The sequence below is a fragment of the Lolium perenne genome, chromosome 6 (genome assembly GCF_019359855.2).
Source record: "Lolium perenne isolate Kyuss_39 chromosome 6, Kyuss_2.0, whole genome shotgun sequence".
NCBI lineage: Eukaryota > Viridiplantae > Streptophyta > Magnoliopsida > Poales > Poaceae > Lolium > Lolium perenne.
Genome location: NC_067249.2, coordinates 94,656,288 through 94,728,376, shown reverse-complemented (window position 1 = coordinate 94,728,376; position 72,089 = coordinate 94,656,288). Strand labels below are relative to the sequence as shown.

Genomic DNA, 72,089 nt, shown 5'->3' with positions numbered 1-72,089 from the left:
CATTAATAGGTGCAAAGTATATGATGCAAGAACTTAAACAAGAGCACAACAATTGCCAAGTATCAAGTTATTCAAGACATCATACCAATTACTACATGTATCATTTTCCAATTCCAACCATATAACAATTTAACGAAGAAGAAACTTCGCCATGAATACTATGAGTAGAAACTAAGGACATACTTGTCCATATGCTACAGCGGAGCGTGTCTCTCTCCCATACAATGAATGCTAGGATCCATTTTATTCAAACAAAACAAAAACAAAAACAAACCGACGCTCCAAGCAAAGCACATAAGCTATGATGGAATAAAAATATAGTTTCAGGGGAGGAACCTGATAATGTTGTCGATGAAGAAGGGGATGCCTTGGGCATCCCCAAGCTTAGACGCTTGAGTCTTCTTGATATATGCAGGGGTGAACCACCGGGGCATCCCCAAGCTTAGAGCTTTCACTCTTCTTGATCATAGTATATCATCCTCCTCTCTTGACCCTTGAAAACTTCCTTCACACCAAACTTCTCATAAACTTCATTAGAGGGGTTAGTACATAATCAAAAACTCACATGTTCAGAGGTGACACAATCATTCTTAACACTTCTGGACATTGCTCAAAGCTACTGGAAGGTAATGGAACAAAGAAATCCACCCAACACAGCGAAAGAAGCAATGCGAAATAAAAGGCAGAATCTGTCAAAACAGAACAGTCCGTAAAGACGAATTTTTAATAAATACTTCCGTTGCTCAGATCAGAAAACTCAAAACTAATGAAAGTTGTGTACATATCTGAGGAACACGCACGTAAATTGGCATATTTTTCTGAGTTACCTACAGAGAAAACAGCCCAGATTCGTGACAGATAGAAATCTGTTTCTGCGCAGAAATCCAAATCTAGTATCAACCTTCGATTAGAGGCTTCACTTGGCACAACAAAACACAAAACTAAGATAAGGAGAGGTTGCTACAGTAGTAAACAACTTCCAAGACACAAATATAAAACAAAGTACTGTAGCAAAATAACACATGGGTTATCTCCCAAGAAGTTCTTTCTTTATAGCCATTAAGATGGGCTCAACAGTTTTAATGATGCACTCGCAAGAAATAGTATTTGAAGAAAAAGAGAGCATCAAGAAGAAAATTCAAAACAAATTTAAGTCTAACATGCTTCCTATGAAAAGGAATCTTGTAAATAAACAAGTTCAAGAAGCATAATGCAATAAGCATAGAAAGATAAAACAAGTGCAGCTTCAAGATTTTCAGCAAAAAGAGAGGTGTTTTAGTAACATGAAAATTTCTACAACCATATTTTCCTCTCTCATAATAACTTTCAGTAGTATCATGAGCAAACTCAACAATATAACTATCACATAAAGCATTCTTATCATGAGTCTCATGCATAAAATTATTACTCTCCACATAAGCATAATCAATTTTATTAGTTGTAGTGGGAGCAAATTCAACAAAGTAGCTATCATTATTATTCTCATCATCAAATATAGGAGGCATATTGTAATCATAATCAAATTTATCCTCCATAACAGGCGGCAACAAAAGACTACTATCATTATAATCATCATAAATAGGAGGCAAAGTATCATCAAAGTAAATTTTATCCTCAATTCTTGGGGGACTAAAAAGATCATGCTCATCAAAACCAGCTTCCCCAAGCTTAGAACTTTCTATATCATTAGCAACAATGGTATTCAAAGTGTTCATACTAATATGTTCCATAGGTTTTTAAATTTTCGCATCAAACCATCCATGTCTTAAATCAGGAAATAGAATAAGAAGCTCATTGTTGTCCATTATGCCTAACTAGTGTAAACAAGAAACAAAAAGATGCAATTGCAGGATCTAAAGGAAATAGCTTCGAGTACTTACAACGGCGAAAATAGCTTAGTAGCCGAGATCCGGAGTGTGAGTACCTTTTACCTTTCCTCCCCGGCAACGGCGCCAGAAAATAGCTTACTGTCCACAACTGGCGCGTAGTTGACGTGGGAGGTTTAATGGCGGTTGACGGGCTTGGTGGAGTGTCTTGATTCGTCCCCGGCAACGGCGCCAGAAAATAGCTTGATGTCTACGCCCCCTCCTTTTCCTGTAGACAGTGTTGGGCCTCCAAGAGCAGAGGTTTGTAGAACAGCAGCAAGTTTCCCTTAAGTGGATCACCCAAGGTTTATCGAACTCAGGGAGGAAGAGGTCAAAGATATCCCTCTCATGCAACCCTGCAACCACAAAGCAAGAAGTCTCTTGTGTCCCCAACACACCTAATAGGTGCACTAGTTCGGCGAAGAGATAGTGAAATACAGGTGGTATGAATATATATGAGCAGTGGCAACGGCACCAGAAAAGTGCTTTGCCCAGGACAGTAAACAAGCAGTAGTAACGCAGCAGTAGTAACACAGTAAAACAGTAAACAAGCAGCGATAGTAGTATTTAGGAACAAGGCCTAGGGATCATACTTTCACTAGTGGACACTCTCAACTTTGATCACATAACAGAATAGATAAATGCATACTCTACACACTTGTTGGATGATGAACACCATTGCTTAGGATTACACGAACCCTCAATGCCGGAGTTAACAAGCTCCACAATTCAATGTTCATATTTAAATAACCTTAGAGTGCATGAAAGATCAATACGACTAAACCAAGTACTAACATAGCATGCACACTGTCACCTTCACGCTATGTAGGAGGAATAGATCACATCAATACCATCATAGCAATAGTTAACTTCATAATCTACAAGAGATCATAATCATAGCCTACGCCAAGTACTAACACGGATGCACACACTGTCACCATTACACCGTGCAGGAGGAATAAAACTACTTTAATAACATCACTAGAGTAGCACATAGATGAATTGTGATACAAAACATATTGCAATCATAAAGAGATATAAATAAGCACTTCACTATGCCATTCATAACAGTGAATAAGTATTCTGTGAAATATAGCCTAAGAGACCCACACGGTGCACACACTGTCACCTTTACACACGTGGGACAAGGAGTCTCCGGAGATCACATAAGTAAAATTCACTTGACTAGCATAACGACATCTAGATTACAAGCATCTTCATATGAATCTCAATCATGTAAGGCAGCTCATGAGATTATTGTATTGAAGTACATAGGAGAGAGATGAACCACATAGCTACCGGTACAGCCCCGAGCCTCGATGGAGAACTACTCCCTCCTCATGGGAGATAGCAGCGTTGATGAAGATGGCGGTGGTGTCGATGGAGGAGCCTTCCGGGGGCACTTCCCCGTCCCGGCGGCGTGCCGGAACAGAGACTCCTGTCCCCCAGATCTTGGCTTCGCGATGGCGGCGGCTCTGGATGGTTTCTCGTTCCGTGGCTTTTTTCTGTCTCGAGGTTTTAGGTCCAGGGGCTTTATATAGGCGAAGAGGCGGCATCAGAAGGTCGAAGGGGCGCCGACACTATAGGGGGCGCAGGCCCCCCCTTGGCCGCACCGGCCTAGGGTTTGGTGGGCCTGTGCCCCCTCTCTGGCGGTTCTCGTGTGTTCTGGATGCTTCCGGGCAAAATAGGAACCTGGGCGTTGATTTCGTCCAATTCCGAGAATATTTCGTTACTAGGATTTCTGAAACCAAAAACAGCAGAAAACAGCAACTGGCACTTCGGCATCTTGTTAATAGGTTAGTTCCAGAAAATGCACGAATATGACATAAAGTGTGCATAAAACATGTAGATATCATCAATAATGTGGCATGGAACATAAGAAATTATCGATACGTCGGAGACGTATCACCTCCCTTCTTCTGTTCAGAGCAGCCATCTGTTTTTCCAATTCCCTTCCAGCTCGAGCGAGCCTATATTGGTATGCTTGCAATTCTTCCATCGTAGCGGTTGTGGCCATTGGTTCTGAACCATCCATAGCTCTTGCGGCTCTATCCCATGCTGCTTGTGGAAGTTGAACCCTAACACGTGGTGTAGGCCCGACATATTTATTGCCTAAACCTCGCCTTAGGTCAGAGGGATCGACATATGGATTTTCCAATTCGTCGAAAGCCTCTGATGTCTCCTCCTGATCGCGACTTGTTTCTCCAATGGTATAAATCTGATGATATTTTGAATTCTAAACCTTGCTGGGTTTGGTGACACCATCATAGAGATTGGTGAAGACCTTGCCAACGGTAGTGGATCTATCGATGAAGTTGAAGCTGTCGAAGCTGTTCGAGTCATCGCTTATATCTGAGTCCGCAGATGACTCGAAGGACATGTCGCTGAAGATCTTGGCGAGCTTTTCGCTTGCCCTGGTGCTGATGAAGCGTGGCGATGAAGTCTCCTCGTCGCCTGACTCGGTTGACGATGTTGAGCTCGAAAAATTGGAATCGACCGCCGATAATCTCGACGAGATCGGAATTTCGAGACGATACGCTCCTTCTTTCTCGACGCGGAAGTGGAACTTTCCGAACGTCATCTCCATGGGCTCCTCCAGATACGCATATGCATCCAAACGGGAGGGCGGGTGAGGAACAAAATCGACAGGACCAGTTTCGATCTGTTTACCTCGATCCATCGCGTTGCTTGCTGTTGACAAAGTCGACGATCTTGAACGTGCCATCGAGATCAGATCCTTGATGCCTCTAATTCCCACAGACAGCGCCAATTGACAAGGGATTAACTTGTCAATGCCTATGGGTTGTAGACTAGGGTTTTAGTTAGAAGTAGAGGGCAAGTAGATCTCGAAGGTTTCAGCCGAAAAGTGCTCGACGATATGAAAACTAGGGTTTGTGAGACAATGAATCGATGCTTTATTTGTCCCTCGACTCCCCTTTATATAGGAGGTGGAGCCGAGGGATTCGTGATACACAAGTTACAGAGTCCGGGAGGGTTTCCAACTCATCCCGCAAGATTACAAGTATTGCTTCCTAATACAACTCTAGCTTTCCTTAATAATAATTTGGGCTTCCGATTCTTCTTATCCTTCGGGTCGTGGGCCTTCAGTAAACCCCGAGTACCATCTTCGGCAGGCCCATTGGGGATGCCTATGTCAGCATGGCAGTTGCTTTGGTTCCACCTGTCAACTTCACTGTCTCCATGTAGTCGACTAACCAGTCCTCAGGATCTTGCAAACCATCGAATTTTTTGTATTTTCGGGTAATTTAAACCCAGACAGAACCCGAGTTTTGTGAGCTCGTCGAGTGAAGCAGGGGAGCCCACACATATCTTCCTCATCTTTTTCTGGTGAGTGCTGATGTTCTCTCCTTTCTTGCTGTGCTCTATCAACTCGTGCTTGTGTCGTTGTGTCTCTCGCATCACCTGTCCCTGGGTATCTTGCGTTACCACAGCGGGTCGATGACTATTTCGCCTTGGGGCACCCTCAGGTGGTGCGCTTGTACTTGCGAACGCTATTCCCATGGCTCCAACTCCTGTCATAGCCATGTTGTATAACGCTTCTCTTGGATCTCCGGGAGGTGGCCTGGATGCCGATATATAGGCTTGAGTCGCCATGTATCTAGCTACCGGTGTTTTGGGGATGATATTTCCTCTTGTATCTATCGACATAAAGGACATGTCAAGGTTTTGGATCAGATGCTCCCGCTCGCCTTCGGGTATATGTGCCAATCGAGATCTTCCCCTATCACGAGCTGCTCTATGGTTATCTCCCGAAGTTCCTGATTATCGACTTTGCTCAGCTCTTTGCCTGCTCGACGCGGAGGCTGCAATTTTTCTTTACTCGAGTATCACCCTTTGTTTTTCCAACTCTCGGTTAGCACATGCGAGTCTATATTGATATGCTTGCAGCTCTTCCACCGTAGCCGTGGTAGTCATCGGCTCTGTGCCGTTCATGGCTCTTGACGCTCTGTCTCAAGCTGCTTGCGAAAGTTGTACCCTCTGGCGAGGTGTAGGCCCAACGTACTTGCTTCCCAATCCTCGCGTGAGGTTGAAAGGACACGGATGTCGCCTAGAGGGGGGTGAATAGGCAGTTTAAAACTTTTATGAGATGGGATTAACAAATGCGGAATAAAACTAACGTTTACTTTGTCAAGCCCAAAGCCTCTATACTAAGGTTCACCTATGTGCACCAACAACTTATGCTAAGCAATACAAACAACTATGTGATAGCAAGATATATAACTTCAAGCACAATGGCTATCACAAGGTAAAGTGCATAAGTAAATAGCTCGGGTATAGAGATAACCGAGGCACGCGGGAGACGAAGATTTATCCCGAATTTCACACTCTTGCGAGTGCTAATCTCCGTTGGAGAGGTGCGGTGGCTTAGTGCTCCCGAACGCAACAAGTGATTCATGACAAGCTTGTTCCGTTTTTGATGAACTAGAGCTTGTCATGAGAATATGCACAATCTCTAAAACAACATATGGATAAGATCCAAATAACAACCAAGAAAGATGATGCAAGGATGCAAAGGTTTGAGCTCTCCGAAGGATACGATCGAGTTACTCACTCGAGAGCCCTCTTGATAGTACGACAACTAAACTATAAACCGGTCTCCAACTACACCATGAGACCGGTGAGAAAGAAACCCTATCAAGAGCAAACCTTAACCTTGCGCATTCCACTTGAGCTTGATGATGACGGTCTTGACCGCAACAAGATGGAACACCTTTCTTGATTGTGCTTGCTTGATGAAGTCATGCGAAATGCTCCCCCATACTCCACTATGGGAGAGCTACTTCGGCGCATCTTCACATATCCATGATCACCATATGGATGGCAAGCTTCAAGCATATGATCTCTTCGAGTTGGCTCATCTTGAACTTGCACTTCATTTCTTCATTCTTCATCATGTTGATGTCTTCAAGTAACTTGAGGGCTCACTTCATCTTCATCTTCAAGACATACTTGATACTTGATATTCTTCATCAATTTCTTCTTATTGCAACCTTGAAGCCAACATATGGTTCAAGCATTGCCTATGGACAACTCCTACAAATATAACTCAATGCAAACATTAGTCCATAGGGATTGTCATTAATTACCAAAACCACACATGGGGGCTCCATGCCTCTGATGCTTCATCATCTGGACGACTTGAGTCGCCGATTGCACGGACTTGATGGTATGTTGGCATTGTGTGTTCATCTTCGGGGTCGGTGACACCGTCGTAATGATCGGTGAAGACCTCCCGAATTGTTGGGGGGATGACCCCCGGTATGCCAAACTAAGCCTTGTGCAGGCTATCGATGTACCGGTTTAAAGATTATTCCAGAAAACAAAGGTTGGATCGTGGTTAAGTGAATCATACTGGTATCCCAGGAGGGGTATACCCGAACTGGCTAAGAAGGTACCAGAGTACCGGTACAGCTTACGTTGTAGCACGTCGGCAAGCTGGTCAAAGATTCTCTCAAGAGCTAGAGGACAGAGATGAGCGAAGCAGTTCAGCTTTAAACGAAGGCCTGACGCCAAAAGCAGATGATGACGTAAAAGGTACCGGCGGAGGTCAGCACCCCTGATTAAAGTAGTTTGTCTAGTCAAATATGCCATTAGGGTTTCCTAGGGTTTCTTCCCCTGTAAGCCACCCTCTCCCCTATATAAGGCGAGGGAGCACCCCCTTGTGCGGGTACGTGATACGGGAGAGGCAATGTATTGTGTGTTAACCAAGTAATAGACATTGAGCAATTAAGAGCTAGTACTGTTCTTCTTCAACCTCTGGCCAAGGCCAAGTTCATCCGGAATCCATCCGGAACTCATCCCATCTTTACCAAAACCCTCCCCCGAATGCTCTAGCGCACATTCGGCCCCAACTTAACCCATCCCATGGCATCTGTCTGTTCACCACGACGACAGTTGGCGCCCACCGTGGGGCCAGCAGCTGCGCTTGTTGGAGTTCATATTCGGGCGGGCCTCCTCACCATCGCCGGCGAGCGTGTCGTCACCGCGCTCGTCGACCGCGTCTTCTCCATGGACTTCATCAACGACAACACGGGCTGCTTCGCGAACGGAGGTAAGTTCCCCAAGAACGGCCGCGTCATCGAGTTCGGGAGCTTCCGCGTCTACTGCGGCACCGTCCCCGAGCGCCAGTGCCTCTCGCCGGTGCTGGTGGCTCCGGACCCGCCAAGGTCTGCGCTTCGCAGCGGCCACGCCGGCAGCGTCGAAGTGCTGGTAGTTGGCGCGGCTGACGCCGGCAAGGGAGCTGCGGCGGAAGGCGCATGAGAGACGAAGTCCACGCGCACGGCCAAGCCACCGACCGAGCGCAACCAGGAGGTTGCGGGTGCATCTAAAGCACCACCGGAGACTCCACTTCAAGCGGCCATGAGTGTGCTGGCGACGCCCATTACACAGAACATCGATCCGGCAGCGGCTCAGGCGGAGCTGGGGGCACAACGCCAGAAGTTGCTCTCCGGAGGCGCGGACATCATCCGGGCGCAGCGCGAGCTGAACCTAACCCTACGTGAGTATAACGCTGCCCATGGCTTTGCTTCTGTCAGCGCTCAACCGGCTAGAGTACGGGAAAACCGGCTTAGAGCTCGCAACCTAGATCAGGATCTGCGTAAGGAGATTCTTGCCGGAAAAAGAACCTCTGCATCTTTGAGCATTGTAGAGAAACCTAAGTACAGTAGCCCAGATAAAACCATAAAAGCTGCTAGGGCTGCAGTAGAGCTGTGTGAATCACTTACCGGAGATGCTTTAGCAAAACAGCAGGATCGTGTTAGGGAGTTGCTTGACATGATTCAGGAACAAAATGTTGAGCAGCTTGCTAAGGTAAACAAAGCTGCGGCTTCAAAATGCCGGAAGTATGTCCCATGGGCAGGCATTGTCCCCCCATCTGGACAAGAGAAAAGAAAAAGAAGTGAATGTGCGGCAAATGACTGTGTACGATCCGGTACTTGCCGGAAAACAACAAGCCGGGCGTCACGAGGCCGGTAGAAAAAACCAAGGGGCAGTACGCGGTTATGCCGGAAAGGGCTACGCCGGAAATGATTATGCCGGTAGAGAAGAAAGCGGGCAAAACTATCGCGCAGCAAGAGCAACGTATGTGGAGGAGGAAATGCCTCTGCCAAGGTACCGGCTGGCAAGGGCCGTGGTACCGGAACATTACGATGAAGCTGATTCAGGAACTGAAAGAATTGCAGCCTACCGGATCCCTTTGGGGGAACAGTTAGGAGAAAGATGCCTACCAGACCGGGATGCGAGGCACAGGCTGGATAGGGTATACTTGTCTGAAATGATCGAGGTAGAAGGTCCTCCGGGCCCAAAATGCTTTGGCCCACGAATCATGAGAGAGGAATCACCGGTTCGCAACTTCCAGTTACCCCGTGACACAAAAACATATGATGGCACCACTAAGCTGGAAGACTGGCTTGCGGACTACGTGACCGCAGTTTATGTTGCTGGTGGCGGAGGAACCGTAATAGGCGGAGGAAACCGGCGCTGGGCCGTGAGAATCGTACCATCTTTCCTGGTAAGACCCGCACGCATTTGGCTTAACAACTTGCCGGCAGGAAGCATAAATGGCTGGTTGGATTTTGAGGAAGCTTTCGTGAGTAACTTCAGCAGTACATACCGGAGACCAAACAGGCCACAACAGCTCGCCCTGTGCGTGCAGCACTCCAATGAAACAGACCGGGATTACCTGACCCGGTGGAACTCCACAAGGAACTCCTGTGAAGGAGTGATCGAGGCATAGGCCATTGCTTGGTTTTGCAATGGGTGTAGAAGAGGTTCACCGCTGTGGCAAAAGCTACAGAGAAACATGCCAACAACTTTGGCAGAAATGATACGTGTGGCAGATAGCTACGCATTGGGAGACCCAATGCAACCGGCAGTACAAGCCGATCCAGCGCAAACAAGCCAACCGCGCCAAGATCAATACCGGGATAACCGGCACAACAAAAGAAGGGAAGATTTTCCGGATCGGAGGTACGGTCCGCAGCAAGTAGCCGCGGTGCAGGATAACTCCGGCGCCAGCGGAAGCCAGAGGCAAAAAACCGGATCGCAGCCATGGGTGGGTCCTAAAAAATAATGGGTTGAAAAGAAGCCGTGGGGAGAGAAAAATAATTGGCAAGAACATGCAAGATACACCATGGAATCGGCTATGGAACAACCATGCCGGTGGCTCACTCCAAATCCGGCGAAGCCGGCAAACCATTTGACAAAGGATTGTTCTTGGACCAAGTACCTGATGTTGAAAGGTGCAGTAAAAGATGCGCAAGCACAAGGATGTACTACGTTGCTACCACCATCGCAAGACCTCTTGCGGCAACAACTACCACCACCACCACCGCTTACCGGAGCAAATGCTCTACCGGTACAGCCTCAGCCAAATCGGCAGCAGCACCAGCAAGTTCATCAGGTGGGAGATGGCAATGGCCAACCGCCACTGCCGGCACCTTTGGGCCGGAATGTTTACCAGGATCCGGACATGTGCTGTGTTGTGTTCGTTACTGAGCCAACAGACAAGCAAAGTGTGCATCGCCGTTCCATGGAAGTGAACGCAGTGATGCCGGCAGTTCCAAAATACATGATTTGGTCAGATCAGGAAATCACCTGGTCATTCAAGGATCACCCTAAGATAATGCCGAATCCGGGTGGCTACGCTCTCGTTGTAGACCCAATCATGCATGGGCCAACGAATCGTGTCAAGTTTCGCAAAGTGCTGATAGACAACGGGAGCAGCATAAATATCATATACCGGCACACCATCCATACGCTTGGGATAACCGAGAACATGCTGCAACAAACTCACACAACTTTCCACGGAATCGTTCCGGGGTTGTCCTGTTCGCCTATGGGAAAAATCCGGGTGGATGTATCGTTTGGAGGACGTGATAATTGCCGGGTTCAAAACCTTCTGTTCGAGGTGGTGGACTTAGACAGTCCTTACCATGCACTGCTTGGGAGACCGGCATTGGCGGCATTTATGACCTCCACTCATATGGCGTATCTCAAGATGAAGATGCCGGCACCTCATGGACCCTTAACCGTGGTGGGAAACTATAAGATCTCACTGGAAACTGCTTCCGCCTAATCAAACCTGGCAGAGTCGCTGGTGATTGCAGAGGAAAAAAGAAGGATGCAAACTGCAGTTACGCTGGCTCAGTCCTCACAGTTGAGTTTAGCGGCAATGAGTGGAAACTTGGGCACACCGGCATTCAAGCCACCCAAGGAGACAAAGGACATCGTGCTGGACCCGGCATACCCTGAGCGTACCGTTCGTATCGGTGTTGGCCTGAGTGAGGCATAGGAAAGCGTGCTCACCAGTTTCCTCCGTGAGAATCAGAATATCTTTGCCTGGTCTACTGATGACTTGGTGGGTGTTCCGAGGGAGCTGGCTGAGCACTCTTTAAATGTCCGGAAGGATGCGAAGCCGGTAAGACAGCCCTTACGCAGGTTCGCTGAAGACAGGAGGAAAATCATTGGCGAAGAAGTAACAAAGTTACTGGTTGCCGGTTTCATCGTGGAAGCGTTGCATACCGAATGGCTAGCCAATCCGGTGCTGGTCGAGAAGAAAAAAGAGGAGGAACCCAAAGCTCCAAAGGTGTGGCGCATGTGCATCGACTACACCAACCTGAACAAGGCTTGCCCGAAAGATCCTTTCCCTTTACCCCGGATTGATCAAGTGATTGATTCTACTGCTGGTTGTGAGCTGCTGTCTTTTCTGGACGCTTCTTCCGATTTCCACCAAATTCCCTTGAAAAAGGAAGATCAAATAAAAACTGCGTTCATTACCCCGCACGGGGCTTATTGCTATGTCACTATGCCTTTCGGTTTGCGCAACGTTGGTGCAACGTACCAGCGCTGCATGCAAAAGTGTTTGTTTGATCAAATTGGAAAAAATGTGCAAGTCTATGTGGACGATGTAGTGATAAAAACTAAGGTAAAAGAAACCTTGATCGATGATCTGAGGCAAACGTTTGACAACTTAAGAAGGTTCCGGATGAAACTTAATCCGGCAAAATGTACTTTCGGCGTTCCTGCCGGAAAACTGCTTGGTTTCCTGGTGTTGAGCCGTGGTATAGAGGTTAACCCGGTAAAGATCAGGGCCATCGAAAGAATGACAATACCACGAGAGCTTAAAGATGTGCAAAAGTTTACCGGTAGCTTGGTATCGCTAAGCCGGTTCATAAGCAGGTTGGGGGAAAAGGCCCTGCCACTCTATGCTTTAATGAAAAAATCTGATACTTTCATCTGGACCCCTCAGGCAGACGCAGCGTTCAAAGAGCTAAAAAATATGTTAGCCACTGCGCCTATATTGGCGTCGCCTTTGGAAAGAGAGCCCATGCTGTTGTATATAGCAGCAACGAACCGGGTTGTGAGTGTTGTGGTTGTGGTTGAAAGAGAAGAGGAAGGAAAAGCCGTGCAGAGGCCGGTATACTACCTGAGCGAGGTGCTCTCCCTCTCAAAACAAAACTACCCTCACTTCCAGAAAATGACCTACGGCATGTTCATGGCCGCCACGAAGCTCAAGCACTACTTTGAAGAGCACCCCGTGAAAGTGGTGAGCGAGGCACCCATTTCGGATATCATGTGCAACAAGGATGCCAGTGGCAGGATCGCCAAATGGGCAATTCGGCTATCCCCATACGTTCCGGTATACGAGAGAAGATATGCCATCAAATCACAAGCTTTGGCTGATTTCTTGGTTGATTGGGCGGAGATGCAATACAAGCCGCCGAAACAAAAAAATAGAGTACTGGAAGATGCACTTTGACGGATCCAAGCTCAAAGAGGGTCTAGGTGCCGGCGTGGTCCTCACTTCACCTAAAGGAGATCATCTCCGGTATGTTTTACAAGTACACTTTAGGGCATCGACCAATGTCGCTGAGTATGAGGCTCTAATACATGGGCTCAAGGTCACGAAAGAAATCGGTGCACACAAGATCATTTGCTACGGCGACTCAGATCTTGTGGTGCAACAATGTTCTGGAGATTGGACGCAAAAGATGCCAACATGGCCTCATACCGGTTTCATGTGCAAAAGATTGCCGGCTTCTTTGAGGGGTGTGAGTTTCACCATGTGCCACGCGCGGAAAATGAAGCCGCGGATACGCTCTCTAAGTTGGGCTCCTCCAGGCAGGAAATCCCTCCCGGAGTGGCTTTGGCTCACCTAAGGGCGCCATCCATCAAGCCAAGTCCGGAGTCTGAGTCAATTTTTGTACCGGAGTCACACATTGTGCCAATGGAAATTGATGATAGAAACCCGGGGACTGTTCCGGTAAACCCGGGGACTGCAGGATCTAAGCCGGGACAATATGGAAATAGACGTACCGGTATTTCTGGTTCGGGAAGCACCAACTTGGGTTGAACCTATTAAAGAATTCCTGATCAACGGCACCCTGCCGATTGACGAAAATGAGTCAAAAAGAATCCAAAGGAGATCCAAGGCCTACACCATCATCAATGGAGAGGTGTACAAGAGAAGTGTTACCGGTGTTCTCCAAAGATGTGTGGAGCCGGAAGAACGAAAAGAAATGCTGGTGGAAATTCACCAAGGAGAGTGCGGGCACCATGCCTCATCAAGGGAACTGGTGGAAAAAGTGTTCCGACATGGGTTCTACTGGCCCACAGCGCTGGAAAACGCTGAGGATTTGGTACGAAAATGCAACGGGTGCTAGCGGTACGCCAAGCAAGACCATACCCCAGCATCCGGTTTGAAAAATATACCGTTAACCTGGCCGTTTGCTGTGTGGTGCCTTGACATGGTTGGCCCATTCAAAATGGCAAGAGGAAAAATGACCCACATCCTAGTGATGGTGGATAAGTTCACCAAGTGGCTTGAAGTGAAACCTATCGCAAAGTGTGATGGGCATACGGCGGTGAAATTCTTGAAAGATGTAATCTTGCGGTACGGCTACCCGCATAGCATTATCACTGACAATGGAACAAACTTTGCTCAAGGAGAGTTCAAAAGATTTTGTGAGGATAACAACATCCAGCTGGATCTGTGCTCAGTCGCACACCCGCAAGGCAATGGCCAAGTGGAAAGAACCAATGCTTTGGTGCTTTCCGGTAGTAAGCCGAGGCTCATTGAACCGCTTGAAAAGACACCGGGATGTTGGCTCGACGAGCTACCATTCGTGTTGTGGAGCATACGAACAACACCGAACCGGTCTACCAGATACACTCCTTTCTTCATGGTTTATGGGGCGGAAGCCGTGATACCAACCGATATCATTCATGATTCACCAAGGGTTCAACTCTATACCGAAGAAGAGGTAAAAGAGGCCCGAGAAAATGATGTGGACTTGCTAGAAGAAGCAAGAGAGCTGGCTTTGGCAAGAACAGCCATATACCAGCAGAACCTCAGACGCTATCATAGCCGAAAGGTTAATCCAAGAGTGTTCCGGGAAGGGGACCTGGTGCTACGCCTAAGGCAGCACACTGAGGGGCGCCACAAACTCTCACCTCCGTGGGAAGGGCCCTTCATTGTGAGCAAGGCTCTACACAATGATGCCTACTACTTGATCGATGCACAGGAATCAAAGAAGGGAAAGGCGGACAGGTCAGGAGAGGAGACCAAGCGCCCATGGAACATAGCTTTGCTGTTGTGTTTATTTTTTCAGTTTACCGGTTGCTTGTTGGACGTTTTTTCTTTCCGGTTTAGTAACGTGCTAAACCTACCAGAGTCTTCGACTTTGCTACTGTCTGAAACCCGGCTTCATGGCAAGCAAGATAAACCGGAAGGTTCCAAGCACGTGAAACACGTAAAGAGAGGTTGGGAACAAACAATCCGAAGAAAGCTTGACTAACCCCGGTTATATCGGTTTTTTGTGAAAAAATTCGAATTATTTCTAAGTTCAAGAAAATACTTGCTTGGCAAAGGAACTTTGCGACTCATACGCCAAAAAACCCAGAGAGGTAGGCAGAGCCAAAGCAAAAGAAGCAAGTGTGCATCGAATTGGATGCCGAAACCGTTCTGGAATCTTCACAGTGCAAGATCAAAGCAAACAACAAAGGCAACTTGCTAAAAGTAGCACAGCAACATAACTTGATAAGCTACCGGTATGCGAGATACCGGCATAAGGATTTGTAGCACAACCAAAAGGAACTGCAAAGTATTATCTTACATCATGAACCCCGGCATACCGGGGTAGAATTTAATGAACATTGTTTTGAGACAACCAGGTGTGACAAGTACGAACTGAGATATATTCAAACAACGGGGGGCTGAGGACCGGCTTCAGGGGCTTCAAGAGCTTCCGGGGCTTGCTCTGGAGGCGCTTCACCTTCTTCCGCATCCTCCTCTTCGTCCTCACCGGAACCTTCCTCCTCGTCGTCAGAGACTTCGTCTTTGATATCTTCCGGAGGAGGGATGAAGGTGTGGAACCGGGCGAACTCAGCAATCCGGTACGCGCGATCTTGGCGCTTTGCGGTCAAGAGCGGGTCCGTATCAGTAGGCGCGTCACCGCGGAGACTGTGGAGGGCGTTGAGGTCCAGGTCCACGTACCAAGAGCAGGCAACGCGTAGCGCTGCGTCAGCTCCGGCACGGGCCGCTGAGCACCTCCACTCCCGAAACCTCCGGCAGGCGTCCTTGAGGCGGTCGGAGAGGAGGGTAAGATTTTTCGGAATGGGTTCCCCAGGCCACAACACCTTGAAGATCAGCATTGCCCTTTCCGGTAGCTCAACGAGATGCCGGTCCACGGCTCGCATGTGAGAGATCCGGGCGGTGAGTGCGACCAGATGGTCGTAAGCGTCCCAGGGCAAATCCGGGTTGCTTAGAGCTTGTTCGGCCCTGCGCTCCACCACCTTCTTGAAGGCATGTGGCTGCGAGTCCGGGAAGAGCTCTCCGGGAAAAGAAAAGGAAGAAAGAAAGAACCGGTATAAGAAAATATTGCCAGAAAGAAAAAAGCTTTTAAGCAAAAAGAAAAGAGAGAAACTTACTGAAGGCCAGGGCATCGGCTTGAACGACCAACCGGTCATATTTAGCCTGGTCTGTGGTCAGGGTGGCGATCCGGGCTTGCGCCTCCGTCCGCAGCCGGGTCTCCTCCTCCAGCTCCTTCTGCAGCTGCGCGCTGGCATCGGTAGAATCCTTCAGGGACTCATCGAGCTTGGCCTCAGCGGCAGCTTGCACCTCCTTGAGCTCCTGACCATGCCGGAGTTCAGCCTGCATCAGCTGATCCTTCAGCGCGGCAGTGATGCCCTCCTGAGTGTCCAACGCCTTGCGGTGCTCCAGGACCAGCAACTCCTTTTCAGCTGCGATCCGGAAGAAGAAGCAGTTAATAAAACAAGTCCGGTAGAGTTGAGAGATGCAAGACAAGTGAGAGAGAAAAATAGTACCTTTAAGCATGGAGAGCTGAGCAGTCAGTGTAACACCCCAAATTTCAAAACAAGGAGAAAATAAATTTCCTTTTTCCAAAAATGAGAACCAACAAAAACTTTTCTTACATAGAGTGCTATGCTTAGTGCTCCTACCTATTACTTGTGTCTCTGCCATGATGAGTGTTATTATGCTTATGTGATAAACCCTAAAACCCTAAAGTGATCAAGTAAAGATCACAAACCCAATGAAATTAAAAGAGAAAGAAATCAAATAAGAAAAACCCTAAACCCTAACCTTCTCAAAAATCATTTGGATCTATTTTGGGAAACCTAAAAAAATAAAGGAAAAGACATATGTGGGCCTATAGCCTTAATATGTAAATCTTGAACCCTACCTTCTCTTATTTTTCTAAATGGTGGTGAACCATTGCAAAACTTATTAAACCCTAAACCTCATCCCTCTTGTCATCAATCTTGGAGAAATAAAATAAAAAGGAAAGATCTTATTTAAGAAAAAGACATATGCAAGCCTATGGATACTTGTCGAAAATGATGAGCTTTGCCTTGTCTACATTGAGTAGATGAATTGAAATACCTCAACCCACTCAACAAATCACTTACCAACCAATTCAAGTGTGAAACAAAATAAAATCAAACATATGCATAGAGGCATATGTGCCTATGGCTATTTTTGTAAAACTCTACCCTAGGCCTTTCTACTTTATTTAGAGAATTGGAAAACCTTCTTAAACCTTATCTAGTACTTCTCCAACCTAATACAAAATGAAACAAAAGATTTTAAAAAGAAAGTAATAATGCCATAGAGGCATATGAGAGCAAAATATCAAATTTGTGAAATTGAGGATCTTGACCCTAAGACTTGTGGTAAATGGTTGGATCACTCCTATATACCATTTCAACACTCCACAACATCAATTGGGTCAAGCCTAGTCAAATTAAAATTCAAATGCCACATATGCATAGAGGCATATGTGACACATAGCCATTTTCACCAATTCTTGTCCTATGCACTTCTACCTTTACCAAATGGTGTGAAACCATCTCTAAACATAATCTAACCCTAAATTGACCCTCAACCTTGCTCAAGTAAAGCAAGGGGAGCACCTGACAAGAATAAGAAAAATTGACATGTCACCTCTCATGTGTTTTTGCCAATTTTACAAATCTTTGAGCTAGACCTTTTGGGAATGGTTTCAATGGCTTGAAAATGTTTCTAAACTAATAAGAATCACATTAGAGTCAAGAAAAGTCAAATCAAATGGAGAGAAATTAAATAGTGAGATAATTCCATTTTCACTCACATACACATAGGGCCAATTTATCAAATCTTGACCTAGCCACCTCCATTGCCTCAAAATGGTTTGAACCTTTTATCCAACTCAATCTAGCACTAAGTAAACCTCACTCTTGTCAAATTGAAGCAAAGAAAAATAAAATAATAAAAGTTAGAAAATCCCAAAACCCTTATATATGGTGTATGCCATTTTTATAAATCTTGACCCTAGACCATTTTGGCCTTCACCCTTAGTTGAACAATGTTACTACACACTTATTACAACTATTGGAATCAAAGAAACACAATTCAAATCAAATTCAAACTCAAAATTGGCTCACATACAATAATGGTCAAAACTGAAATTTATATTCTGGTCACTACTTTGAGCCTCTCTTTTTCAAGTTTTTCAAACTAAACTTTCTCAATTCTTTGCATGTCATCCAAGAGCACATCAAGGTGAACAACTTTGGTGAAGAGCACCATGCCAAAATCATCTTTGATCCATAACTATGCTCATGCAAAGTTGAGACTTTTTATTATGAACAACAATCGCACACTTAACAAAAATGACAATTCTTTGAATTTGAAAATTCCACCACCACACATAGTTGTCCCTGGTCATTTGCAACTTAACCAAACACACCTTGTTCAAATCTTGCAACCATATAAATTTAACCAAAATTTGCAAGAAATGGAAATGGGCAATTATGGAACAAACCAAAAACACTAGTGTGAATAGTTTTGGCCTAACCCTAAGCCACCACTGACCTCTACCATGTTCCCTGGTCCCTCCTACCCCTAACACTCCAAATAGCAAGCCTAGAGGAAAGCCATGCCGGCCAAGATACCACCATGCCGGCCATGGCCATGATCTCTCCCCTCTCCTCTCTTCTCTCCACCGCAGCCTCGACCACCTTGCCAAAACTGCTCCCCTTGGTCCCCTGAGCCTGCCGGTAGTCGCCGTTCGTCGAGGGATGGACCACAACGCCCTGGCCAGGACGCGCCCGCGACGCCCACGTGCGACAGGAGCGGCATGGCCATGCCGTGCCTGTCGGGCGACGCGCACGCCACAGACACGCGCCGCCTCGCAGCCTCTCTCCCTCTCTGGACCCCCTCGCTGCACGACGAGCTCCGCCACCTCGCCAGGACCCCGCCAGACACGCGCCGTGCCCCGCGCGAGCGCCGTCGCCGACGACCAGGTCCCCGTTTTCCCGCCACCCTGCCGCCAGAACGTCGCCGTCGCGCGCACACACCAGACCGTCCCCCACCTCGCCGTCTAGCCTCTTAGCACCGCCTCGACCTCACCTACCTAGCGCCACCATCGCCTACCCCCATTACTCGCCGGAAACGCCGCGACCTCGTCGACCTTCCCCGCACCCTCGGCCTCTCCTCGCTGCTATATAAGGAGCACCCCTCCCTTCAAATTGAGCACGCCTCTCAACTCCCCTCTCCTCCCTGAGTAGCCTAGCCACCTCGCCTCGCCGCATTGCCCACCAGAGCCGCCCAATTGCTACCTCACCGCCGCTCTCCGTCGCCGAAGCTCGCCGGAGAAGGAGGCCGCCCCAGGAAACGCCACTGCTACCAGGAGGTTCCTCGTCATCGACAACGTCGCTGCGCACCCCTTCGACGATCACCGGAGCTCCGACGACCGCTCCGACCCCCTACCTCCGCCGCGCCAGAGCTCCCCTCTCATCGCCGACGACGACGACTCACCTCCGTCGGATCCTCCTCTAATCCTACGGCTCGCGATCAAACGTACCGTTTCGGTAAGCCTCCGTCGCTGACATGCGGGCCCCGCTGTCAGTTGGCCCGCAGTGCTAGTTGGGCTGCCCCCTGGCATTTTAAATCTTTCGGCCCACTTCTTTTCCCGCCTAGCCCATTTGGCTAAATTAAATTAATTCAATTCAAATCATTTTCAATAATGAACCCCACTTTGAAATTCAATACAATCTGTTTGGCTTGGCCAATTTTAACAAATTTTATACCGTTGGAAAGCTAGTGAAATTATCTATCAAATGCCACTGGTCCCATCTCAAAATTATTTGTAGAATTAATCTGACAAAAAGAACAAGTCAGGGGCTTTTGCACCTTCAAATAATTCTTAAAAATCAACCAAAATAGATATGAAGTTAATTCCAACTCCAATAGCTCACATTTGACTTACACTAATTGTTTATGCAAGAAAATGGTGTGGTCACTTTGCATGATCGTGCCCTAGTTTAAGTAGTGGATAATATGGCTAGTTTAACTAGTTGATATTGTCCAAAACTATTAAGTAATTCATATGAAGTCTTATACTTCATTTAAATCTGGTCTCAAATGAATTCATGTGATGTTTGGACCCCTGGCCAAACCCACTTATATGAATTACTTAGAGATTTAATTCATATGTGGTGTTATTAAATGGTATGAGGTACTCTACCTCATTTAAATCAATTTCTCAAATGATGATGATGAATGGTTGACTTGGGTCAACATGATTTCATGTATGATTGTTTGAGAAATTAAATCTTAAGAAGATCTCAATGAGAGAAAAGTATTTCTCGAGAACCATAGGGAAATTATCATTTACATATGTAAGGAGAGGAAATTATTTTCCTCAAGCAACACAACCAATGCACCCCAATGGTAGTATTTGTGTGAATAGAATAATTGGTATAAATACAAGTAATGTTAGAATAGCCAATGAATTGTTGATGATGTTAAATCACCATCAATGGTAGTTGTTAACCTAGTTACAACTATGTGTTAAATCATATGAGAGGTTTCCCTCTCATTTAAATCTTGGTCTCAAGTAATTCATCATGAGGTAATGACCATGGTCTATATAATCTCATGTTGAGTACTTGGTGACATTAAATCACTACCATGTTAGTATTAAGTGGTATGAGGTATGGAACCTCATTTAAATCATTTTCTTAAATGATGAGTATGAAGAGGTTGACTTTAGTCAACCTAGGTCATATATTGTTCATGAGAGAAATTAAATCCTAATAAGGTAATAAGAGGAAATTATTTTCTCTAAGTAATTAAAAGTAACACCTAAGTTAGTATGAGAGGAAATTATTTTTTCTTAAAAATAAGAAAGGAACACATCCACCCACTTAATAGTAGTGTGTGAGGCTAGTTTAAGTTGTGTAAAGCTTGTGTGTGCTTAGTTTAGTATGTAAGTTTGGTATAATGATTGTGTACCCCGTATTCGTATTTTAGACGCTAGTACCGGAGACTATCAGGAGGAGGAGGACTTCTACAAAGAGGAAGGAGAAGAGAACTTGGACCCCCACTTCAACCAAGGCAAGCTAATATTCTTGCAAAGTGCAAAGCCCCTTTGGGGCAAGGCCCCATGATTCTTACCTTTTCTTATATGAACCCATCCCAAGTTTTTACTTTACAAGTTTACTGGTTTTCTAAATGAGTACTTTATAGTTAACTTTGGTCAAAGTAAAGAAGTTTACTAGAGTAGTAAAGTTAGCAAGCTATCACCAATGCAAGCTAGATTGATGCAAACCATTTTGGTTGCAAGATAATACTCTTGCAAAGTGCAAAGCTCACTATGAGCAAGGCATTACCCTATTTACTTTATGCTTATGATCCTATTTCCCAGTTTTACCTTACAAGCTTTATTTACTTTTGTTTTATCAAAGTACTTTTTGATTCATGATTCACTTGGTTAGTATTGGATTAGTACAAGAGTATCAAAGTTAGCCTAGAAGCAAAGCAAAATACTTAGCACCCCTCATACATAGATGCTAGTGCTATTTTGAAAGTGACTACTCCATTTGGGAACTTGGGAATTGAAATGACTTTGAAAACCTTGGAATGATGAGTCATTCTATTGAGAGATTTTGAAGGTGAATATGACTGGTGAATGACTTGGTGAATTTTACAAAAACACTGATGGTTGGGTTCGGATGCGATACCATTCCAATTTTACAAGTACCCCCACAATACCTGAATCTGGGTAGGGCGTAACCGGAAGTTTGTGTGTCTTAGTATGGGTTCCCTCTAAACAAGCGTCATCGGGGTTATGCCGAAAGCTGCCTCTACAACAAACGAAATGAGATGATATGATATGATGCGAAATGAGGTGAATGTCCGGCCCAAGCCCTGTGCAGTTCCCAGGCTGACCGTCTGTCTTCACTGGGAGGCCAAGCTCATGGGGAGAGGTGCCTATACTAGGGTATGTAAATGAAGGGTTATGATTGGTAGTTCGCGTACTGCGTACGATAAATCAGGGCCAGTTACCCCTGACGAGCTATTGCAATTGTTGTGGCACAAGTGTACAACCTCTGCAGAGTTAAACCTATTCGAATAGCCGCGTCCTCGGTTATGGACAGTTGGAAAGGCCATACTGTTCCGTCATCAGAACTTTTCGAAAACTATGAATGGTGAAGGGTGACTTGTGAATTTGAACTTGAAAGATGACATTGACTTTGAATCACAACTGCATGGTGGGAATGACACTAATGTTCCCACTTGAGTTAGTTAGCACATAAAGAGTGGTTTACAAAAATGTTTGTGAACTAAAATTGGCTTTATGCAAAATAAACTAGAGCTTAGCACCCCTTACCAGAATTGTTAGCACTTACATTAGTATTAGTTTGCGAGTACTTTAAAGTACTCACGGCTGTGTCCCTGGCTATTCAAATGGCCAGACCCTGAAGAGGAGCAGAACTATCAAGATGACGACCGACAGGACGCCTACGACAACTAGGGAATCTTCTGACGTCAGACGTTGGCCTGTGGACTAGAGAGTCCCTTCTACTTACGCTTCCGCTATGAAACTATGAAATTTGTGTATGTTGATCAATAGATCAACTAGTTGTGTAATATGGATCATGTGATCGCTATTTGTAAGACGACTATGGTATGTAATGAATGATGACTTATGATATTCAACTGTTATGTCTCGCAACAACAATATTCCTGGGATTGCGAGGTATGGCATAACAGGCATCTAGACTTAAAAATCCGGGTGTTGACAAGTTGGTATCAGAGCCATTGTTTGACCTTAGGAGACCCTAGTTAGAATGGACGTCTGAAAAACTTAGTTTCAAAAACCGATGAAGTGAATATTTGTGAAAACTTGTTCTTACTCTTATCCTGGAGATCTTTTGCAAAAATGAGAAAATCTATACTTTACTTTCTTTACAAGCCTACCTAAAATATTGCACACTTGACTACTTCTTTAACTTACTTATCCTAATTGCTCACAGATGGAGTACCAATGGGAGTTCTATCAGCTTGGTCACGAAGGCGACCTAAAGTTCGAAAAGGAGTTGAAGCAACTAGTGGAATATCTAGGACACCCATATCCCGAGTTCTTCGGAATACCCCTCAAAACTCAGTTAGGAGAACCACCTCGGTGGGACGTTTCTACTGATCTACGAAGGAAGCTTGGAGCCCCGGTATGGGAAACCATCTGGTTTTCTGTAACAGGAAACACTTGGAAGGAAGGACTAGACAAAGCTATGCAAGAAGCAATTTCCCGTCTGTGTGGACAAAATGAGGACAAGATCAAGAACACTCGCTTCATCTACTACCCAAGACATGACTCCATGGGAAGACCGATGACCATGCCCCCACCCCCGGAGATGAACCCCTATGTAGCACATCAGGACTTCAGGCAGTACAAAACCCGCAGGGATTTGGACAACGCCCTCGTCTCTCGCCAAGCATATCACCCGTAAAGACGAAGAATCCACCCGGAAGAGTAGTATCACCCCAGCACTTAAGTAGGTGTGAGTTGTACCAGGATCCCCTTGTATCGTAGCGCGAATGAATGGTTCTTCAAACCAACGGTGTGTTAGATTTGTAATGTGTGATGTTTGGTATGAATGAAAAAGTGTTGCTGGTTTTTACCCCCTCAACACTACTCAAGTTTTCAAGCTTTGAACTTTTTGAACTATTAACTCAAACAAACCATAGAAATTTCCCCTCTTATCTCATCATCTACCTCAATCTTCAGATGGCCCCTCCGACCCGCAACAACTCCCGTGCCCAGACCAACCAGATGCACATTGAGCACACCAAGATGACTAACGCCATCAAAATCCTTGCAATGGAGTGCAAGGCACTTCGCCATCAGCACGCCAAGAAGGACTACCTCATTGCTCGCCTCCGCGTGAGGATAGCATCACTGGAGCAGCTCACCCCAATGCCCAACCATGCCCCCAGAGGCAAGTCCACGGTGACTTGCTATGCATGTGGTGTTACTGGTCATTACTCTAACAAGTGCCCGATGAAAGCCGCCAACAACGCCCCAAGGACTGGAAGCAATGCTGTACCCATTGCCCAAAAGGACAAGTCAACGGTAACCTGCTATGAATGTCGAACTATGGGTCATTACTCCAATAAATGCCCCAAGAAGCTTGCCAAGACTGCCCCCAATACTGTTGCACCTGCTCAGCAACAGCGCCGCTTCGCAGCTAGAAGGAACCAGAACCACAACAACGGTCGCTACTACAACATGACGGCCACCGAAGCGCAAGAAGCACCTCAGAACATGCCAAGTATGTTCCCTGCTAAATCATATCGCCCAATCTCTCTTAGGAACCTAACTTTTCTTAAAATCTCGGGACGAGATTTGTTTAAGGGGGAAGGGTTTGTAACACCCCAAATTTCAAAACAAGGAGAAAATAAATTTCCTTTTTCCAAAAATGATAACCAACAAAAACTTTTCTTACATAGAGTGCTATGCTTAGTGCTCCTACCTATTACTTGTGTCTCTGCCATGATGAGTGTTATTATGCTTATGTGATAAACCCTAAAACCCTAAAGTGATCAAGTAAAGATCACAAACCCAATGAAATTAAAAGAGAAAGAAATCAAATAAGAAAAACCCTAAACCCTAACCTTCTGAAAAATCATTTGGATCTATTTTGGGAAACCTAAAAAAATAAAGGAAAAGACATATGTGGGCCTATAGCCTTAATATGTAAATCTTGAACCCTACCTTCTCTTATTTTGCTAAATGGTGGTGAACCATTGCAAAACTTATTAAACCCTAAACCTCATCCCTCTTGTCATCAATCTTGGAGAAATAAAATAAAAAGGAAAGATCTTATTTAAGAAAAAGACATATGCAAGCCTATGGATACTTGTTGAAAATGATGAGCTTTGCCTTGTCTACATTGAGTAGATGAATTGAAATACCTCAACCCACTCAACAAATCACTTACCAACCAATTCAAGTGTGAAACAAAATAAAATCAAACATATGCATAGAGGCATATGTGCCTATGGCTATTTTTGTAAAACTCTACCCTAGGCCTTTCTACTTTATTTAGAGAATTGGAAAACCTTCTTAAACCTTATCTAGTACTTCTCCAACCTAATACAAAATGAAACAAAAGATTTTAATATGATAGTAATAATGCCATAGAGGCATATGAGAGCAAAATATCAAATTTGTGAAATTGAGGATCTTGACCCTAAGACTTGTGGTAAATGGTTGGATCACTCCTATATACCATTTCAACACTCCACAACATCAATTGGGTCAAGCCTAGTCAAATTAAAATTCAAATGCCACATATGCATAGAGGCATATGTGACACATAGCCATTTTCACCAATTCTTGTCCTATGCACTTCTACCTTTACCAAATGGTGTGAAACCATCTCTAAACATAATCTAACCCTAAATTGACCCTCAACCTTGCTCAAGTAAAGCAAGGGAGCACCTGACAAGAATAAGAAAAATTGACATGTCACCTCTCATGTGTTTTTGCCAATTTTACAAATCTTTGAGCTAGACCTTTTGGGAATGGTTTCAATGGCTTGAAAATGTTTCTAAACTAATAAGAATCACATTAGAGTCAAGAAAAGTCAAATCAAATGGAGAGAAATTAAATAGTGAGATAATTCCATTTTCACTCACATACACATAGGGCCAATTTATCAAATCTTGACCTAGCCACCTCCATTGCCTCAAAATGGTTTGAACCTTTTATCCAACTCAATCTAGCACTAAGTAAACCTCACTCTTGTCAAATTGAAGCAAAGAAAAATAAAATAATAAAAGTTAGAAAATCCCAAAACCCTTATATATGGTGTATGCCATTTTTATAAATCTTGACCCTAGACCATTTTGGCCTTCACCCTTAGTTGAACAATGTTACTACACACTTATTACAACTATTGGAATCAAAGAAACACAATTCAAATCAAATTCAAACTCAAAATTGGCTCACATACAATAATGGTCAAAACTGAAATTTATATTCTGGTCACTACTTTGAGCCTCTCTTTTTCAAGTTTTTCAAACTAAACTTTCTCAATTCTTTGCATGTCATCCAAGAGCACATCAAGGTGAACAACTTTGGTGAAGAGCACCATGCCAAAATCATCTTTGATCCATAACTATGCTCATGCAAAGTTGAGACTTTTTATTATGAACAACAATCGCACACTTAACAAAAATGACAATTCTTTGAATTTGAAAATTCCACCACCACACATAGTTGTCCCTGGTCATTTGCAACTTAACCAAACACACCTTGTTCAAATCTTGCAACCATATAAATTTAACCAAAATTTGCAAGAAATGGAAATGGGCAATTATGGAACAAACCAAAAACACTAGTGTGAATAGTTTTGGCCTAACCCTAAGCCACCACCGACCTCTACCATGTTCCCTGGTCCCTCCTACCCCTAACACTCCAAATAGCAAGCCTAGAGGAAAGCCATGCCGGCCAAGATACCACCATGCCGGCCATGGCCATGATCTCTCCCCTCTCCTCTCTTCTCTCCACCGCAGCCTCGACCACCTTGCCAAAACTGCTCCCCTTGGTCCCCTGAGCCTGCCGGTAGTCGCCGTTCGTCGAGGGATGGACCACAACGCCTGGCCAGGACGCGCCGCGACGCCCACGTGCGACGGGAGCGGCATGGCCATGCCGTGCACCGTCGGGCGACGCGCACGCCACGGACACGCGCCGCCTCGCAGCCTCTCTCCCTCTCTGGACCCCTCGCCGCACGACGAGCTCCGCCACCTCGCCAGACCCCGCCGGACACACGCGCCGTGCCCCGCGCGGCGCGTCGCCGCCGACGACCAGGTCCCCGTTTTCCCGCCACCCTGCCGCCAGAACGTCGCCGTCGCGTGCACACACCAGACCGTCCCCCACCTCGCCGTCTAGCCTCTTAGCACCGCCTCGACCTCACCTACCTAGCGCCACCCTCGCCTACCCCCATTACTCGCCGGAAACGCCGCGACCTCGTCGACCTTCCCCGCACCCTCGGCCTCTCCTCGCTGCTATATAAGGAGCACCCCTCCCTTCAAATTGAGCACGCCTCTCAACTCCCCTCTCCTCCCTGAGTAGCCTAGCCACCTCGCCTCGCCGCATTGCCCACCAGAGCCGCCCAATTGCTACCTCACCGCCGCTCTCCGTCGCCGAAGCTCGCCGGAGAAGGAGGCCGCCCCAGGAAACGCCACTGCTACCAGGAGGTTCCTCGTCATCGACAACGTCGCTGCGCACCCCTTCGACGATCGCCGGAGCTCCGACGACCGCTCCGACCCCCTACCTCCGCCGCGCCAGAGCTCCCCTCTCATCGCCGACGACGACGACTCACCTCCGTCGGATCCTCCTCTAATCCTACGGCTCGCGATCAAACGTACCGTTTCGGTAAGCCTCCGTCGCTGACATGCGGGCCCCGCTGTCAGTTGGCCCGATGCTAGTTGGGCTGCCCCCTGGCATTTTAAATCTTTCGGCCCACTTCTTTTCCCGCCTAGCCCATTTGGCTAAATTAAATTAATTCAATTCAAATCATTTTCAATAATGAACCCCACTTTGAAATTCAATACAATCTGTTTGGCTTGGCCAATTTTAACAAATTTTATACCGTTGGAAAGCTAGTGAAATTATCTATCAAATGCCACTGGTCCCATCTCAAAATTATTTGTAGAATTAATCTGACAAAAAGAACAAGTCAGGGACTTTTGCACCTTCAAATAATTCTTAAAAATCAACCAAAATAGATATGAAGTTAATTCCAACTCCAATAGCTCACATTTGACTTACACTAATTGTTTATGCAAGAAAATGGTGTGGTCACTTTGCATGATCGTGCCCTAGTTTAAGTAGTGGATAATATGGCTAGTTTAACTAGTTGATATTGTCCAAAACTATTAAGTAATTCATATGAAGTCTTATACTTCATTTAAATCTGGTCTCAAATGAATTCATGTGATGTTTGGACCCCTGGCCAAACCCACTTATATGAATTACTTAGAGATTTAATTCATATGTGGTGTTATTAAATGGTATGAGGTACTCTACCTCATTTAAATCAATTTCTCAAATGATGATGATGAATGGTTGACTTGGGTCAACATGATTTCATGTATGATTGTTTGAGAAATTAAATCTTAAGAAGATCTCAATGAGAGAAAAGTATTTCTCGAGAACCATAGGGAAATTATCATTTACATATGTAAGGAGAGGAAATTATTTTCCTCAAGCAACACAACCAATGCACCCCAATGGTAGTATTTGTGTGAATAGAATAATTGGTATAAATACAAGTAATGTTAGAATAGCCAATGAATTGTTGATGATGTTAAATCACCATCAATGGTAGTTGTTAACCTAGTTACAACTATGTGTTAAATCATATGAGAGGTTTCCCTCTCATTTAAATCTTGGTCTCAAGTAATTCATCATGAGGTAATGACCATGGTCTATATAATCTCATGTTGAGTACTTGGTGACATTAAATCACTACCATGTTAGTATTAAGTGGTATGAGGTATGGAACCTCATTTAAATCATTTTCTTAAATGATGAGTATGAAGAGGTTGACTTTAGTCAACCTAGGTCATATATTGTTCATGAGAGAAATTAAATCCTAATAAGGTAATAAGAGGAAATTATTTTCTCTAAGTAATTAAAAGTAACACCTAAGTTAGTATGAGAGGAAATTATTTTTTCTTAAAAATAAGAAAGGAACACATCCACCCACTTAATAGTAGTGTGTGAGGCTAGTTTAAGTTGTGTAAAGCTTGTGTGTGCTTAGTTTAGTATGTAAGTTTGGTATGATGATTGTGTACCCCGTATTCGTATTTTAGACGCTAGTACCGGAGACTATCAGGAGGAGGAGGACTTCTACAAAGAGGAAGGAGAAGAGAACTTGGACCCCCACTTCAACCAAGGCAAGCTAATATTCTTGCAAAGTGCAAAGCCCCTTTGGGGCAAGGCCCCATGATTCTTACCTTTTCTTATATGAACCCATCCCAAGTTTTTACTTTACAAGTTTACTGGTTTTCTAAATGAGTACTTTATAGTTAACTTTGGTCAAAGTAAAGAAGTTTACTAGAGTAGTAAAGTTAGCAAGCTATCACCAATGCAAGCTAGATTGATGCAAACCATTTTGGTTGCAAGATAATACTCTTGCAAAGTGCAAAGCTCACTATGAGCAAGGCATTACCCTATTTACTTTATGCTTATGATCCTATTTCCCAGTTTTACCTTACAAGCTTTATTTACTTTTGTTTTATCAAAGTACTTTTTGATTCATGATTCACTTGGTTAGTATTGGATTAGTACAAGAGTATCAAAGTTAGCCTAGAAGCAAAGCAAAATACTTAGCACCCCTCATACATAGATGCTAGTGCTATTTTGAAAGTGACTACTCCATTTGGGAACTTGGGAATTGAAATGACTTTGAAAACCTTGGAATGATGAGTCATTCTATTGAGAGATTTTGAAGGTGAATATGACTGGTGAATGACTTGGTGAATTTTACAAAAACACGATGGTTGGGTTCGGATGCGATACCATTCCAATTTTACAAGTACCCCCACAATACCTGAATCTGGGTAGGGCGTAACCGGAAGTTTGTGTGTCTTAGTATGGGTTCCCTCTAAACAAGCGTCATCGGGGTTATGCCGAAAGCTGCCTCTACAACAAACGAAATGAGATGATATGATATGATGCGAAATGAGGTGAATGTCCGGCCCAAGCCTGTGCGATTCCAGTGCCGACCGTCTGTCTTCACTGGGAGGCCAAGCTCATGGGGAGAGGTGCCTATACTAGGGTATGTAAATGAAGGGTTATGATTGGTAGTTCGCGTCATCGCGTACGATAAATCAGGGCGATTACACTGACGAGCTATTGCAATTGTTGTGGCACAAGTGTACAACCTCTGCAGAGTTAAACCTATTCGAATAGCCGCGTCCTCGGTTATGGACAGTTGGAAAGGCCATACTGTTCCGTCATCAGAACTTTTCGAAAACTATGAATGGTGAAGGGTGACTTGTGAATTTGAACTTGAAAGATGACATTGACTTTGAATCACAACTGCATGGTGGGAATGACACTAATGTTCCCACTTGAGTTAGTTAGCACATAAAGAGTGGTTTACAAAAATGTTTGTGAACTAAAATTGGCTTTATGCAAAATAAACTAGAGCTTAGCACCCCTTACCAGAATTGTTAGCACTTACATTAGTATTAGTTTGCGAGTACTTTAAAGTACTCACGGCTGTGTCCCTGGCTATTCAAATGGCCAGACCCTGAAGAGGAGCAGAACTATCAAGATGACGACCGACAGGACGCCTACGACAACTAGGGAATCTTCTGACGTCAGACGTTGGCCTGTGGACTAGAGAGTCCCTTCTACTTACGCTTCCGCTATGAAACTATGAAATTTGTGTATGTTGATCAATAGATCAACTAGTTGTGTAATATGGATCATGTGATCGCTATTTGTAAGACGACTATGGTATGTAATGAATGATGACTTATGATATTCAACTGTTATGTCTCGCAACAACAATATTCCTGGGATTGCGAGGTATGGCATAACAGGCATCTGGACTTAAAAATCTGGGTGTTGACAAGTTGGTATCAGAGCCATTGTTTGACCTTAGGAGACCCTAGTTAGAATGGACGTCTGAAAAACTTAGTTTCAAAAACCGATGAAGTGAATATTTGTGAAAACTTGTTCTTACTCTTATCCTGGAGATCTTTTGCAAAAATGAGAAAATCTATACTTTACTTTCTTTACAAGCCTACCTAAAATGTTGCACACTTGACTACTTCTTTAACTTACTTATCCTAATTGCTCACAGATGGAGTACCAATGGGAGTTCTATCAGCTTGGTCACGAAGGCGACCTAAAGTTCGAAAAGGAGTTGAAGCAACTAGTGGAATATCTAGGACACCCATATCCCGAGTTCTTCGGAATACCCCTCAAAACTCAGTTAGGAGAACCACCTCGGTGGGACGTTTCTACTGATCTACGAAGGAAGCTTGGAGCCCCGGTATGGGAAACCATCTGGTTTTCTGTAACAGGAAACACTTGGAAGGAAGGACTAGACAAAGCTATGCAAGAAGCAATTTCCCGTCTGTGTGGACAAAATGAGGACAAGATCAAGAACACTCGCTTCATCTACTACCCAAGACATGACTCCATGGGAAGACCGATGACCATGCCCCCACCCCCGGAGATGAACCCCTATGTAGCACATCAGGACTTCAGGCAGTACAAAACCCGCAGGGATTTGGACAACGCCCTCGTCTCTCGCCAAGCACATCACCCGTAAAGACGAAGAATCCACCCGGAAGAGTAGTATCACCCCAGCACTTAAGTAGGTGTGAGTTGTACCAGGATCCCCTTGTATCGTAGCGCGAATGAATGGTTCTTCAAACCAACGGTGTGTTAGATTTGTAATGTGTGATGTTTGGTATGAATGAAAAAGTGTTGCTGGTTTTTACCCCCTCAACACTACTCAAGTTTTCAAGCTTTGAACTTTTTGAACTATTAACTCAAACAAACCATAGAAATTTCCCCTCTTATCTCATCATCTACCTCAATCTTCAGATGGCCCCTCCGACCCGCAACAACTCCCGTGCCCAGACCAACCAGATGCACATTGAGCACACCAAGATGACTAACGCCATCAAAATCCTTGCAATGGAGTGCAAGGCACTTCGCCATCAGCACGCCAAGAAGGACTACCTCATTGCTCGCCTCCGCGTGAGGATAGCATCACTGGAGCAGCTCACCCCAATGCCCAACCATGCCCCCAGAGGCAAGTCCACGGTGACTTGCTATGCATGTGGTGTTACTGGTCATTACTCTAACAAGTGCCCGATGAAAGCCGCCAACAACGCCCCAAGGACTGGAAGCAATGCTGTACCCATTGCCCAAAAGGACAAGTCAACGGTAACCTGCTATGAATGTCGAACTATGGGTCATTACTCCAATAAATGCCCCAAGAAGCTTGCCAAGACTGCCCCCAATACTGTTGCACCTGCTCAGCAACAGCGCCGCTTCGCAGCTAGAAGGAACCAGAACCACAACAACGGTCGCTACTACAACATGACGGCCACCGAAGCGCAAGAAGCACCTCAGAACATGCCAAGTATGTTCCCTGCTAAATCATATCGCCCAATCTCTCTTAGGAACCTAACTTTTCTTAAAATCTCGGGACGAGATTTGTTTAAGGGGGAAGGGTTTGTAACACCCCAAATTTCAAAACAAGGAGAAAATAAATTTCCTTTTTCCAAAAATGAGAACCAACAAAAACTTTTCTTACATAGAGTGCTATGCTTAGTGCTCCTACCTATTACTTGTGTCTCTGCCATGATGAGTGTTATTATGCTTATGTGATAAACCCTAAAACCCTAAAGTGATCAAGTAAAGATCACAAACCCAATGAAATTAAAAGAGAAAGAAATCAAATAAGAAAAACCCTAAACCCTAACCTTCTCAAAAATCATTTGGATCTATTTTGGGAAACCTAAAAAAATAAAGGAAAAGACATATGTGGGCCTATAGCCTTAATATGTAAATCTTGAACCCTACCTTCTCTTATTTTGCTAAATGGTGGTGAACCATTGCAAAACTTATTAAACCCTAAACCTCATCCCTCTTGTCATCAATCTTGGAGAAATAAAATAAAAAGGAAAGATCTTATTTAAGAAAAAGACATATGCAAGCCTATGGATACTTGTTGAAAATGATGAGCTTTGCCTTGTCTACATTGAGTAGATGAATTGAAATACCTCAACCCACTCAACAAATCACTTACCAACCAATTCAAGTGTGAAACAAAATAAAATCAAACATATGCATAGAGGCATATGTGCCTATGGCTATTTTTGTAAAACTCTACCCTAGGCCTTTCTACTTTATTTAGAGAATTGGAAAACCTTCTTAAACCTTATCTAGTACTTCTCCAACCTAATACAAAATGAAACAAAAGATTTTAAAAAGAAAGTAATAATGCCATAGAGGCATATGAGAGCAAAATATCAAATTTGTGAAATTGAGGATCTTGACCCTAAGACTTGTGGTAAATGGTTGGATCACTCCTATATACCATTTCAACACTCCACAACATCAATTGGGTCAAGCCTAGTCAAATTAAAATTCAAATGCCACATATGCATAGAGGCATATGTGACACATAGCCATTTTCACCAATTCTTGTCCTATGCACTTCTACCTTTACCAAATGGTGTGAAACCATCTCTAAACATAATCTAACCCTAAATTGACCCTCAACCTTGCTCAAGTAAAGCAAGGGGAGCACCTGACAAGAATAAGAAAAATTGACATGTCACCTCTCATGTGTTTTTGCCAATTTTACAAATCTTTGAGCTAGACCTTTTGGGAATGGTTTCAATGGCTTGAAAATGTTTCTAAACTAATAAGAATCACATTAGAGTCAAGAAAAGTCAAATCAAATGGAGAGAAATTAAATAGTGAGATAATTCCATTTTCACTCACATACACATAGGGCCAATTTATCAAATCTTGACCTAGCCACCTCCATTGCCTCAAAATGGTTTGAACCTTTTATCCAACTCAATCTAGCACTAAGTAAACCTCACTCTTGTCAAATTGAAGCAAAGAAAAATAAAATAATAAAAGTTAGAAAATCCCAAAACCCTTATATATGGTGTATGCCATTTTTATAAATCTTGACCCTAGACCATTTTGGCCTTCACCCTTAGTTGAACAATGTTACTACACACTTATTACAACTATTGGAATCAAAGAAACACAATTCAAATCAAATTCAAACTCAAAATTGGCTCACATACAATAATGGTCAAAACTGAAATTTATATTCTGGTCACTACTTTGAGCCTCTCTTTTTCAAGTTTTTCAAACTAAACTTTCTCAATTCTTTGCATGTCATCCAAGAGCACATCAAGGTGAACAACTTTGGTGAAGAGCACCATGCCAAAATCATCTTTGATCCATAACTATGCTCATGCAAAGTTGAGACTTTTTATTATGAACAACAATCGCACACTTAACAAAAATGACAATTCTTTGAATTTGAAAATTCCACCACCACACATAGTTGTCCCTGGTCATTTGCAACTTAACCAAACACACCTTGTTCAAATCTTGCAACCATATAAATTTAACCAAAATTTGCAAGAAATGGAAATGGGCAATTATGGAACAAACCAAAAACACTAGTGTGAATAGTTTTGGCCTAACCCTAAGCCACCACTGACCTCTACCATGTTCCCTGGTCCCTCCTACCCCTAACACTCCAAATAGCAAGCCTAGAGGAAAGCCATGCCGGCCAAGATACCACCATGCCGGCCATGGCCATGATCTCTCCCCTCTCCTCTCTTCTCTCCACCGCAGCCTCGACCACCTTGCCAAAACTGCTCCCCTTGGTCCCCTGAGCCTGCCGGTAGTCGCCGTTCGTCGAGGGATGGACCACAACGCCCTGACCAGGACGCGCCCACGACGCCCACGTGCGACAGGAGCGGCATGGCCATGCCGTGCCTGTCGGGCGACGCGCACGCCACAGACACGCGCCGCCTCGCAGCCTCTCTCCCTCTCTGGACCCCCTCGCTGCACGACGAGCTCCGCCACCTCGCCAGGACCCCGCCAGACACGCGCCGTGCCCCGCGCGAGTGCCGTCGCCGACGACCAGGTCCCCGTTTTCCCGCCACCCTGCCGCCAGAACGTCACCGTCGCGCGCACACACCAGACCGTCCCCCACCTCGCCGTCTAGCCTCTTAGCACCGCCTCGACCTCACCTACCTAGCGCCACCCTCGCCTACCCCCATTACTCGCCGGAAACGCCGCGACCTCATTGACCTTCCCCGCACCCTCGGCCTCTCCTCGCTGCTATATAAGGAGCACCCCTCCCTTCAAATTGAGCACGCCTCTCAACTCCCCTCTCCTCCCTGAGTAGCCTAGCCACCTCGCCTCGCCGCATTGCCCACCAGAGCCGCCCAATTGCTACCTCACCGCCGCTCTCCATCGCCGAAGCTCGCCGGAGAAGGAGGCTGCCCCAGGAAACTCCACTGCTACCAGGAGGTTCCTCGTCATCGACAACGTCGCTGCGCACCCCTTCGACGATCGCCGGAGCTCCGACGACCGCTCCGACCCCCTACCTCCGCCGCGCCAGAGCTCCCCTCTCATCGCCGACGACGACGACTCACCTCCGTCGGATCCTCCTCTAATCCTACGGCTCGCGATCAAACGTACCGTTTCGGTAAGCCTCCGTCGCTGACATGCGGGCCCCGCTGTCAGTTGGCCTTGATGCTAGTTGGGCTGCCCCCTGGCATTTTAAATCTTTCGGCCCACTTCTTTTCCCGCCTAGCCCATTTGGCTAAATTAAATTAATTCAATTCAAATCATTTTCAATACTGAACCCCACTTTGAAATTCAATACAATCTGTTTGGCTTGGCCAATTTTAACAAATTTTATACCGTTGGAAATCTAGTGAAATTATCTATCAAATGCCACTGGTCCCATCTCAAAATTATTTGTAGAATTAATCTGACAAAAAGAACAAGTCAGGGACTTTTGCACCTTCAAATAATTCTTAAAAATCAACCAAAATAGATATGAAGTTAATTCCAACTCCAATAGCTCACATTTGACTTACACTAATTGTTTATGCAAGAAAATGGTGTGGTCACTTTGCATGATCGTGCCCTAGTTTAAGTAGTGGATAATATGGCTAGTTTAACTAGTTGATATTGTCCAAAACTATTAAGTAATTCATATGAAGTCTTATACTTCATTTAAATCTGGTCTCAAATGAATTCATGTGATGTTTGGACCCCTGGCCAAACCCACTTATATGAATTACTTAGAGATTTAATTCATATGTGGTGTTATTAAATGGTATGAGGTACTCTACCTCATTTAAATCAATTTCTCAAATGATGATGATGAATGGTTGACTTGGGTCAACATGATTTCATGTATGATTGTTTGAGAAATTAAATCTTAAGAAGATCTCAATGAGAGAAAAGTATTTCTCGAGAACCATAGGGAAATTATCATTTACATATGTAAGGAGAGGAAATTATTTTCCTCAAGCAACACAACCAATGCACCCCAATGGTAGTATTTGTGTGAATAGAATAATTGGTATAAATACAAGTAATGTTAGAATAGCCAATGAATTGTTGATGATGTTAAATCACCATCAATGGTAGTTGTTAACCTAGTTACAACTATGTGTTAAATCATATGAGAGGTTTCCCTCTCATTTAAATCTTGGTCTCAAGTAATTCAACATGAGGTAATGACCATGGTCTATATAATCTCATGTTGAGTACTTGGTGACATTAAATCACTACCATGTTAGTATTAAGTGGTATGAGGTATGGAACCTCATTTAAATCATTTTCTTAAATGATGAGTATGAAGAGGTTGACTTTAGTCAACCTAGGTCATATATTGTTCATGAGAGAAATTAAATCCTAATAAGGTAATAAGAGGAAATTATTTTCTCTAAGTAATTAAAAGTAACACCTAAGTTAGTATGAGAGGAAATTATTTTTTCTTAAAAATAAGAAAGGAACACATCCACCCACTTAATAGTAGTGTGTGAGGCTAGTTTAAGTTGTGTAAAGCTTGTGTGTGCTTAGTTTAGTATGTAAGTTTGGTATGATGATTGTGTACCCCGTATTCGTATTTTAGACGCTAGTACCGGAGACTATCAGGAGGAGGAGGACTTCTACAAAGAGGAAGGAGAAGAGAACTTGGACCCCCACTTCAACCAAGGCAAGCTAATATTCTTGCAAAGTGCAAAGCCCCTTTGGGGCAAGGCCCCATGATTCTTACCTTTTCTTATATGAACCCATCCCAAGTTTTTACTTTACAAGTTTACTGGTTTTCTAAATGAGTACTTTATAGTTAACTTTGGTCAAAGTAAAGAAGTTTACTAGAGTAGTAAAGTTAGCAAGCTATCACCAATGCAAGCTAGATTGATGCAAACCATTTTGGTTGCAAGATAATACTCTTGCAAAGTGCAAAGCTCACTATGAGCAAGGCATTACCCTATTTACTTTATGCTTATGATCCTATTTCCCAGTTTTACCTTACAAGCTTTATTTACTTTTGTTTTATCAAAGTACTTTTTGATTCATGATTCACTTGGTTAGTATTGGATTAGTACAAGAGTATCAAAGTTAGCCTAGAAGCAAAGCAAAATACTTAGCACCCCTCATACATAGATGCTAGTGCTATTTTGAAAGTGACTACTCCATTTGGGAACTTGGGAATTGAAATGACTTTGAAAACCTTGGAATGATGAGTCATTCTATTGAGAGATTTTGAAGGTGAATATGACTGGTGAATGACTTGGTGAATTTTACAAAAACACTGATGGTTGGGTTCGGATGCGATACCATTCCAATTTTACAAGTACCCCCACAATACCTGAATCTGGGTAGGGCGTAACCGGAAGTTTGTGTGTCTTAGTATGGGTTCCCTCTAAACAAGCGTCATCGGGGTTATGCCGAAAGCTGCCTCTACAACAAACGAAATGAGATGATATGATATGATGCGAAATGAGGTGAATGTCCGGCCCAAGCCCTGTGCAGTTCCCAGGCTGACCGTCTGTCTTCACTGGGAGGCCAAGCTCATGGGGAGAGGTGCCTATACTAGGGTATGTAAATGAAGGGTTATGATTGGTAGTTCGCGCATCGCGTACGATAAATCAGGGCCGATTACTCGACGAGCTATTGCAATTGTTGTGGCACAAGTGTACAACCTCTGCAGAGTTAAACCTATTCGAATAGCCGCGTCCTCGGTTATGGACAGTTGGAAAGGCCATACTGTTCCGTCATCAGAACTTTTCGAAAACTATGAATGGTGAAGGGTGACTTGTGAATTTGAACTTGAAAGATGACATTGACTTTGAATCACAACTGCATGGTGGGAATGACACTAATGTTCCCACTTGAGTTAGTTAGCACATAAAGAGTGGTTTACAAAAATGTTTGTGAACTAAAATTGGCTTTATGCAAAATAAACTAGAGCTTAGCACCCCTTACCAGAATTGTTAGCACTTACATTAGTATTAGTTTGCGAGTACTTTAAAGTACTCACGGCTTTGTCCCTGGCTATTCAAATGGCCAGACCCTGAAGAGGAGCAGAACTATCAAGATGACGACCGACAGGACGCCTACGACAACTAGGGAATCTTCTGACGTCAGACGTTGGCCTGTGGACTAGAGAGTCCCTTCTACTTACGCTTCCGCTATGAAACTATGAAATTTGTGTATGTTGATCAATAGATCAACTAGTTGTGTAATATGGATCATGTGATCGCTATTTGTAAGACGACTATGGTATGTAATGAATGATGACTTATGATATTCAACTGTTATGTCTCGCAACAACAATATTCCTGGGATTGCGAGGTATGGCATAACAGGCATCTGGACTTAAAAATCCGGGTGTTGACAGTCAGGTCCTCGAAGGAAGCTTCCGGAAGAGCTGATGTGCAAAGAGCTTATAAGTACGGAAAGAAAAAATCAACTGGTGAAAAGGTGCCGGAGGCATAAAAACCAACCTTGGCACTTGCTGTGGGCTTCAGAAAGGTACCGGTGCTCCCACAGAAGCTCCTCGAAGAGCTGCTTTCGGGTGTCCAGTGTGCCCTGTTCAAAGTTAAAAAGTTCCGGTAAGAACATGCCGGTATAGAAACAAGTTTCGCGCTAAGAGCTGTGTTCTCAACCCGAAACTCGGGGACTGGCTATGCCGGTTTTTTGTGTTTCTAAAGGAGTTTCGCGCTAAGAGCTGCGTTCTCAACCCGAAACTCGGGGACTGGGAGGATATATATATAAGCTGGAGAATTGAAAACTAGCATAAATTTAAAGAACTTTGGAGGATGTGCAACTTACCACCACATTGTTGTTGGCATCATGCCACGCAGTGTCAAACTCTTTGACCGCGCGCCTGAGCTGGCTGAACTGCTGCCCGATGCTCCGCGGGCCGGTAGGGTCGATCACCGGAAGCTTGTCCTTCCCGAGACCGCGGGTCGCTGGAGAAAGATCCGCCTGATTCCACTTCTCAGCGTAATCAAGTAGATGCCCCAGGTCGGCCTCTCCGCGTTTGAGCTTAGTGATCCGGCCCAGCTGAGCTGAGGCCGTCTCACTGGCCGCAACGGCGACGTGGCCGGCGTGCAGTACAAGGGACTGCGAGCCGGAAGAAGGGGAGGTCGCTGCTGTAACCACCGTAGCAAGTTGCTGGGCGGTGAGCTTGGCGCCCTCCGGAGGAGTTGGCTTGTCAGCGGCTGGCTGGCCGGTAGGGGCAGCCGTCGTGGGTGCTGGCGCGTCCTTGGGTGGCGTAGGAGCTTCCGGTGCTTCCTTTGCCGGAGGTGAGTTTGCCGGCGCGGAAGTTTCCGGCACGGTCTTGGAGGGGGAGGCAGAGGTCTTCTTCTTCTTTATGGGAACGGGAGGAACCAGAGGTTCCGCCCGTTCCGTTTCTTCGCTACCGGCGCCGATGTTGCTGGCGCCGGTGTCTTCAGCTTCTGGAGGGGAAAAGAAATCCTCCTCCGCGCAGTGATGAGAAATATCTGGGGCCGCACGCCCCGCACTTGTGTTGCCCCCCAGAGGGGAGGCTGGAGATTTGCCGGCACCAGATGGTACCGGGCTTACTTGAGGAGGAGGTGAGGCTCTGGCGGCTTCCTCGGAAGTTTCCGGCCTCATGCCAGGGGCGCTCCTAGTAAGGCTCAGGGCAGGCCTAAGAAAGAGAAAAATAGAAAGAAGGTCAGAAAAAGCAACCGGGCAAAGAAAATCCCAAACAGAAGACAAAAGAAAAACCGGAGGCTTACCCGGAGGCAACCGACATTTGAGACCGGTAGCGCTTCGTGGTGAAGGGCTTGCCGCTGGCATCCTTCTTGGAGCGCTTGGCAGGAGGCTCTTCGCTGGGGCCGGCGCGGGAGGCTGGGGCTTTGTTCTTTCGGCCCCTGTCGTTCAGCTTATCCAGGAACTCATGGCCAACCTCGGCAGCCAGGGGAGGAACACCCTCCACGACCTGAGGATTTGTGTTGGCTGAGGGGAGATCTACAAAGAAGCAGTTTATAAGGAAAAAGGAGCTGAATAATATACCTCGAGGCAGATGATCTCATCGTTAGAACCGGTGACTTTATCCGGATGAGGAGTTGAGAAGTTACCGGGATGCTTGACGTAGGACCGGCCCATCTTCTATTTCTTCTTAACGTAAGGGTCAGCGTCGCAATCGTCCTCAAAGCGCCGGTTGGGGGAATAAGATGCCGGTTGCTCCTGGCGAATCCGGCGGAAGTTCTGAAGCACAAAAGGAACATGTTAAAAATAAATACTCGTGGTTATACCGGTAAAAGCTTCCCGAAAGTCCCAAGGTCTTACTCGCAGCGGAGGAGAGTTGCTGCGGCTGTAAGGGGCCAGCCCGTACTTCCCGCCGGGGCTCAGCGGGTTTTGGCAGATTTGCTTGGCCTTAAGGACCAAGTCAGTGGGGCTCAACCGGTGAGTCGTGATCCTTGTCGGGTCCATCGGTCCCGACATTTGGCTGATCTTGTGGGCGCGCCGCTGAAGGGGCAGCACCCGGCGCGTGAGAAAAACGTGGACCAGATCCTCTACGCAGAGGTTGGTCTCCTCCTTGTTCGTCTCGATAAAGGAGGTGATCCGGACGGACTCCTGGTCGTCCTTGGGGTTGTGGAGCCAGTTCCTCATGCTGGGAGGCCCTGGAACGTACGCCGGAAGGTTGATGAAGTCGTCCGAACCGATGTTCCGGACGTAGAAGAAGGTTTTCTGCCAAGTCCGGACAGATTCCAGACCTGACAATTTGTAGAAGGTATCCCCAGGGCGGGGTGAAAGGATGCAACCCCCGCACCGGATGAACGGTTTGGGGCCCGGAAGTTTTCTATCTTGGATAGAATTCTTCCAGAGGTAATAGAAATAAGAGAAGTTGTCTACAAAGGGAGTGATACCGACGTATCCCTCCGTGAAAGCAACAAAAGAAGAAAGATAAAAAATAGAATTGCTCGGAAGATGATGGGGATGCAGTTCAAAGAAGTCAAGAAAGCTCCGGAAGAAATTCGAAGCCGGAAGGCCTAAACCGCGCTCAAAATGAGCGGTGAAGACCACATGTTCGTCGGGCTCAGGCTCAGTCTACCGCTCCTGGCCTGGAATACGGCACCAGACCCCTTCCGGTATTCTCCGAGATCGGTATAGCCAGTCGATCTCCGCTTCTGTCACGTTGGAGCCCATCCAGGCGCCCCGCGTGTAGGAGTCCAGATCTACGCCGGCGCCCTGGCTGGAGCTGCCGGCTTCCATCCCAATTTCATCGGTGCCCTGAGCCGAGCTACCGGCATCATCGCCCATCTGGGCCAGGTCCACTTCGATCTCAGCGGTATGGTGGCTGCTGGAGCCGGATGCCGAAAGATATTTTTCAGAAGACATACCGGTCTAAAAGTTCCAAAAGCTGCCCACAAACGGATTTCCCAAGATCTAGCCTCACGCGAAGATCTACGAGTAAGAGAAAAAGCAAAAGAAAAGGGAAAGGTAAATCCCCTACCGGCCCAAGAACTAGGAGGCAAAAGGAAGAGAGTGTAGAGGCATCGAAGCTAACCTGAGGCGGCGGAGGACGATGAGGACAACGGTCGCCGGAGATTGGGCGAGCTTGAGTGCAGCGGCGATGAACGGAGAGGAAGAAGAGCAAGTGCTGCGAGTCGCTTGGTGCAGAAGAGGCGAAGGCGCGCGGAGAACCTCTGCAGAGCGGAGCACAACGGAGTTTGCTGCGGAGGTTCGCCGGAGGCAGGGCTCTGGTAGCGAACGACGGCGGCAGGAGCGCGAAGGGCGAGGGCAGTGAGGTGCTCGAGGAGGTGGAGAATGCGAGGAAGAAGAGAAGGAGGAACCGCCGCGCCCTTAAATAGGGAGAGGAGGTCGTGGGCCGGCAACGGTCGGGCCACGGCGCTTCGCCTCGTGGGACGCCACGTGGCGCACCGATACACGCACGAAAAGTAAAAAGCCACAGGGAGGCCGCGCGGATCCGGAACGGCCACGGGGATCCAGTGTGGCGCAGTTATTGCGGACGCAGAAGTCGAAGGAATTGACCACTGACACTGGCGCGTCAGAAACAGTGCGCATGTCACTGACATGGACTGTTTCCGAGATATTCTCGACTTCGCCGAAGAAAGTTTAATGACCAAGCTACCGGAAAAGGCCGGTACGATGAGATAAGTTCGGCAGATAGCCGGAAGGTTTGAATTGGTTTCCAGAAGGATTAAACTGGTACGCAAAGAGATGGGAAACTGCCATGGTCCGTCGGATAGGATCCGCCGGACTATACCAGCTTCAGGGACTAATGTTGGGGGGTGAACCCCGGTATGCCAAAGGCATGCCAAACTAAGCCTTGTGCAGGCTATCGATGTACCGGTTTAAAGATTATTCCGGAAAACAAAGGTTGGATTGTGGTTAAGTGAATCATACCGGTATCCCAGGAGGGGTATACCGGAACCGGCTAAGAAGGTACCGGAGTACCGGTACAGCTTACAATGTAGCACGTCGGCAAGCTGGTCAAAGATTCTCTCAAGAGCTAGAGGACAAAGATGAGCGAAGCACTTCAGCTTTAAACGAAGGCCTGACGCCAAAAGCAGATGATGACGTAAAAGGTACCGGCGGAGGTCAGCACCCCTGATTAAAGTCTTAGCCGGTACCGGCAGGGCCAAAGTGGCTTTGTAAAGTAGTTTGTCTAGTCAAAGATGCCATTAGGGTTTCCTAGGGTTTCTTCCCTTGTAAGCCACCCTCTCCCCTGTATAAGGAGAGGGAGCACCCCCTTGTGCGGGTACATGATACGAGAGAGGCAATGTACTGTGTGTTAACCAAGTAATAGACATTGAGCAATTAAGAGCTAGTACTGTTCTTCTTCAACCTCTAGCAAGGCCAAGTTCATCCGGAACTCATCCCATCTTTACCAAAACCCTCCCCCGAATCCTCTAGCGCACATTCAGCCCCAACTTAAGCCATCCCATGGCATCTGTCTGTTCACCACGACGACACGAATAGTAGTAGATTTGTCGATGAAGTTGAAGTTGTCGATGCTTTCAGAGTCGCTGTCTAGATCGGAGTCTGTGAACGACCCGAAACACATCCCACCGAACAGATTGGCGAGATCTCCGCCGGCGGCAGACTTGATGTAGCTTGCCGACGAAGTTTCCTCGTTGCTTGACTTGATTGACGAGATGATCCCGAGAAATCGGAACCAACCGCTAACGGTCCCGAACAAATCGGTGCCGCTAGACGATGTGATCCTTCTCTCCCGGCGCAGAAGTGGAAACTTTTGAACGTCATCTCCAGATAGGCATATGCATCCACACGGGCGGGAGGGTGAGGAACAAAATCAACGAGACCAGTTTTGATCTGTTTACCTCCGTCCATCGCGTTGGTTGCCACTGAGGATGTCGACGATGTTGATTGTGCCATCGAGATCAGCTCCTTGTCGCCTCTAATTCCCACAAACTGCGCCAATTGACAAGGTATTAACTTGTCAATGCCTATAAGTTGTAGACTAGGGTTTCGTGGAAAGTAGAGGCAAGTTGATCTCGAAGGTTTCAGCCAAAAAGGTGCTCGACTGCTAAAAACTAGGGTTGTGTTGACAATGAATCAATTCTTTCTTTCTCCCTCGACTCCCCCTTATATAGGAGGCGGAACCGAGGATTTCGTGATGTACAAGATACAAACAGCGGGAGACTCTTTGAGTATGTCCCGTATAATTACAAGTCTCTATTCCGAATACATCTCTATCTTCCATATCGCCACCTTATTGGGCTTCCGGGCTTTGTAATCATCGGGTCGTGGGCCTTCAGTAAACCCCGAGTACCTTCTTCGGCAGGCCCATTGGGGATGTCTGTGTCACTATGAATTGGTGTTTGGACAACTATACACGCCATTGGCTTAGTGACGATGAGTAGAATTGGGGGAATTGCAGATTTCACCACCTCCTGCTCCATATGTTGCACAAAACACCACTTGAATAGATTTTTTGCGGTTTTCACCACGCGTTGGTCTAATCTGTTTCAGTTTCCACCAATTGGGCATCTAATCAATGATTTATAAAAAAATAGCATATATAGTTTTAAGAATCAATTACTTGTGGCATGCTAAACAAACCATAGAAAAATAATTTTTCCTTGAAAACTCATGAATTTCTATTGATTACTTACAGGGTAACTTATGTATGAACAATACAATTTATGAATAGGTAAATCACACCCTATAAAGCATCTACAAAAAAGTATAATTATTTTAGTAAGTATATTATTATTTTATGATCATTTTAGTGAGATACAAGTATTTGTGTTCAAATATATAAGTAGGTTTTGAGGTAAAAATTGATGGTACTTATCGAATGTAGTCATTCTAGAGCCCATAAAAAACGTAATTTCTTGAGAATATTTTTTTTTTGGATATTTTAAGTCTTAGTTTGTTTGTACATTTATTCGGGCATTGACGGGAGATCCAACTATTGTTTGTTGCCAACTAGGCTAATTGGCTGATTAGATAACCAAGTGGTGAAAATCGTAATAAATTAAAGCAGTACATGGTGAAAACCGCAAAAATCCATTCAAGTGGTGTTTTGTGTAACATATCACTAGTAGAAAAACGCCTTCCATCTCAACCCATTAGTTTCCAAATACTTTGGCCCGAGATATATGGGGTCTTCGACCCTGGTTCTGTTGGGGAAACAGGACTAATGCTCCGGCCTCCATCGCCCGCGGGTTCGAACATGACCTTTAGTCACGGTTGGTGTCTCCAACCGGGACTAAAGGACTATGGCAGGCTGCGGCCGGCGCAGACCTCTTTACTCTTTATTCCCCGTTGGTGTCTCCAACCCGGACTAAAGGTTTTTTTTTGGGTTTTACTCCCCACGCACCCTCCCCATGGATCGCCTCTTTTTGCTTTGTAAAATACAAAAGAAAATGATAGAAAGTTCACAAAATAATATATTTTTAGATTCTTGTATGCTATGCAACCTACTATTCGGTGAAATATACGATATCGAAAAAACGAATAATATATCAAAATCATCGTGGAAAAAAGTTACATCCGAATCTTCCAGGGTTTACCCGATTAGCCAATTTTTAGATCCTCAAAATCCCAAAGAGAAGTATGAAAGCATGAAGATTTTAGTTTTTTCCAGAAATTCAGGATTTTATATTTCTTTATTTATAAAAATAAAAATTAATAATTGCAAACATTATTATTACGTCATTACTACTGAAAAGTATGAAAAGTTTTTAGATTATGTTCGATTTTTAAAATAATTATAATAATAAATACTATTAAAAAATATTTTCATTTACTTATTCAAGATTTTATTATTACATCATTACTTTTGTTTATTAAAATAATTATCTGGACCATCAAAAAATAAGAAGTGTGACATCGTGACCAATAGATTAATAGGATTGATATGATACTAGTATCAATAACGTGCGCGCAGAGTACTTGGAAGCATGACGAAAGGAACTGGGAAGTTAAGCATGCTAGTGCTGGAGCATTCTAAGGATAGGTGACCGAACGGGAAGTTTGACCATAGGTGAGAAATTTTCACCCGAGATTAAGTATAGTTAGAGACTAAATTAGGCAAATAACTGAAATAATAGAAATTCTAAAAAAATAGAACAAAGGGAGTGAAAATAAATTAGATAATTTTTTTTTCACCTGGAGGCCTGTTACAAACCGGGACTAAAGGTATTCCGCCCCGACGCACGTCTGCAGCTAACGTGGATGGACCTTTAGTCCCGGTTTGTAAGCAACCCGGACTACGGGACTAAAGGGGGTGGGCTTTAGTCCCGGTTATTTAGTCCCGATTGCGCAACCGGGACTAAAGCACCTTATAAACCGGGACTAAAGATCTTTTTTCTACTAGTGTATGGGTATGAGATGTTGGAATCTGCAGTTCCCTCGAACAATCAAACTGGTTCTTGTTGGTGTTACCTTAGAAGTGGACGCTGATGCACTTCGTTCTGAACATATTTGTATGTTTTGGTGCAGAGATGTCAACAACATTTTCTCGTTTACGGCGGGCTTGATTCGTATGATTTTCTAAACACATGAATAGGAAAAATATATAATTGGAATGGCATGTCCTCTAGAACCTTATAGTTAGAAAATCATAGGATTTTGGATCCACAAGCGTTTAGTTGCACATGAAAATCAATGAAATTGTAGAAAAGATTGGAGTGATTGGAGTAAAGGAAGATTTTCCTCCAAAACAAAGTGCAAATGAATCATTTGTAGGAATTCCAAGGATTGCAATCCTATGAATAAAACAACGTTGAAAAATCATATGCATTAAAATCCTTCCAAAATCCTACACAATTCGTTTGAATCAAACAAGAGGAGTGACAATTTTTTTTTTGTGATTTCTTGTATGAAGTGGAGTCAATTGTGGTTGGGTGTTTTTTAGGGGTGTGTTTGTTTCTGAAACTAGCTGAAATGGAATGGAATGGTTCCATTCTAACGGCACAGAATAGTTCATGCCAATGTCGGTTCGGACAGAAAAATGAGGAACAAAATGATTATGTTTTTTGTTCGGTTCCGAGAGTGCACAACAAAAGCGAACATGCTAAACATGTTATTTCTCCAAATCAAAATCTACAAAGGTAAAAAGGGCAGCCGATGTTCTTCTCGTTTTGCAAATTCGGAGCGAATAGAGACACAATCAAGGAGCACAAAGTCGAGCGCACCAAAGACAGGCTGCCCGATTTCCGTTGTCGTCGTGGTCAAAATCGGAGTGGTTAGGCACGTGCTCGCCGCAGAGTGTGCTCGCCTCCGAAGCCTCTGGCCTGACGAGTGCTCGCCGCCCTAGCCCTGCTGGCCGCCGACCCCATGGTCAGTTGTGCTTTTTCTTTTACAAGGAATAGGATGCGGAGAGACGAGGAAGAGGTATTGTTTTTTGCTTTGACAACGAGGTTTAGCGGAGCCGTTTCTCCAGATTCCGCCGATTCATGAAACAGGTTGGTTCCGCATATAGGAGGAATATTCCCTTTTGTGAAACTAGTTGGTTCCATTCCATTTGGCAACCGAACACTGAAATTGTTTCTAGATACGAAACGGTTCCATTCCATTCCACCTCGTTTCAGAACCCAACACACCCTAGCACCCAGACTAGTGTCTTTTATGAAAATCCCAACCCAGTCGGAAATTTAATTCGGCTCCTGGGTGCGTATGCTCAAAATTCTACATGTACACCTTCACAATATAAGTGTGTTCGTCAAGTTTTGCGAGGAACCAATATTTTTTGGTGATCTATGTAAAAAATATATATATATCTTCTGAAAAATATAATTTTTAGCACGTCACACGACAAGTCGATTTTTCATGAAACTACTGTGACCACTTAGCTTAGCATCGTGAATATGTACATGCGAGTTTTTCGTCTTACTTTTTTTTCAAAATTTTAAAAAATATATAACATGTATTTTATAATAAAAGGGGCCTATGCTCCTATGTGCAAAAATACCACTGCCCGACCCAGTCGTCGTTTGAAGAGAAAAGAGCGAGAAAAAAAGAGGCGGAAGGGGCAAAACTTGAACAAAGGCGGCCCCATGTTGGCCGCACAGCGAACACTGGGCACACACTCCGCTCTTTCGTGCTTTTCCGGCCGCCCTTTCCACCTCCGCACACCGCAAAACTCTCCCACCATCCCCTTTCTCTCTCTGCGGCCACCTGCCGGAGTGGTAGTGGCATGGGCTAGGGAGCCCTATGCCTCGCGTGCATGTCCGCGCGGGCGCCGACAAAGCCATGGAACCGGCCGCCTCCGCTGCGGCACAAGGAGCCCCACTGGGCCAGCGCGCGGAGGTTGCGGGGCCAGTCCTCGGCGAAGACGCGCCGCAGGGACCGGGCTGTCCTCCCAGAGAAGGCGGCCGTAGGGAGGGGAAGAAGGAGGAGGAGGTCCCGCTGCGGCTGCGGCTCGGGAGGGCGAGGCGCCGGGCGGGCCCCGGCACGCCGGCACCCTCGTGGAAGCTGGAGGGCTCACCGGGTTCGCCCGAGCGGCAAGGAGAGGCGGAAATGGCTGCTGCTGCGGCCCCGAGGAGGAGCTCTGCGTCCGCTTCGGCTTCCGCGCGCCAGCTGGGCGCCAGCCTCTGGGAGATCCACGACGTCACGCGGGAGGCCCGCCGCAGCGGGGGGCGGAGGCGCCGGAGCGGGAACGGGCCTGCCGGTATCGGCGCCCAAGTGGATAAGGTCAGTGTTTGCAGTTTGGTTGTACTTCTACAAACATCCGGTTAGTTACTTGTACCGCTACAGTGTGCCTTACTGTCGTCTAAGAATCAGTTCGGTACGTATTACTCCACTTCTTCACAAATCACAACAAACATGCAAATGGATCAGCTGTCAACTTGTTTGGATCGATTTTCTTTGAACATTTTATCAGATTCAATCGTTTTGTTTTGCGCATTGTTTGGCATTAATGGGGAACAGATAATAAATTCGGGTCAATAATGTTTGGTGGTCTTCCTCGAATTCATTTTCTATCGTACCACTGTCTTTGACCTCCCACCAATTCAGCTTTCGCTAGGTGGCTAGTGTGGACTTTTCTAGTCTGTTGAGGACCTTGAGGTATTGCTACAATTTTGCCATATCATTGCTTCAGAATTGAGGAAACTAATTGCTTGTTGGAACTTCAAATTGTTCAACTGGGCAGGAGTATAAGTTTGTGCAAATAAACAAGAGTCTATTGCGTGATTGTATTGCTGGGCACATGCACTATGAAAGTCTTTTCTCGAGAACGCCAACTTTCGATGGTTGGCCTTTTTTTTTTTTTTTTGCCTCAAACAGAGCAAGTAGATCAAGTGCTGAAATGTATTGCTCTCCAAAGAGAACCTTTTCCGGATAGTTTCGTTTATGTGTTGTTCTGCACCTCCTTTGTGACTAACTGCATTGATTCGGGATGATAGCGTCTGTTGTTCACCCTTCAATTAATTTCTTTGCTGGCATCACTATCTTTGACATACCAATTCAGCATTATCTAGGTGGCTAGTGTGGACCTTTCTGATCTGTTGAGCTATCAGTACAGTTCTGCCCTACCATTCGTTGAGAGTTGAGAAAATTTATTGCTTGTTGGAACATAAAGTGCAAATTTGGCAAGGGTCAAACTTTTGTTGTATGATGTGGTGATGTGGAAGGAAAGATGACTGCATTCTAGAGTAGCTAAAGTTTCAGCCAAAGTCTAGAATGTAATGTTCTATGGTTTTCCTTGCTGTGAGAACTAAAGAATAATTTAGCAAGACTTACATTTCTGGTTCTGTGGAATTAGAGTTCACCAACTCAACTAATGTACCAGGTTCTCCCAGCATATGAGATGTTTTATGGGCAGTACAAATTGCATTATGTTTGACGAGCAATTGCTGAATCATGTTTAATGTCTTGGATATATTGATCTAAAGGTTGATATACTAGTTTTATTTGAGTTTAGAGTTTTATAGCATTTTGATTTTCTTAAGTTGATTTTACAGTTTTCGGTCTAGAGCTTTTACACAGGGTTTATCAACATTCAGTCTGGGTATATAGCATACATGTTGTTTTTGTTTTCGTGTTGTAGGGATTTTCTTATTTTGCTGTTTTTAGGTTTTCCAGAAAAAAAAAACATTTCTCTCACATAATTTTTTGCGGATCTCATCACCGACCAACCTTTGAGCGGACATGAGATAGCTCGTCTGCTCATGTGCGCATGTACAAATGTAATTCCGTTTCAAATTACTATAATATTTATCCTCTGTGGAAGTTGTTTCCCCCTGTGTCTTTAAATGAGGGTCTTAAATTTTGAATTTTAGTAAATTGTATTCACATGAATGAACCTTTTCCATTTTGGGAGTATTTATATATTTGCTACAAACTAGACATTTGATTCATAGAGCCTGCCACAGTAACATGTTTATTAATTTGGACAATATTGCTTCTTATCCAGTTAGCAGTAACACAGATTATGAATTTACAACGAAAGAAAAATTCAACATTAAACAGTTTATTACTATCATTTCATCTGTTGCTTGGTTTCCTTTCTCCAACTGAGCCTATTGTAGTTGGCATTGCCGAGATCTGCAGTTGAGCATGCACGCTTATTCGGTAAGGAATCAGGAGTTAGGTACACATCATGCTCAAACCTTCTTATAGTGACATGTGACCTGCAAGTGCCATATTTATGCATTTCGCTGGCTGACATTTTAACCATCTTTACAAGTAACTGGCTTCTTGGCATGCATTTAAGCTCCCTGACGATGGAATAGCGGGTTACTTATTATCGCTTTGGTTGGTGGAGTGGTGCACTGTTGTCAATTGCCAAATAAACTTATAGCCGGAAGCCTTGGCATATCATAGTACTAGTAGTAGAACCTAGAAGGCTGCTTGATTGTGTCAGGTAAGCAGATGCAAGAAGCTTTCAGTATACCAAAGCTAGTGGAGGTTCTGTTCAGGTACCAAAAAACTCTCAGGCTATTTATCACACTAAAGTCTAAAAAGGTACAATCCCAAAAAGTAGAATTGTATGCAACTAGCCAGATTTACGTTTTCAGATGGATCTCATAATGAGATGAGTAGCTAAAAAAACTCAACTTAACTGGGTACCTGCATAAGATCACTCCTGCTTTGCTGCCTGTAAGTCACATGATCCACACTTCCACAGCGCACACTATGAACCCAACTCGCCTTTTTTTGCTGGTATGCTACTCAATACCATCGATCAAACTTCAATCTTGCTAGGGCAATCATTATTCTGATATATGGTGTTCTCTGTGCTGGATGGTCTCTCTCCTCCATGTCAGAATTCATATGTGTTAAGAAGATACATCTAAACATTGAAGAGATCCTACCTGCCAGATGTGCAGAAGTCTCTCGTTTTGCGATTTCTAAGTCATCTGTAGTGACGGGGCTGTTACTGGAACCTGGGCAAGACTAGGCGAAAACTCTATAGTGATAGTGTAGTGTATATTGGCTTGGATTCTTTCTATTGTTATGGGAAAGGCATATCCCCACCCAGTTCTTCTTCGTCTTAATTAATAACTCCTTCCTGAACTTCAAAGTACGATAGAAACTGACTTATATCTCGTAGGAAAACTAGAGAATGAGCCATCTCCATCTCATAGAGAAACTAGAGAGGTGCTGGGCGTAGCTGAAAGGAAATCCAAGAAGAGTCCATGAAAGGCTAGCACGATTAACTGTTGCGGCTGTCAGCTAGCATTTCTCCTAAGAAATGTCCTTTCGAGCCCCTACAGTATGGTTCATCCTTAAGAGAGGTTGATCGTACAAGCCCAGGTGGCCACATGGAGTTGCCAGGAGGTGGCTCTGCCACTGGCCGTGCGCATAACTAACTGTTATTTTATCTAGAGTAGTTTAAATTAGTTTTCAAAGTTATTCTTTGCTAATTATTTTCTTCCTTGCCGTTCAGCCTCAGAGTTCAGGTGGCTTTGATAGGAATCCTACAGATTTATCCAAGGATCTACATAAGTTGCATCAAGAAAGGAGTCATGCTGCACAGTCTTTTTCACCTGCAAGTTATACCAGCTCAACCAGGGTGTGTATATTCTCCCCTGTTATGCTTTTCGTTGCTTCGGTGTCCTTTTTTTGTGGGCATGTTGCCATGTGGTACTGTGTACTACTATGAACAAGATATTTTTTGTTCTCATGATTCCTGTGTGTTTTCATTATACATGAATCTAGTAAGAAACATGTTTAGAGTGCAAGAATGCTTTTTAGCATGGATTTTTAGATGGAATTTTAGCATGATGTATGAAGACATTGAAAATTGAGCGCAGTAGCACCCTAGTTTATGCTGCTGTCATTGAAAATAAATCATGATAGCCTCAAATCAGTTGAAACAACTTGACAGTATTTTAGTTTGTTTAACTGCTGTTTTGGCTATTTATTCTTTCTTTAGATAAACAGAAGCATTATTTTCTTTTCGCAAGGACAAAGAAGAATGAGGTTATATCATGGTTGTTTGCCTGCTTCATGAATTAGTTCTGTTTTAGATAACTGCATTTTTTTCTTCATTCATTAATGCACATGATTACGTTGGGTTTGTAGCTATGTCTTCAAGTTGCAAGAATTACACGACCAAGCACATTTCTCAAAAGACGTTATTCTGTAACTCTCAATTTTACAGGGGTCCAATATAGACCAAGCTATCAACCTAGGTCGTTCTTTGGATGTCAAGGATAGATCAAGGGTAGCAGGTTATAATCTTAATACATCAACAGAACTATTGAAGGTTCTCAATAGAATTTGGAGCCTGGAAGAACAGCAAACTGCTAATATGTCAGTGGTTAAGGGTTTAAAATTAGAATTACAGCAGGCACAGGCACATATTCAAGAACTTAAGCAAGAGAGACGAGGATACCGCCATGAAGTTGCTTCACTAATGAGGCAGCTCTCCGAGGACAAACTTGTCCGAAAAAATAAGAATCAAGAGAAGATTGAAGGAGCCCTTTGTTCCCTCCAAGATGAAGTAGAGGATGAGAGACACCTTTGGTGGCATTCTGAGGATCGCCAAAGGAAGTCTGGCAGGGAGTTATCTGAGGTAAAACCAGCATTTCTGAAGGCACTTAAGGACCTTGAGAAGGAGAAGAAAACAAATCGCCTCCTAGAAGGCCTTTGTGATCAGTTTGCATTGGGAATCCGGAACTATGAAGAGGAAGTCAGCATGCTAAAACAAAGGCATGGAAATATTTATGAACACAAGTTTGATAAGTCTGTTCTTCATATTTCGGAAGCGTGGCTTGATGAAAGAATGCAGATGCAAAATATTGATGTCCAGGAAGACTCGCTGCAGACAGCTACAGTAACAGAAAGGCTGAGCAGTGAGATCAAGGCTTTCCTTTTTGCTAAAACATCAGCTAGCTCTAAGAATAATGTCAAATGCATGAATGATACTAGGCGAGATTCTAGCTTACGTCGGCAATCCCTTGAGTCGGTCCATTTGAATGGTACCACAAGTGCTCCTCAGGTAGCTGAAGATGACGACGATGATTCTGTTGCTAGTGACCTGCATTGCTTTGAGCTGAGCATGCATGGAAATGGCAACCGGAATCATCACCATACAGGACCTCACAGAAGCGGCACAGCTAGCATGGATGAACCAAAGAGAATATCAGGATACTCTTACAGTACAGCCGGTGAAAGTTCGCATATGTCGCATGTGCCAGTTTATGCACAGAAAGACAGTTACCCACAGTATGTCACCAGAACTCGAGAAAACAACTCCCACAGCAGTGTTGGGGTTGCTTCAGCAGAAGTCAGTTACGCCAATAAATCTCGAGGATCTCACATTGACTCGTTAAATCACAATTTGGAGGCTCTTCCTGCTGATTGTTTGGGCCAGGAATCCCTTGATCATTACTCCCGAAGAAGTCTGTTTTGTGAAGGCACGGATTCAGGGGATTTATGTAATCCCCACGGTCTAGCAAGGCAACCGAACTACCAATCAACACTTTCGGGCCACGAGATAATCGAATGCTCGCCGGAACTGCCAGCAGGGGTGAAAGAGAACACCCTGAAGGCAAAACTGCTTCAGGCACGACTAGAGGGGCGGCATGCCCGATTGAAGGCGACAGGAGGTTCGTTATCCAGCAGGAGAAAATAAGAGCATCTAATGCCCGTGACGTGCAGCAAATCAGTGGTGCAATATAGATGGTTCACGTAGCTGGGGCATCTCCTTTAGTGTTGGATCCAGTAATCCTGTACATTGCACGCAGCACGCGAATCCTAATTCACCGAACTTCTATGTAAATTAACCTGTTAATTCGTTGTCCACGGGGTGCTTGGGGAGGCCAAGAACTCAACTTTGAGAAGGTTTTTGTGTATGTAATGGCACCTGCATGCTGTTAACCTTTTAATTTTTTTTCTGCGTGGCAAGTTGTATGATTATCTCATATGCATAGTTGTTTGAGTCAGGGTTTTTGTGTATGTACCCATACTCGTATAATCGGTGGATACAAACTTCTACCTATACCGGTACCTATGGGTATAAAATTTTATCCATATCCATACCTAACGGGTACTTTTTTTTTTTTTGCATATACCTAACAGGTACTTGTGCCCGCTGGTTACCTGATGGGTAGATCAAATATTATACAAACTATTCACAATTTTACATTCATCCGTTTGTTAAAAAGATGAATTGTCTCAACTCAATATTAGATAGCTGAGTATCTAACAATTATCAAAATAGAGAAATCACAATCTCATATTCTAACTTAAGAGTTAACAAGAGTAGACATGTCACATGGAATAATAATAATAAATGGGTAGTATATGGGTATACCTGCAGTTACAAACTTACAAAGGTATATTGTGCCCTACCCATTACTTAACGGGTTGGGTATGTGTACTGCCCACAGGAACAAAAGTGTGCCCATAGCCTGCCTATGTGGGTACGGTATCCGCAAGTACCCGTAGCCTTCGGTAAAATTGCCATCCTTAGCGGTTAACCTTTCAAAAAAAAATTTGCATGGCAAGTCATTTGATTATCTCATATGTATGTTTGAGTTATGATTTTACCATACGATTCTATGACTTTACGACCTAAATTAAGTAGAACGATTCTACGATTCTACTAAATATAATCTAAGATTTTAGGATTCTAATTTTTTTGATCCTACCGTTTATCATCTTTTTTTTTTGAGGTGGGGTTTATCATCTTATCATAGAGGTTACGATCTGATTTAGAATTACGGTTCTAACAATTTTGCTAAAGCACATCACTAGTGAAGTGAAGTATCTAGTATTCCTAGGTGCATTGATCATGTGCATCTCGAATTCTCTAGACTGGAGACCGCAAATAAATCTCTTGAAGAGATAGGTTTTTAGTGCGTGTTGAATCCTCGGTTTATAAATTTTTATGCAAGCAACTAAATTGGCTGCAGCCTTCTTCATTTTTTTTAGCTGCAACAGGTTGCCTTCTACTACATGTACCAGAAATGCTTCCTTGATATAAACCAGATCAATGCAGCTCAACTCCTCATCTCTGTGTGGTGCGGGTAGAGGCAACGATGTCTGCTGAGATCTTCAGCTTGCTGTTGGGCGTCGGCAGGTTACGCCGTAGTGGCCTGTCGATAAACCCAATAAAGGATACGGTTCTAGGGTTCTTCTCATGCCAAGAAGGCGTTCTAGGATCTTTATTGGGCGATTAGCGCTTGTAGAGTGCTGGACTGGATGGGATTCCGTCGTGTGTGCCCTATTTCAGCCTATGCGGCTTCACGAGGGCGTGCCACGTAGCTTTGCTATCAACTGACATTATAGGACATGTGTGTTTCAATTTCCATGGTGAATACAATGATAGAGAATGTCATGGTGGCTGAGGTCCGAGGCCTAATAATGGTGGACAAAGTCTTCGAGGCGATGAGGACTTTGCTTGGTGATTTCTATCATGTGGTAACATCAGTGGCAAGTGGGGGTGACATCACAAGAGGATTATAAAATCTTATCTTTTAGAGTGAAAACCTAAGGTTTGACCCCAATTAGATGTGCCTGATAATGGTTTTGTCGAAGGCATTGTCTTGAAAGCGCGGACATTGAATGAAAATCTGAGATCTATGGCCGGGTGCTGATGGCGTTTGTGCATTGTTTTCTTTTTGAATGCGTCGCTTTTGGACTTCAGGTGTTGTCTTGGCGGTATTTTGTCATGTGCAAGGAAATGATCAATGTAGCGGGATCTTTCTTTTATCTTATTATTTTTATTTTAGGATCGTGTGTTTTAGGACATTTCGTTGTTGCAGAAGCTAAGTGTAATTACTATCTCCACGATATTAATGTATTCCAGCAACTCTAACATGTTAACTTTTATGTTCTCCCTCCGTTCTATGAAACATGTCTTTGTTGATTTCTAAATTCAGATGCACCAAGTTTAAATACATTTAAAGTTAGATAAATTCAATATATATTTGATGAGACGCAAGGAGCAAAGGACACTATACATGTGAGATCTGTAAACTACTACGCATGTTCTATTTCGTTTGACGATGTACTAAGAAGATCCTTTGATCTTCGTCAACGTACACACGTTTTTTTTCAAATAAAAATCATGACCAGATTATTAATAAAGAAAAGAAAAATCCAAAATCCAAATTCCGACATGACATCTAACGATGAAAGCACAAGCACATGCTTTCCACGCCGACGCGGCTTTCCCAAATCCGCCCTTCTACTTACCCTTTATTACTATATAATCACCTCCCTTCCTTCCTCCACCTTCCTCCTCCTTCCCCTCTCCTCGGCTCTTCTCGTGGGAGCCTCCGCCGGCTAGGGTTACGGGCCCACCCGCCCCTCGCTCCCTCCCTTTCCCGAGGCGGCGGAGCGCATGGCCGGCCGCGACGCGTCCACGACGGCTGCGGCGGGGGAGGCGGAGATGGACCCGGACTTCGCGGCCGGGGACGGGGGGCCCAGCTTCGAATTCGCGTTTAATTCGGTCAACTTCTCCGACAGGGTGCTGCGGATAGAGGTCGTCGCCGGCGACGACGCGCCCGGCTCCAGCGACGACGTTGCCGGAGGATCCCTCGCCGATTGGGCGCGCCACCGCAAGCGCCGTCGGGAGGAGCTCCTCAAGGAGAAAGGTAATCCTACTATTAGTCTGGTGTCAGTTCACCCGGGCGATTGGATTACGGATTTGCGATTTACGGCCTATTTTCGCAATTTTCCTGTCAATTTTGTTATTCTATCTAGCCGCCGACCCTTTCTCTTAGATTTGTGTCGGAAGGGAGAAGCGATACAAGAGAATTCATATATATATACTATTATATGTGCCACTGAAAATTTTCTCGGCTGAATCGGAATCAAATTAATTAAGTAGACACGTAGCAATTTTATTCTCTACATGTGCAAGTAGAATGCAGCAAATCTGTAGACACATATTTGTTTGACAGAGAATGTAGGATGAGAGAGAGAGAGATAGGCTGTAGATTTGTACATGGCCAGGGATGGCATCTCCATAATCCTCTTGGGGCGTGTCTGTTGGAAGTGAGCCATTTCGGTGCTAGGTCATTAAATGTAGACCATTGGGGATTGGCACTGTACAACATGATCCACATGTTCGCCATGTGTTTTGTGATGCTCAATGGCTTATCTTCCTTATACAGTTATCTCACATATGATAATGTTGCGATTGTTCTTCAGCTTAATTAATGTATTTATGTAAAATGTGACAATGCTCTTCATTATATTGCCAGTTCAATTTTCATCTGCAGAATTTGCAACACACATGTCAGACCAGACAAATTGCAATGAAGTCGAAGCAGAAGAATGTGATGCATATGAAGAAAATCAAGAGGAACCTGTAGCAATGATAGAAGAAGAAGAATCTCCACCTAGCGTTGGTCCAGATGGTATGGCTGCTGAAACTTGTACTCCTTATTGTCCTTTTATAATGATTTTTAAACTGAAGTCTTGGTGTACAAATATTGATCAGAATTTGTCGTATAAGGTGTGTTAGCCATATGAAGGGAATTCTAGTTAAGCTTTACTACTAGGAAAATCTAGATTTCCATACCGAATTATTTTTCTTTTGGGTTAGATTAATTTTAGTGATTGAGATACCAGATAATTTCAGAAACAATCTTTTTTTTTTGTATGATCCACATCAAATCTACCAATTGATTACCTACATAAATTGTTATCATCAAATGTGTATGTGCGTGTAGAAACTGTTTCATAACCTTGTTAGACACATGAAGGGAATTCTAGTTAGCCTATCATGAAAGCTTTATTAGTACAGTAGGAAAATCAGGATTTCCATACTGAATTATTTTTCTTTTGGGTTAGATTAGATTTAGTGATTGAGATACCAGGTAATTTCAGAAACGATCTTTTTTTTGCATGATCCACATCAAATCTACCAATTGATTACCTAGAAATATTGTTATACCACATTACTGAATGTATTATCTAAAGGTTCACAACAAATAGGAAAAACAGATTATTATCATCAAATGTGTATCTGCGTGTACTGTTTCATAACCTTGTTAGGAAAATGATGATGTGATCAAGTATGATCATTCAAATGTTTGGACATTAGAAGGGGCTCCCCAGAACCCTCTGCAATCCTGTTCTCGTGACATATCTAACGTCAACATGACTGCTTTCCTTTTTGTTCCATTTCTATCTCCTTTTTGTTCTTTTATTGAAACGCTTAAGGTCAATATTATTGGTCTTGATACCACTTTTAAGTATTATTATGAATGATCTCTGGTAGGTCAATACCAGTAATTCTGTACTGGCGCAATCCTTTGACCAACTAGTTAGCCCATGTGTATGACTTTTGAGATGCCAATCTTTGCAAGATAACCACACTTTTTGTTAAACCCATGTTTCCTTGTTGGTGGATTGATCTTGGTTCAGCTATTGGATGCTTGCGTGACATGGGAGTACTAATTAATTACAAAACAATTTAATCCTTGGTGTGGGCCTTGTTTCTTGAATGATTTATGTGGAATCCTGATAGGATCCCTGGGCTAACATCGATGTTACTTTAATCAGTAAGCTACACTCTTGTCTAGATTGATGGATGCAGTTTAATGAGTTCTTTTTGTAATGATTTTCTTATCTTTTGTCGTATTTCTAGGCCTCTTGTTTCGGAAAAAGAAATTCTATGCCTCTTTGATTCATATGATTTCCAACACCGGAATAGGAAAGACACAGGAGTTTTTTTTTTTTTTTGAAACGGAGGCAAAAGCTTTGCCTCATCTATTAATTAAGAAGAAGATGCTCAGTTTTTTAGGAGAAAACCGAGCGAAAACCTACAACAATAGAGCCGAACCCACACCAAGCGTACACCCACAAGAGAACAACACCAAAATAAAGCAACATCTAAACCAACTAGAACCAACAACCCACTTCTCAAACTTCCCTTGTTATGGCTCTCCTCCTTATCCTTCTGATAGATACCTTTTTAAGAGACTTCTCCACCTTCTTGATCATGTCCTCTGAGGGTTTACCTGCCAAGACGAGGGCAATTTCCTTGCCATATCCAGGGCTAGCCGCCTCCAAACTAGCGAGCAAACCACAAAGCTCCTTTGCAAAAAGAGCATCTGAGCTAGGGACCAACACTGCTCCATGGAGTTGGATGTCATGGCATATTGTTTACCGCAAGAATTGAGAGCACAGTAATAACTACACAATATAAGTCGTTTGTTGCATCATAGGAGTAAACATATAAATTTCTTCAGGGATAGGTGCATGCCATAGTTTTCGTAGGCAAAAGGGAAATTTCCAAGAAGTTCGATTCTGTGGAAACTTTTCTTTGGAATAGAGTGGGAAGTGATTCATTAGATAAGTTCTTAAGGACTCTAATCCTAGAAACCAAGCAAGGTCTATAGGAAAACATCCTAACGATTAAGACCCTAAAATTTCCTTTGAATTAAACCTGTGTTAATAAAGATAAATATGCACATAGAAAAGAACAAAGTGTTGCAAGTATATTTTTTAATAGTAAAAAAGTTGTCTAGTTACTGTGTTCTCTGCCTTCGGCTCTGGTTTTCGTGTTTCTCTCTCTGATCTTCGTATTGTGCAGGTGATGAAGGACAAAGTATTGATTCTTCTTGGACCGTCGTGAGCACACCAGTTTTACGAGTAAATACTATTTATATCAGTTCAGCTATTCTTGCTGCAAAAAGTCAGTTCTTTTTCAAGGTAATTCTGATAACCTTCTAAATTGTGCTGATTATGTAATCAGTTTACTTAGTCTAATATGCTTTATACTTCTTAGCTTTTCTCAAATGGCATGAAAGAATCAGATCAGAGGCACGCAACACTTAGGATTACTGATTCAGGTAATATGACAGCTCATTTCAACTCATTCTTCCTCTTCCTATAGGTTATCCAGATTAGGTACTGCAGTTGCATTATTATTTTCATTAGTGATAATAAATACAATTAACTATAGCAAAAAAGAGTAATAAGTGATATCAAAGGACTGCCAGTACCAAATACTGCTATGTGCCACATATCATTGGTCGTACTTTCTTTGTTACTACGTACTTAATGAAATTGTGACAGAAACTCGAAAATATGGTCCTTTTTTTATTGAACTGTTCTGTTGAACCTTATGACTGATTGTTTTCATTCTACTTTGATCAGAGGAAAGTGCCCTCATGGAGCTTTTAAGCTTTATGTACAGTGGGAAGCTGACAACAACTGAGCCCACTCTTCTGCTTGATATATTGATGGCCGCTGACAAATTTGAGGTTGTTTCTTGCATGAGGCACTGCAGCCAGTTGCTAACAAGCTTGCCTATGACCCCAGAATCTGCGCTACTCTATCTAGATCTCCCATGTTCCATTTCAATGGCAACTGCAGTTCAGCCTCTGACAGATGCAGCCAAGGAATTTCTTGCCAATAAATACAAGGATTTGACTAAGTGAGTGATTTCCAGCAGATTGAGCTACCTTTTCCTCTCTTTCTTTTTCATGGAAAGTGTAGACATTATTGTCGGAGTCAATATCAAGGGCACTCAAGGTATGATTTGTCTGATTTCAGGTTCCAAGATGAAGTGATGAATATCCCTCTTGCCGGGGTTGAAGCCATCTTGTCAAGTAATGACCTGCAGGTGGCATCTGAAGATGCCATCTACGACTTCCTGCTCAAGTGGGCCCGTGCACAATATCCCAAATCAGAGGAAAGACGGGAGATCTTGAGTTCTCGCTTGCTTCCTCTAGTGCGTTTCAGTCATATGACATGCAGAAAACTGCGGAAGGTCCTGACATGCACTGATATAGACCATGAGCAAGCAACAAAATGCGTCACGGAGGCGCTTCTGTATAAAGCTGACGCCCCTCACCGGCAGCGTGCCCTTGCAGCAGATACGATGACGTCTCAGAAATTTGCGGAGCGAGCTTACAAGTACAGACCTCTGAAAGTGGTCGAGTTTGATCGACCCTACCCACAGTGTATAGCATACCTGGATCTAAAGCGCGACGAGTGCTCTCGGCTCTTCCCGTCAGGACGGATATACTCGCAGGCGTTCCATCTCGCAGGACAGGGCTTTTTCCTCTCAGCCCACTGCAACATGGAGCAACAGAGTACGTTCTACTGCTTTGGGCTCTTCTTGGGAATGCAAGAGAAGGGTTCGATGAGCGTGACAGTAGATTACGAGTTTGCTGCGAGGACAAGACCGTCGGGGGAGTTTGTGAGCAAGTACAAGGGAAACTACACCTTCACGGGCGGCAAGGCAGTTGGATACAGGAACCTCTTTGCGATCCCGTGGTCGACCTTCATGGCTGACGACAGCCTCTTCTTCATCGATGGCATGCTGCATCTGAGAGCTGAGTTGACGATAAAGCAGCCCTCGGCATGATGCAGTAGCCGCCTGATGTGCCTCTGCTCAGTTCCAGTTTTCGTGGTGGGCATTAGTGCGGAAAATGTTATGTGCTGCAGATATCCTCTTGTTTCTTCCATGCGCTTAATACTTTTGTTGATAGACAGTTTGGTAATGACAAGTTAAAAAAGGCTGTAAGCCCTGTTGCCTTCAATTCGAAGGCTATATGTTTCTGTGTCAAGATATTGTGAAGATCTATACCGCCTGGTCGGTTGGAGATATAGGACGTGCAACCGAAATGACAAACCTGATCGACGACAGTGCTAGTCTCTGACTGGCCAGAACCTGTGTTGATTTTCCCCCCACTTAAAATTTGCGACAATTAACACAGTCTGTAGTTTTGTTCAGCCATTGAGACTAGACTGGATGTTACACTTCATTTTGACCAAATAAGTTGGCTGATACAAATTTAATGTCCATATTAATAAGTTGGGTGATGTATGTAGAAGGATAGAGGGATATACGAAATATGATGGATGTTGTATTGCGCCTCATGGGCGAGTATATATAGTGGTACACGACTTGGAGGCTAAGATAGCTCTCCTAGAGATATGGTAGGTAGAGATTAAAATCCTAGACTACCTAATATACCTATACCAAATATATCTCTAACACTCCCCCGCAGTCGTAGCGGTAGTGACGTGAACAACAGTAGCGTCGCGGACGGTCAGACTGGAGAGAAACCGAAGGTAGGAACCAACGGCTGACACTCCCCCGCAGTCATAGTGGGAGCGTCGTGGACGGAGTTGCGTCGCGGATGCTTGGACTGTAGAGGAAGCTGGTGAGGCGCAGGCGAGGTGGTAGCCCTTTATGCCGATGTCGAGGTAGCCGAGAGCGTGGGTGCTGCAACCTTGGTCGGGGTAGCCGCGCGAGGGGATGCCGTGGTCGATGTCGTGGTCGGGTGCCGGTGTCGATGTAGCCGCATGCGAGGTGGTGTGCGAGGAGAGTGACGGAGACGCGCCGAGGCAGTCGTGGAGATGGTCGATGCCGAAGTCGATGCAGTCTGGGCCATCGAGGACGAAGTGCAACCATGGTTTTGCCAGAACCAGGCGCACGTCGGGGACGAAGGCATACTCTGGTTTTGCCAGAACCGAGTACGCATAGAAGAACTCGGCGGTGACGCGTCGAAGCAGTCGTAGAGGCGATGCCGATGAAGACGTCGTCGAAGCCGATGAAGACGAGACATCCAACGCGAGTTTGCCAGACTCGGGAACATGTCGGGGACGAAGGCACTTCCGGTGTTGCCAGTACCGGGCATGCGAGGGGCAGGGACCATCATGAACTTGTCGCCATGTCAGAGGGACTAGCAGAGGAGGCCTCCGGAAGCGTCGGGGTCGCAGACCGACGGAGAGATGCCGACGCGGCCTGCGGTTCTCAGAGTAGAGTAGCAGGTGGTGTAGACGGGGACAAGGCGATGGCACGGGCGACGAAGTCGAGACGGTTGGAGACGTAGAAGGCGGCTAACCCAGCGGTGACCAGGGGTGGTCATGCTGGACGCCTAGACGGGTGTTGCGGTGATCGGCGAGCCCAGCGCGACCTGAAGTGATTGGCGAGCCCAGCGGCGATCTGAGGTGAAGGCGCGGCGGCGGTACACGAAGTAGGCGAGGAAGACCCGGCGGCGTGACGAAGACCATGCGCGGACGGAGGCGACCCGCCGAAGGGGCGGCGCTGTGGTGGCCTCGGACGTCGATGCGCGGGGGACGGCGAAGGTGACCGCGTGCGGCGACGCCACGGCCTGAGGGGCCGACGTAGCTGCAGGGCGCGAGTCGGTGCAGCGGCGGGACGCCACCAGCGACGTACGCTCCTCAGAAGGCGCGTCGTTGGCTAGCAGCGTGGATCAAAGGCGGCGGCGCTGTGACCCGAAGGGGCAACGCAGCGGCAACCCGATGCTCAATCGGTGGTAGGAGCGTGCTCGAGGACGTGCTTGGCGTAGACGTGCGTGGGGTCGGTTGATCAGACCGACGGCGGCACGATACGCGCCATGGCGTGGACGATGCGCAGATCGAAGTCGATGGCGGCGTTGTCGATGTAGTCCCGGGCGATGACGGCGAAGACGGACCAGCGATGGAGACCGCGCGGGCGAGACAGCCTGCGGCGTCGCACGTAGGGGCGCCCCGTGTGCGGCGCGTGCGGCTGTGCCGTGCGGTTGATGGCCGGTGCAGTTCGATGCCGTTGTCGGAGTAGAGGCGCAAGAGGACGACGGCGATGGGCGACTCAATCCGATCTATGATCGCTAAAACCAAAAAGAAAAACGTCGGTCGAGCGACCGGCGACGCAAAAAGAAAACCAATCTACAGATTGGAAAAAAAAGACTCGAGGGCAGCGAATCAACGGATCGGCGGACGAACCCTCATACGGGTTGCGCGGCCCCCGGAGTAGGCCATGGAGATTGACCTCCCCGGGGGCGGCGCGGGCGGAAGCGGGGGCGGCGGCTAGGTCAAGGAGCGTGCTGCTCTGATACCATGTAGAAGGATAGAGGGATATACGAAATATGATGGATGTTGTATTGCGCCTCATGGGCGAGTATATATAGTGGTACAAGACTTGGAGGCTAAGATAGCTCTCCTAGAGATATGGTAGGTAGAGATTAAAATCCTAAACTACCTAATATACCTATAGCAAATATATCTCTAACAATGTATAATGGTGCTCTGGTACGCTAGCCAAGCTGAGGATAAAATTTAAACCCAAAAAGCTCGTCAACATTAAATCGGTGCCTCCAGCTGGGGTGGCCACGATTCTAGCTCCAGTTCAGCTGAATTTTCTTCATCTTGCAAGCTGATAAGCCTAGGATCTCATTTATCCTGCGCATGGATTTGGACCGGTTGCTCTTGGTTCCCAACCCAGGCAGACAAGCTGACAAACCTGACTCGCAGACTCAATCCTCATTTTTGTTGACACGAGAGCATATCCTGCCGCGCATTTATAGAGATTTGGGGTGCGCCAGACGTTTAATAGCTGCGCGTCTCAAAGCCCCCTTTTATCCTGCAGCTCAATACGGTGCAATGTCTCGAGTCCATCCCTGGGATGTTGTGGGGGCGCTGGATGGAACCAAAACCCGTGTCGAGTAGTAGGCCAGCCTCGCCAGCGACACGAACCGACGCGGTGTAGTTTTGCCTTAATAGAGACGCCGGTTTCCATGGCGCTGCAGGCGAGACGTCCCGTCGATGCTGCGTCTTCTCCATGCATCGCCGATGCTCCCCTTCTCGTGCCTTCTCTCCGCCTCTTTCCGCGCTTCCTCTCCGCCTCTTCCCTCGCCACCATTGGCTATAAAAGGCTGCCTCTGGTCGCTATCGCCACCGCAGCCACCGGCAATCCTCCCCTCCGCCTCCACGAAAGCATGCCTTGTCGCCTAGCCACCACATTCGCAATGATGAGCCGCGTCGACGGTGGCTAGGCACCTTCACCACCGCCTCCACCTCCCCCGATCGACATCTTCGAGTTCGACTATGCCGACAAGGAGGAATAGGACATCAAGGAGAACCCAGAAGACGAGGAGCTTCACGTGCAGTCCATGGCTGATGCAGAGGAGGAGGCATTTCACGTGGTGTTCATTGTTGACCCGGGGGAGGACGCGACGGAGGAGGAAGCGCCCACGCGGCGTTCAGCGCGGAGCAGCAACGGCAGTGGGAGGCACTGGCCGCGAAGGAGGAGGGAGCGACGGCGACCTCGACTGGTTTTACGACGGGCCTAACTCGGAGGATAAGGTGGCAGAGCAGAGGGCCATCCTCGCGTCCTTCGAGTTGCTGAAGCAGACCGACGATGACACTCACGCGTGTGAGGAAGCCAACGACGAGCAGTGGTGCCGCACCGTTGACATCTCCATCCAACGGGGGCCGATAGAGGAGGCGGGCTGCCGCTTCTTCGCGGAGGAGCGGCATCGGCTCCTCGAGGACGCGGCGAAACGCCGATCTCTTTTTGCGGGGCTCCGGAGGATGCGACGTCTCCAGGAGTGGAGGAGGGAGGGAGGCGACGACACGGGGCTGTCGAGCGTCCGAAGAACGGCGGGTAGGTTAGGGTAGATGAACTGGTAGTTTTCATTCGAAGTTGTAAAATATAATCAAATTTGAATGAAAATTTTATTTTCGTTTTTTTTTTGCATCGTTTGGAGGCCGCGGCTAGAACAGAATGTATCCCAAAACTGCTGGAATTTTGGGCATTCGGCCTTTGACCCATGGACCATTATCAAATTCCGAAACTCACGTGGCCCATTCCAAAAATCAGTGGCAACACTAGTGGGACTAAAGTGTAGTCCCACATTGCTAGTTGGGAGAGAGTTGGAGTGGTATATAAGGTGGGCTGTTCAAGTCCTAGTAAGTGACTGACAAGAGAGAGCCCTCGCGCACCCCTCCTCCTCCACCACCCACCTCGCCACGCCTCGTCACGACACGTCACGTCACTTCACGAGGCGCCGCGGGTTGCGGGAATCTCGCCGAGCCGAGCTTATCTTTTTGATGTCCGGGAAAATTAATTGTGTAATCAATTACGAGTCATTACGTTTCCAGTTCATTGCGCCGCCGCCTTCGTCTTCATCATCCCATCCGTCGGCGTGCACCGACTGTCGGGACAGTAGGCCTCCGGAACCCTGCCTGTCGTGAACCTGTACGGGTGAGGGGCAATCGGGTTTTTGGGGAGCGCTCCGGCGCGACTACTGGCATCACGACATCGTCATCGGACGACGAGTTCCTCCACACTGACAACTTCTTCCCGGACCTCACCGACTTCTTCGGCAACCTCAACATGGGCGACAACGATGCTGCTGCGAAGTATGTAATCTTGTCGTTTCTCTTTCAGTTTCTGTTAGAGTTTCTTCTTCTAGTTTCAGTGGTAGATGTGATCGGTTTGTCTTGTTTAGATGTGATCTGTTTATCTACCTTACTAGTCTACACGATTAGTTTTTTGTTATTTTTATATTCTTGATTTATCAATTACTTGTACGGATTATTTCATACGGATATTTGCTTATATATTCAACAATCCAAAAACCTGATTATAGGCAAATTAATCCAAGCATTGTTGCTGCCGCTACTCGACCTCCCCTCTTTGATGGTATGCATTAAAAGAGGTGGCGCACAAAGGCTGTTCTATGGTTTACAAACCTAGGCTGTTTTAGTGCCACAAATGCTAGACCCGAGGGGCCTCTTTCTGCAGAGGAGCAAGAAAAGTTTGAGAAGGTCGACGCCATGTTTAAGATGGCCTTGTGCAGCATTCTTGGGGACAACATTGTTGACCCGTACATGGCTTTCGACCATGGTAAAGATGCGTGGGATGCGCTCGAGGCAAATTTGGGGTCTCGGACGCTAGCACTGAACTGTATGTCATGGAGCAATACTATGACTACGGGATGACTGATGAGCGCTCCGTGGTTGAGCAGGCTCATGATATTCAGTCCCTTGCCAAAGAATTCGAGCAGTTTAAGTGTACCTTACTGGACAAATTTGTGGCCGGTGGCATTATTGCCAAGCTTCCTCCCTCATGGAGGAACTTTGCTACTTCACCGAAACATAAGAGACAAGAGTTTTCCGTTTCGGATCTCATTGGCTCGCTTCATGTGGAAGAGAAGGCGAGAGCAAAGGACACACGCGCTCGTAGTTTTGAGGGAGGTTCTAGTGCCAATGTGGTATAGAAGAAGAACTTCCAATCTCACAAGTCTAAGGATAAGAACAATGGAAAAGGCAAGTTTGACGAGAAGAACAAAGCCTCCAACTCAACCAACTTCAAGAGGAAGACTCCTTATAAGAAGAAAGGGAACTGCCATGTTTGTGGCGCTCCTGGACATTGGGCTCCTGATTGCCCAGAACGCCATGATTGGCGTGGGAACAGCGGCAAGTCCGCAAATGTTGTTATTGGCGTTGATACTAAGATGAAGGACGTTGGGTACGGTATTTCTCCTACTGTCCTTTCAGTATGTAATTCTCCTGATTGGTGGATAGACACCGGAGCCAATACACATGTATGTTTTGATGTTTCTATGTTTTCTTCTTATCAGGTCGCAAGGACTTTCTCCGTGTTGATGGGAAACGGCTCACGTGTTTCTGTTCGTGGTGTTGGTACGGTGGATCTGAAGTTTACTTCGGGAAAGACCATCCAGCTGAAGAATGTGCAGAACGTTCCCTCCATTAATAAGATTCTCATTAGCGGATCGCTTTTATGTCGAGATGGTTTTAAGTTGGTTTTTGAGTCCAATAAAGTTGTAATTTCCAAGTGTGGATAATTTGTTGGAAAGGGTTATGTATGCGGAAGCTTGTTCCGCTTATCTTTGTCAGACTTATGTACTCAAATTATTAATCATGTTTGCAATGATAATGAGTCCGATATTTGGCATTCACGACTTTTTCATATTAATTTTGGGTGCATGACGCGGCTAGCGAATATGAATATAATTCCGAAATTTGCTATTGTCAAGAAATCCAAGTGCCAAGTATGTGTGCAAGCTAAGCAACCACGTAAATCTCATAAGACTGCGGAGGCAAGAGACTTGGCACCGCTGGAGCTTATACATTCAGATCTTTGTGAAATGAATGGTGAACTGACAAAAGGAGGGAAAATATACTTCATGACTTTAGTTGATGACTCTACTCGATATTGTTATGTGTACCTCCTGAAATCTAAAGATGAAGCTCTTAATCACTTCAAAATCTTTAAAGCTGAAGCAGAAAACCAACTTGATCGAAAGATCAAGCGTCTAACGTCTGATCGTGGTGGAGAGTATTTTTCCAACGAGTTTGATTCTTTTTGTGCGGAACATGGTATTATCCATGAGAGGACGCCTCCCTACTCACCTCAGTCAAATGGGGTGACCGAAAGAAAGAACCGTACTCTAACTGATTTGGTTAACGCCATGTTAGATACATCGGGTCTATCCAAGGCATGATGGGGGAGGCGATATTGACTACATGTCATGTCCTAAACCGTGTCCCCACAAAGAACAAAACCATTACCCCTTTTGAGGAATGGGAAAGGAAAAGGTTGAAATTCTCTTACCTACGAACTTGGGGCTGTATGGCGAAAGTAAATGTGCCGATTCCCAAGAAGCGCAAGCTTGGACCAAAAACCGTGGATTGTGTTCTTCTGGGATATGCATTTCATAGCATTGGCTACAGATTTTTGATAGTAAAATCTGAGGTATCCGACATGCATGTTGGTACAATTATGGAGTCGAATGATGCAACTTTCTTTGAGGACATCTTTTCTATGAAAGAAACGTCTAGCTCATCAATTCAGGAGATGCCCAGTTCATCTACTCAGGAATTATTTCCTGAACCTACCATGGCTATAGAACACTTTGATAATCTAGTGGAGGATGACAATGAAGCTCCCAAAAGGAGCAAGAGACAGAGGACTGCAAAGTCCTTTGGACATGATTTCATTGTGTACCTCGTGGATGACACTCCCACTTCTATTTCAGAAGCCTATGCATCTCTGGATGCTGACTATTGGAAGGAAGCTGTCCGTAGCGAGATGGATTCCATCTTAGCCAATGGAACTTGGGAAATTATTGATCGTCCTTATGGGTGAAAACCTGTAGGATTGTAAATGGGTGTTCAAGAAAAAGGTTAGGCCTGATGGTACTATTGAAAAGTACAAGGCGCGTCTTGTGGCAAGGCTTATACCTAGAAAGAAGGTGAAGATTTCTTTGATACATACTCACTTGTTGCCAGATCGACCTCCATTCGAGTGCTACTATCCTTGGCTGCCTCACATGGTCTTCTCGTTCATCAAATTGATGTTAAGACTGCTTTCCTAAATGGAGAGCTTGAAGAGGAAATTTATATGGAGCAGCCTGATGGATTTGTAGTAGATGGTCAAGAAGGAAAGGTGTGTAAATTACTGAAGTCTTTGTATGGGCTTAAGCAAGCGCCTAAGCAGTGGCATGAGAAGTTTGAAAGAACTTTAACCGCTGAAGCCTTTGTTGTAAACGAAGCAGACAAGTGTGTATACTATCGCCATGGTGGGGGCGAGGGAGTTATTCTTTGTCTCTATGTCGATGACATATTGATATTCGCGGCCAACCTTACTGTGATTAAGGAGGTCAAGGAGTTCGTGTCTCGTTGTTTTGAGATGAAGGACTTGGGAGTAGATGATGTGATCTTAAACATCAAGCTGCTGAAGGATAACGATGGTGGGATTACATTGCTTCAGTCCCACTATGTGGAAAAGATCCTGAGTCGCTTCGGGTATAGCGACTGCAAATCTTCTCCAACGCCCTATGATCCTAGTGTGATAATTCGTAAGAATAAAAGAATTGCTAGAGATCAATTGCGATATTCGCAGATCATTGGCTCGCTTATGTATTTAGCCAGCGCCACGAGGCCTGACATCTCCTTTGCTGTAAGTAAACTCAGCCATTTTGTGAGATGTTCATTGGTATGCTCTTGAGAGAGTTTTGCGCTATTTGAAAGACACTGCGAGTTATGGCTTTCACTATACTGGGTATCCAAGGATACTTGAGGGTTATAGTGATGCAAATTGGATATCTGATGCTGATGAGACTAAGGCTACAAGTGGTTATTTGTTTACACTGAGGTGACGCTGCTTCCTGGAAGTCTTTCAAGCATACCATCATTACGAGGTCAACTATGGAAGCAAAAGTCACAACATTAGACACAACCACTGTTGAAGCAGAGTGGCTTCGTGAGCTCTTGATGGACTTACCTGTGGTTGAGAAACCAATACTCGATATTCCTATGAATTGTGATAATCAAACTGTGATCGTCAAAATAAACAGTTCTAAGGATAATATGAAGTCATCAAGGCATGTGAAGAGGAGACTGAAAACTGTCAGAAAAATGAGAAACTCTGGAGTCATAGCGTTGGATTATATCCATACGTCTAGAAACCTGGCAGAGCCCTTCACAAAGGGACTATCACGAAATGTGATAGAAAATGCATCGAGGGAGATGGGTATGAGACTCACACTATGAGCTGCACACGGTGGTAACCCATGTTGGAGATATGCCCGAGAGGCAATAATAAAATAGTTATTGTTATATCTTAGTGTTCATGATAAATGTTTACACTCCATGCTATAATTGTATTAACTGGAAACATTGATACATGTGTGTTGTGTAAACAACCAGAGTCCCTAGTAAGCCTCTCATTTAACTAGCTTGTTGATTAATAGATGATCATGGTTTCCTGATCATGAACATAGGATGTTATTAATAACAAGATCATATCATTAGGTGAATGATGTGATGGACACACCCATAGTAAGCATATCATGAGATCAAGTCATTAAGTTTAATTTGCTGTAAGCTTTCGATACATAGTTACCTAGTCCTTCGACCATGAGATCATGTAAATCACTTACACCGGAAGGATGCTTTGATTACATCAAACGCCATTGTGTAAATGGGTGGTTATAAAGATGGGATTAAGTATTCGGAAAGTGTGAGTTGAGGCATATGGATCAAGAGTGGGATTTGTCTATCCCGATGACAGATAGATATACTCTGGGCCCTCTCGGTGGAATGTCGTCTGATTAGCTTGCAAGCATGTGACTAGGTCACAAGAGATGACATACCACGGTACGAGTAAAGAGTACTTGTCATTAAAGAGGTTGAACTAGGTATGGAGATATCGATGATCGAACCTCGGACAAGTAAAATATCGCGTGACAAAGGGAATCGGTATTTTATGTGAATGGTTCTTTCGATCACGCAGTCATCGTTGAATATGTGGGAGCTATTATGGATCTCCAGGTCCCGCTATTAGTTATTGATCGGAGAGGAGTCTCGATCATGTCCGCATAGTTCTCAAACCGTAGGGTGACACACTTAAGGTTTGATGTCGTTTTAAGTAGATACGGTATATGGAATGGAGCTCGAATGTTGTTTGGAGTCTCGAATGGGATCCGTGACATCACGAGGAGGTTCGGAATGGTCCGAAGAATAAGATTCATATATGTGAAGTCATTTTCCGGGTTCGGAAAAAGTCCGGTGTTTTGACCGGAGCTTTTAGAAGGTTTTGGAAGGACCGGAATAGTCCGGAATATTATGGAAGGTTCCGGATGTGTCCGGGACAACCCAGGATGTCTAAGAAAGTTCGGAGGGTTCCATAATAGGTGAAACCACGTTGCCTTAAAGGAAAATAAGTCTTTCCTTAATGCAATTTCGGAATTGGCAAAAGAGTTCGAGAAGGAGTAGGTTTTCGGAACCGGAAACCTATCGGAACTCAGTCAAACTTGGGGGCAGGTTTATGGACGACCCAAGGGGCTTGGCCACCTATTTAAAGGGACCAAGGGGCACCCCAAAGGCAACTAAAGTCGCAGCCTTAGCTCCCCAAGTCGCAGCACCACCCTGCGCCCAAACCCTAGCCGCCCTCTCCTCCCTCCTTTTATTTCCCCCACAGTGCTTACGGCGAAGCCCTACCGGAGATCTCCGAGTATTCCGAGGAGGATCTACTACATCCGCTGCCCGCTGGAACAACAAGAAGGCCGTCGTCATCAACACCGTACGTGTGACCGAGTGCGAAGGTGCTGCCCGATTGTGGCACCGTCAATATCTTCTACGTGCTTTTGCAAGCGGCAAGTGATCGACTACATCAACAACGGGATCTAATATCGTAGGCTTTGGAATCTTCGAGGGTTAGTCTCATGATCTTCATCTCGTTGCTACCATCTACTAGATTAGATCTTGGCTTGTTATTCGTTCTTGCGGTAGGAAATTTTTTGTTTTCTATGCTATGAATTCCATCAGTGGTATCAGAGCCGTGTCTATGCATAGATTGGTTGCACGAGTAGAACATAATGGTTTTGTGGGCGTTGATGCTTTTGTTGTCTCTTGTTATATGTACTTTGCATCTTGCGGTATGGTGGGATGAAGCGGCCCGGGCTAACTTTACATGACTGCGTTCATGAGACTTGCTCCACGCTCGACATGCAACTTGTATTGCATAAGTGGCTTTGCGGGTGTCTGTCTCTCTCACCATAGTTATGATTCAATTTACTATTTCAATTGACAACACTAGTATCAGCATTGTTGTTCATGATCGTAGGTAGATTGGATCTTACTCGAAAACCCTAAACCACGT

General features: G+C 45.1%; 2 protein-coding genes across 3 annotated transcripts; both read left to right on the top strand.

Annotated features, from left to right (window-relative positions):
* The first annotated feature begins 47,308 nt into the window (after nucleotides 1–47,308).
* LOC127344953 (uncharacterized) lies at nucleotides 47,309–53,622 on the top strand. The gene is made up of 3 exons (XM_051371333.2): nucleotides 47,309–47,941; nucleotides 51,141–51,266; nucleotides 51,858–53,622. Exons 1-3 carry the CDS (start codon nucleotides 47,462–47,464, stop codon nucleotides 53,331–53,333), a joined length of 2,082 nt encoding a protein of 693 aa, XP_051227293.1. The 5' UTR covers nucleotides 47,309–47,461; the 3' UTR covers nucleotides 53,334–53,622.
* Nucleotides 53,623–55,934: 2,312 nt separating this feature from the next.
* Nucleotides 55,935–61,222, top strand: LOC127344952 (BTB/POZ domain-containing protein POB1). 2 transcript variants are annotated; one of them, XM_051371331.2, is made up of 6 exons: nucleotides 55,935–56,301; nucleotides 56,914–57,069; nucleotides 59,253–59,371; nucleotides 59,448–59,511; nucleotides 59,819–60,098; nucleotides 60,218–61,222. In XM_051371331.2, exons 1-6 carry the CDS (start codon nucleotides 56,049–56,051, stop codon nucleotides 61,032–61,034), a joined length of 1,689 nt encoding a protein of 562 aa, XP_051227291.1. In that variant the 5' UTR covers nucleotides 55,935–56,048; the 3' UTR covers nucleotides 61,035–61,222. The 2 variants fall into 2 exon arrangements, with proteins under 2 accessions (XP_051227291.1, XP_051227292.1); XM_051371332.2 differs by having other exon boundaries at nucleotides 55,936–56,301; nucleotides 56,932–57,069.
* Nucleotides 61,223–72,089: the final 10,867 nt, after the last annotated feature.

Coding starts and splice junctions, on each gene's coding strand:
- LOC127344952 (XM_051371331.2), top strand. CDS start 56,049: ATGGCCGGCCGCGACGCGTCCACGACGGCTGCGGCGGGGGAGGCGGAG. Junction 56,302..56,913: donor GGAGCTCCTCAAGGAGAAAG/GTAATCCTACTA, acceptor TTATATTGCCAG/TTCAATTTTCATCTGCAGAA. Junction 57,070..59,252: donor ACCTAGCGTTGGTCCAGATG/GTATGGCTGCTG, acceptor CGTATTGTGCAG/GTGATGAAGGACAAAGTATT.
- LOC127344953 (XM_051371333.2), top strand. CDS start 47,462: ATGCCTCGCGTGCATGTCCGCGCGGGCGCCGACAAAGCCATGGAACCG. Junction 47,942..51,140: donor TCGGCGCCCAAGTGGATAAG/GTCAGTGTTTGC, acceptor CTTGCCGTTCAG/CCTCAGAGTTCAGGTGGCTT. Junction 51,267..51,857: donor GTTATACCAGCTCAACCAGG/GTGTGTATATTC, acceptor TCAATTTTACAG/GGGTCCAATATAGACCAAGC.